At 42.5% G+C, this 60,948-nt stretch overlaps 1 long non-coding RNA gene and 1 pseudogene across 1 annotated transcript; one reads left to right on the top strand and one right to left on the bottom strand.

The window, feature by feature from the left end:
- The first annotated feature begins 2,343 nt into the window (after positions 1-2,343).
- LOC117353423 lies at positions 2,344-17,433 on the top strand. The gene is made up of 4 exons (XR_004537935.1): positions 2,344-2,879; positions 3,162-3,272; positions 16,136-16,218; positions 17,078-17,433. It is a non-coding gene; the product is annotated as an uncharacterized LOC117353423 (long non-coding RNA).
- A 9,215-nt stretch (positions 17,434-26,648) lies between these two features.
- On the bottom strand, positions 26,649-35,910 carry LOC117354833 (annotated as a pseudogene).
- Between the last annotated feature and the right edge of the window lie 25,038 nt (positions 35,911-60,948).

Below are 60,948 nucleotides of genomic sequence, written 5' to 3'. Positions count from 1 at the left end.
CGGTTAGCAGCGGGGCAGGAGTTCAGAAAGCTTGCTCCTGCCTGCTGCACCTCCACCAGGGATTGGCAGAGGTATGAAGATAGGGCAGGGGGGGGGACAGAGGGCAGAGCCTGAGAGGGAGAGTGCAGAGTCTGATAGGGGAAGGAAGGGTGCTGGGTGCAGAGCCTGACAGGGGAGGGAAGGAAGAAAGGGTGCTGGGTGCAGAGCTTGGCAGGGCAGGACACTTGATTATTAAGCCACCCGACTTATATTAGAGTCAACCATTTTTCCTCCTTTTGGGGGGAAAAGGGGGATCCCGACTTGTATTCAGATCGACTTATATTCGAGTATATATGGTAACTTTACTACTATGGAGCTCCAGTAATTATAATCACTGCAGTCATTTTGAATCCTGTGAAATATTACATTTAAGCAGGTTTATTTCATAGTGAATTGTATTAAAAAAGTTCCATGACCATGTGTAGTAACCTAGGGGTTCTTTTACTAAGGCACAGTAGCATGTTTTAGCTCGTGCTAAATGCTAATGTATCCATTATATCCTATGGACGCATTAGCATTTAGCGTGTGCTAAAATGGCTAGCACGCTTTAGTAAAAGGACCCCCTAATAACTAATTAGCACTATTTAAGGGTTTTGTTTCTGTTTATTAACTAAACAACGTCACTCTTGCTCCCAAACTTCTCAGAGCTTGCTTGGTGATAGATTTTTTAAAGTACAGTAATTTGTAATCTGAACAAGTAACTCGGACAAAGTGAATATTAATTATAATTTAAGCTATTCAAATCCTTACCACAGTGTATCAAAAGGAATAAAAACTTGTTATGTGTGATCATCTTAAAACATAGCATCATCTTAAATCACAGCTTTGTTTACAAAATATAAATGGCATTACCTTAAAAATGGTTATAGTTATTTTATGTAAAACAAATATACACAATATTTGCAGTTCTTTAGCTTATGTAGGGGTCCTTTTATTAAGGTGTGCTAACCGATTTAGCATGCGCTAAATGCTAAAGCGCCCATAGAATATAATGGATACCTTAGCATTTAGTGCGCCTTAATAAAATGACCCCATAGTCTAACATGAATTTTACATGTTCCACTTTAAAAAATGTCCTTTAAAAAAAGGCCATCACTTTCCTCCTCCCATATATTTTAAAAACAGAAGGGTATTTTTAAAATACTTTTTTTTTCTGTGACATAGGTGGTCTCAAATTCAATGCTGAGGAGGTAAAGCTTTATGTACATTTTTAATTTGCTAAAACAATTCAAGCATGTTTGGTACCCAGAGGGTATTCTCAAATACAACTTGTATCTCCAGCTGCCAGCATAGCTGATTGAAAACAGCTTAAAGAAAACGTATGTTATTTTGTTCCCAGCAGACACACGTCAGACTTTCTTTGAAATATATATACATAAATATAAGTAGTCTGTGGTGCTAATTTAGTCTTAAACCGTCACCTCACTTAAAACAATGTGCTTGACTAGTTCCCATCCTTTCTACACGTTAGAAATCATAAAAGTTTAAACATAATTGTAAAGACTCCTACCCGAGATAAATAGTACAAGTGGTGTGTGTGTGTGTATGTTTCTATACAGAAATATATAGTCTGAAATTATATATTCTGAAATAATATATATAGTTTGAAATTTCCCTGCAGAATTACACATTCTTAAAACAAAACTATATGAAAACATGTCTAAACAGTACAAAAAAGTTTTGTTTGCTAATGACTCCAGTAAAAGGATTTAATTGGTTTTACAATTTATTCTCTGAGAATTAAAGCGTTTTATGTAAAGATGCTGTCTTCCCCCCAAGCTCCCAGTACACCGACAGCACAGGCCAATGCACTTTCCCTTTAAGAGGCTTCGTCCAGACCTGAAGGCATGCAGGCAACACAGGGCAAATCCATTACCCTGAACCATCTCCTGCTAACAACATCCTAGTCACCGCCTCCAGACGTCTGTTCTCAGTAGCACGCTGTGCCTTTATAAACAGGAGGGCAAACTTGAACTAAAAAGGTTTCATTACAGTGATCCAGAAGACACAAAGAAGATGAGTCACCGATTCAGTACTGATATGCATATAAAGGAAGAATAAGAGAAAGAAAAAAAAGGCACCTTATTCGTTAAAACAAAAATCCCCTCGGGCAAAATCTACAGCGCCACAATGGCGTCTTTCATGAAAACGATCCAAAAGTGTGTTAAAAGCCAGATGCTTTAAAAGCATTAAGGAAAGGAGAAACCCCCCCCCCCCAGGCTTAATTGAACCTTTCCCCCATCAAAAAAAAAAAAAAAAAAGAAGGAAACTAGGCGCACTTTCTTTTTCGGCGGAAAGGTCGGAGGAGAGGGTGTCGGGGAGCAGCTATGAGGCTCCCAGATCCAGCGCACTGGAGCGCGAGACAGGAGAAAGGGCTGCAGCCAGTAGCAAAAAGCCTAAGCTCACGCGCACACCCAGGGCGAGGAAGCGGTTCCTCCGCCTGAGTTCCCCCTGCACCCCTCCTCCTCCCTTCACCACCATCGCCCTCTTCCCGCTGCAGTCTTTTCTTTCCTCTTTCTTCCTTTCTTCAGGACGTGATGATGAAAACACACAGAGAGAAAATGGGAGAGATTTGCCAGCAATTGTAGCGTGCTCCTATTGCTGGCACATGCGTAAAAGCAAGTTGCACCCGAAAGTCCCCAGCCGTACCATCCCTGGCAAAGAATAACAAACCGAAACCATCAGACCTTACCTGAAACATTGAAGAACAAAGTCTCTCTCTCTTTTTTCCCCAAACTTCCCCCTCTTATCTTTTTAAAAATCTCTCCTTTCCCTCTGATTTTCTCGTCGCGATCTGCTCCCCTTGCTACACCAGAGAGAAATGCAATAGCTTGGCTAAGGTAGAGAGAACAAAATACTGAGAATAGTTGCTCCAGGGCTTTGAAACCCCTCAAGGCAAGGATCAGGATACAATTAGCTCATGCCTCTACTGCTAGTCTAAATCAATCTCCAAAAGAAAAGTTAAATTAAATTAACTGGTCGCATTGTTATAGCCTTGATTTCCGTTTTGAATATCAATATGTAGATATATCATGTATTGTTTCAAATCCTTCCTTGTGTATATGTGTGGAAAACAGGCTCCTTCGAGCCTCCAACTTGCTTATTACTCTTCTCTTTCACAGAAAGGCTGATTTTAATCGTTGTGATTAGTTTTGATGTAAGGTTTCCGTGGGCGATTTCTGCAAATGGATGGAGTGTTTCTGTGCCAGAAGAGGGAAAAGCAGCAGATGACGGTAATTATAAGGATTATTGGATGTTTGTCTTTATTTGGCTGTAGATCCACGAGCTCACTGTGTCTCTAGTTGATCTGGCATTATCATTGTACTTAGGTCGTACAACTTGTTGACAAAGATCCTCCGACCCCATTTAATCAATTCCTTTGGTCACATAACTTTCCAAATAGCATTATAAAAATAAGGACAAGGAGACTTCTGTGCACCAATCAAGTCTGAATCAGTGCCTGGGGGTGATACACAAACTCATTTCAAATGTTCAGCCATGCAGAATTGCAGAAAAATTGAAGGCATTTTACCTTTTTTTTGTGAAAACAAAATTACAAGAAAAGAAAATTCACATATGCAAGTCCAAGAAAAGCTACCAATCATATTTCTTGTAAGCTGCTAGCAAATGAAACTTCTCCAGTTTTTATTGTCCATTGTTTTGGTATGTTTTTTTGTGCAATTTTTATCTTCCTTGTCATAATCCCCTTTCTCTTTCTGCCCCCCCCCCTCCCCCCCTCCCCCACACACTCACACTCAAAGTGGAAAAAGTGATGGCTATTTACTTGTATATTTTGAAATATCATAAATAAAAAAGTATTTTTAAAAATCATGGTTCTTGACTTGTAACAACAATGGCTAGAGACTAAAATGGCCCATCCAGTCTGCCCATTATAGTGATTAAAATTATAACTGCTGCTCAGTTCAGGTTACCTCCATCTTTTCTTTGAAGTGCAAAAAGTTATTTTGCTGCTGTTCAGAGATAAGATGCACAATGCTTGGTTTCCATATTTTTGCTCTTCACAAATTCCATAATAGCTTTGCCTCTTCCTGTTGTAGTGCAATCCAGGCATGCAGCTTCATTTCATGTTATTTAATGTCCTTCTCCGCTAAGGTTTATGTGTTTAGGATCTCAAGGCTGTTTCAGTGGAGATCCCAAACCAATTTTCTGCTATATCCTGGATCACCTTTGGTCTCTTTATATCAGGGGTGTCCAATCTGTGGCCCGAGGGCTGCATGCGGCCCCATAAAATATTTTGCGTGGCCCTGGTCGAGGGTGATGCAGTGTTTTCCTCTGCTGCCCCCGGGTGTTTACCGTCTTGCCGGCTCCCTCCTCTGTCTTGCTGCAGTGTTTGCGCAGCCCCAGAAACATTTTTTTCGGCCATTGCGGCCCAGGGAAGCCAAAAGGTTGGACACCCCTGCTTTATATCCTTATTGATATGGCCTCCAAAGCTGAACATTTTATTCCAAATGAGAACTTATCAGTAGCCTGTACAAAGCATTATAACCGCCTCCTTTCTGCTTATTGCACTTTTCTCTGTGCTGTCTGATCTTTTTCTGGATTATTTTTTTTTCACCAACTTATTGCACTGGCTAGATACCTTGAGATCATCAAACACACTCATTCATTTTTAAAAAAGCTGCTTGATCATTTGTTACACTAATTAAAAATAAGGATCCCCATTTTTAACACACCTGAAGGACCCTGAAACTGTCGGCGCAATGCGTGGTGGCAGTGAAGAATGCAAATAGAATGCTAGGCATGATAAAGAAGGTAATCACGAGTAGATCGGAGAAAGTAATAATGCCGCTTTATAGAGCGATGGTCAGACCACACTTGGAATACTGCGTCCAGCATTGGTCGCCATACCTAAAGAAGGATATAAAAATGCTGGAGAGGGTGCAGAGAGGAACAACAAAGCTAATAAAAGGTATGGAAAACTTGGAATATGAGGAACGACTTAAGAGACTGGGATTGTTCTCCCTTGAGAAGAGGAGACTGCGAGGGGATATGATCGAGACTTTCAAAATACTGAAAGGAATCGACAAAATAGAGTAGGAAAAAAAAATTATTTACAATATCCAATGTGACACGAACAAGAGGACATGGACTGAAGCTAAGGGGGACAAGCTCAGGGCAAATATCAGGAAGTTCTGCTTCACGCAACGAGTGGTGAACACCTGGAATGCTCTCCTAGAAGAGGTAATTGTGGAATCCACCGTTCTAGGATTTAAGGGTAAGCTAGATGTATATCCTTATGAGTGGCATAAAGTGATACGGGTAAGGGTAAACTAGATGCACATCTCCTTATGAGAAGCTTTGATTGATATGGGGACTAAAACTATGCCAGGGTACACCTGGCGGGGCCTCCGCGTGGACCTAGGGTCTGATCCGGAGATGGCAATTCATGTTCTTATGTTTTAGTGATGAGGGAGAGGATTCAAGATGGCACTGCACCTTGTGACATGGGCCACTAAAGTTTATGTTTATGTTTATTTAAGATTTGATATACTGCTCCTGCATTTTACTGACCTAAGCGGAACTAAAATGAAATTAGGTACTTGAGAAAACCTACCCTATCTATCACGAAGGCTCACAATCTAGCTAAAGTACCTGATAAACTAAAAATATGTAATAACAACATATACCGTATTTTCACGTAGATAACGCGCACCCGTGTAAAACGCGCACACGGGTATAGCACGCGGGAAACCGACATATATGTAAAAAAAAATTTATATACCGCGCACACCCGTATACCGTGCATGCTGCCCCGACTCTCCCGTCGCCGCCCGACTCTCCTTTCGCCCGCTCCGACTCTACTCTGGCCACCCCGACTCTCCTTTCCCCCGCCCCGACTCTCCTCTCCCCCTTGAAGTCCTGTCCCCACCCTGAAAGCCTGATGCCCCCCCCCGACGTCCGATTCACCCCCCCGCAGGACTGCTTGCACCCCCACCCCGAAGGACCGCTCGCACGCACTCCCACCCGCACCCCCACCCTAAAGGACCGCTCGCACCCCCACATCCTCCCGACCCCCCCCCCTCATCATGTAGAAGCTCCTACCGGTGTCCTGCTGCTTCCTCTTGGCGGTCCCGGCCCTTCTGTGAGCCCTGTGTCTGCGCTGCTTCATCTTCCGGCGGTCCCGCCCTATCTCTGACGTCAGAGAAAGGGCGGGACCACCGGAAGATGAAGCAGCGCAGACGCAGGGCTCACAGAAGGGTCGGGACCGCCAAGAGGAAGCAGCAGGACACCGGTAGGAGCTTCTACATGATGAAGGGGGGGGGTCGGGAGGCTGTGGGGGTGCGAGCGGTCCTTCAGGGTGGGGGTGCGGGTGCGTGCGAGCGGTCCTTCGGGGTGGGGGTGCGAGCGGTCCTGCGGGGGGGGGGGGAACTATGTAAAAAAAAATTTGTAAAACGCGCTCACGTGTATAACGCGCAAGGTTATGCACGGTTTGGGATTCTTGCCCAGAAATAGCTAAGAAGAAAAATTAAAAAAAAAAAAAAAAAAAAATTTAAATTGAATCAGGTTGGGCAGACTGGATGGACCATTCGAGTCTTTATCTGCCGTCATCTACTATGTTACTATGTTTGTAAAAACCGTGTATAACGCGCGCGTTATATGCGTGAAAATACAGTAATACATTTCCAAGATCAAAAATCAAAGAGATAGAAAATAGAAATAATGAAAGAAGATAAAAAATAAAATAAAACAAATTTAAGGACTCCTTTTACTAAGGCGCGCTAGCGGTTTTAGCACGCGTGCTAGACGCTAACGCCTCCATGACCTCTTATGTAATCCGCCTTGAACCGCAAGGTAATAGCAGAATAAAAGTCACTAATGTAATGTAATATACTTGCTCCGTCTCCCTCGGTACTGGCCCAGCCTGAACATGGCTCATTGAGGGTCCATGGTACCGATCCTCACCCTCCTTCTGGTACTAAGAGAGCATCAAAATCACATGGTACCAAATTTTGCTCTTCTGCTAAATCTACAGCTAAAAGAGCATTGAGATCTCATGGTACCAGATCCCATTCTTGACACAAATCAAGATCCACTCACTCTCGGTGTCAAACTTCTTCATCATCCTCGTTGGAGTGGTACTGACGTACTCATAAGAGTTCTTCTCAGTGCTCTCATCACCGCCATTCTCCTCCACCTGAGAGACATAGCTCTCCATACAAGTGAGTCTTTTGGAGTTGGACTAGTGGATTCAAATCTCTCAGTGCATGATGATACTGATCCTGAGCCCGAATTATCTGCTCCAGAATCATGCAGAATTCCATCAGATCTATTTCCTCCTCTGCCCAGATGCAGATCGCCTCCTGAATGATTGTCCTTCACAAAATTCATCTGGCAGATGGGAAAAGCTTTTCCAGTGAAACTAAAAACATAATCTGAATCAAGGGCGGAGCTCCTTGAAGTGCTGGAATTTGATGAAATACCTGAAGACCTCAAATAGACATGCCATCATTTGTTCAAGGATGCTATGTTTAAGAACTGGGAGACTCCTCTTACGCTTCCCATAACTCCTAGAAAAATTGACTCTCTGTATAGGATATAGTTATGTCCAGGTTTTGATAAGCCGCAACTCCAGCACCAGCCTTTACTGGTGGAGTCAGGCCTTAAAAAGTCTTCTAGCATATGAGTGTATGCCAGTGCGTCTCCAGGAAGGGAAGGTCACAAATTAGATAAGTTTGGACGCCGACTTTTCCAAAACTCTATGTTTGCTAGCAGGGTTCTTAGCTACAACTTTTTTTATGACCTGTTTCAAACAACTAGTTAAACACCTGTTTTTAAGCAGTTTATTCCACCTGATAATTTTCAGGAATTCCAGGAGACTACCCATAATCTCCTTCAGATTTGTAAGTTCATGGCTAGATCATTTTTTGATGCTTTCAACGTTACATCCAGGTTATCAGCTATGTCCATAGCCATAAGACAACTCGCCTAGCTTTGAGTTTCAGACCTTGAAATCAATGTCCAGGATCGCCTGGTGAATATCCCATGTTTGGGAGAGGAGTTGTTTGGGGATAAGGTCAAAGAAACAACGCAAAAGCTAACTCGACATCAGCAGAGCATGACTACTTTGTCTTCATCTAAGTCTGCCAAGTCTCAACCTTCCAAGTCTTATCAGAAGCAACAATATTCTGTTTACAAGAGGCACTATCCGGCAACCTCATCCTCTTCTAAGCCTCCACCTCAGAAGAGGCAGAAGATACAGCAGACTCAGAAACCTCAAACATCTGCAGCACAAAAATCGACCCAGTCTTTTTGACAGATTTCTGGGGAGCATAGACACAATTCATCCCACTCTGCCCCCTCCACAACCTATCAGGGGTCATCTTCTTTTATACCATTAGCGCTGGACACTTATTATAACTAAACTAAACCTTAAGATTATATACCGCATCATCTCCACGGAAGTAGAGCTTGGCACGGTTTACAAGAACTTAAAAAATAAGAAAGGAAGGGAAAAGGTTTACATAGTTTATAAATAGAGTGGAAAATAAGAGAAAAGAAATTACATGTTAGAGAAGAGCCAGGTTTTTAGTTGTTTGCGGAATAAATGGAGGGCGATCAGGTTCCGCAGAGGGGTAGTAAGGTCGTTCCAGAGACCTGTGATTTTGAATAGAAGTGATTTTCCCAGTTTACCTGTGTGAAGAATACCATGTAGGGAGGGGAAGGATAGTTTTAATCTTTGGACGGTCCTTGCGGAGTCAGGGCGCGAGGAGTTAAAGGAAAGTGGGATTAGGGATGGAAGGATGCCGTGAATAATCTTAAAAGCCAGGCAAGAGCATTTGAATTGGATTCTGGAAATCACTGGGAGCCAGTGAAGCTTGGCCAGGAGTGGGGAGACGTGGTCAGATTTACATTTTGCAAAGATCAGCTTGGCTGCAGTATTCTGAATAAGCTGTAGTCTTTGGAGACTTTTTTTTGTTAAGCAAAGGTAAATGGCATTGCAGTAGTCAAGGGTGGGCGGAGGGGCAGTGAAACCGAGGGAGGTGAGGAAGTCTTTGAAATCGGTTGCATCCTTGTTGGTGTTATCATCTAGGTGGAGGTTAATATCGCCAATGATCAATAGTCTCTGGAATTTTAGGAAGGCCCTTATTATGGTCTCTAGGACGAGTACGGAGGATTTGTTCCTGGGGATGGGTAGGCGGTAAAGTAGCAGGATGCCTAATGGGTAGGGATGGAGTTCGTCGTTGACTGAGTCAAGCAAGAATTCTAGTGATGTATGGCTGCCCTTTTCAAATGCTTGGGTTCTACAAGTCATATAGGAAGGTTATTCCCTACATTTCACTCAAGTCCTTCCAAACACCCCTCCAAGAGAGTCCTTTTTCAATTCTCAACAGACTTCCCTCCTTCTTCAGGAAATCGAGGCTCTTCTAAAACTCAAATCCATAGAGCCAGTTCCCCTTTGTCAGAGAAACCAGGGGTTCTACTGAAAGTACTTCCTAATTCCAAAGAAGACGGGAGGTCTTCATCCTATTCTTGACCTTCGAGTTTTTAACTTGTATTTTGTCAAAGAGAAGTTTTGCATGCCAGTCAGGTTTTCAAGATATCCATATTGAATTAGCATAAACTTGATTTACATACACTGCCTCCATTATATGAAAAATTATTTCATGCATATTTATTGTGGATATCTTGAAAACCTGACTGGCAAGGGGGTACTCCAGGACCAAGTTGAGAAACACTGTTCTAGACCTCAAAGAGGCATATACACATATCCCATTCATCTAGCCCACAGAAAGTATCTTCACATCAGTGTCTACCATCATCACCTTCAGTACAAGATGCTACCCTTTGGCCTAGCTGCATTGCCTCAAGCAGTCCAGTCAGCTGCATAGGCGACTAGAGCTCTTCTGGAACTTCTAGGATTCAAAGTAAACTATCAAAAGTCTTATCTTCAACCCACACAAATATTGGAGTTCATAGGAGCCGTACTCAACACCACTCTCTTACGAACTTACCTGCTCCAGCAGAGACAAGATACCTTGCTTCAACTTTGTAATCATATATCTACCTTCGGAAAATTTTAGCCAGAAAAATGATGCATCTCCTGGGACACAAGACATCCACAGTTCATATGACCCCTTCACCCATCTCCATCTCAGACAGTGGAATCTGGCATCTCAGTGGTCTCAAGCCATTGATCCACTATCCCAGTAGATCAGAGTTTCATCGCCTCTATGTAAGTCTCTCCAATGTTGGTTACAGCCAGCAAATCTATCCAGGGGTTTACTGTTCCACATACCTCCACATCAGCAAATACTCACAATAGATGCTTCCATGTATGCATGGGGAGCTCACCTCATCGGTCTGAGGACTCAGGGAGTCTGGTCCACCTGAGAGAGAGTACTGTACATCAACCTGCTAGAGCTTCAAGCAATCCTAAATGCTCTGAAAACTTTTCAGAATCGTCTTCTCAACCAAGTCCTCCTTGTCAGAATGGACAATCAAGTAGTAATATACTATATCACATTTGGAAATGGCCAATTTATTGAAATATTTTCCTCAAGGCAGTATATGTGCAAGGGAAGCAGAATGCTCTGGCTGACAGGCTCAGCAGATTCCTTCAGCCCCACGAGTGGACCCTCAATTCCAAGCTCTTGCGCCGCATCTCAATTTGGGGGACTCCTCAGATAGACCTATTTGCTTCTTCCAGCAATCACAATTTACCTAAATTCTGCTCTAGACAGTTCTCCCCACGTCGCCTGGAAGCAGATGCATTTCTTCTGGATTGATCTCACAAGTTCATATATGCATTTCCACCAATCCCTCTTGTTTCAAAGACATTGTTCAAACTCAAGCGAGAACCAGCCATCATGATTCTCATAGCCCATCGGTGGCCCTGCTACTTCAGCTGACTGTCAAAATATCCAATTCCATTACAGATCTCTGCTCACTCAGAGTCAAGCTTGGTAACTTTCAGCTTGAGCACGGAAGATTTTAGGGGTCCTTTTATCAAGGCGTGGTAGAGGTTTAACGCGCGGTATACCGCGCGTTAAACTGCCTACCGTGCTAGTCGCTAACGCCTCCATTGATGAGGCGTTAGTATTTTGGCTTGCTGCGGGGGTTAGTGCTTGATGAAATGTCCAAAGTGCTAACCCCCGTAGCGCACCTTGATAAAAGGAGCCCTTAGTCTCTTTCCCAGCTGAAGGCATAATAGCTGCTTCCAGAAAACCTACTACTAAAGTGGACATGCTGTACCGCTGGTGTAATCTTCATCACTTGGATCATATTCTCCATTCCTTTGGTGTTGGACTTCCTTCTGCATCTTTCCAATTCTAGGCTTAAAACCACTTCTGTCAGAGTTCACCTCAGTTCTATTAGCGCTTATAATGCCCTTTTCAATAATAACTCTCTAGCTACTCATCCAGGTTTATGAAAGGAATTTTGAACTCAAAACCTCCACTCAAACCACCTCCTGTTTTGGATCTCAGTGTAGTTTTCACTATCCTGATGAAGCCTCTTGCAACTACTCATCTTAAGTATCTTACTAGGAAAGTAGTCTTCTTGATCTGTGTAATCTCAGCTTGGTGAGTGAGTGAATTTCAAGCACTGGTCTGTGACCGACATGCATCACCTTACACTTATCCACGTTAAACCTCATTTGCCATGTTGCGGCCCATTTCATGAGCGTGTTTATGTCACATTGCAGGTCTTCGAGAGCCAGCATGGTTAAAAGGTAACGTGAAAGAGGCTATTAGAGCCAAAAAAACATCCTTTAAAGAATGGAAAAAGGATCTGAACGAAGAAAATAAGAGACACAAGCACTGGCAAGTTAGATGCAAAGCACTGATAAAGAAAGCTAAGAAATAATATGAAGAGAAACTTGCAAAAGAAGTAAAAACTCATAACAATTTTTTTTGATCAGAAGCAGAAAACCTGTGAGGAAATCCGTGGGCCATTGGATGATCAATGAGCAAAAGGGATACTCAGGGAGAATAATGCCATAACGGAAAGACTGAATGAACTCTTTGTTTTGGTCTTTATGGAAGAAGATATAAGAGATCTACCTGAACTGGAAATGGTTTTTAAGGGTGATGATGTGGAGTACCTGAAAGAAATCTCGGTGAATGTGCAAGATGTACTAAACCAAATCAACAAGTTAAAAAGATTCCGGAAGACTGGAAGGTGGCGAATGTTACGCCGATCTTCAAAAAAGGTTCGAGGGGAGATCTGGGAAATTACAGACTGGTGAGTCTGACCTCGGTACCGGGAAAGATGGTAGAGGTGCTGATAAAGGACCGCATCATTGATCACCTTGATGGGCATGGTCTGATGAGGACCAGCCAGCACGGTTTCAGCAAAGGCAGATCTTGTTTGACAAACTTGCTGCACTTCTTCGAGGGAGTAAACAGGCAGATAGACAAGGATGACCCGGTTGACATTATATATCTGGATTTTCAGAAGGCGTTCAATAAGGTTCCACATGAATGACTACTTCGGAAAATTGCGAGCCATGGAATCGAGAGTGAAATACTCACGTGGATTAAAAACTGGCTGGAGCATAGGAAACATAGAGTGAGGGTAAATGGACAATACTTGGACTGGAAGAGCGTCACCAGTGGGGTGCCACACTGCTCGATGCTTGGACCCATGCTCTTCATCATGTTTATAAATGATCTGGACATTGGTCCGACGAGTGAGGTGATTAAATTTGCAGACAATATGAAGTTATTCAAAGTAGTGAAGACAAAGGGGGATTGCAAAGATCTGCATGTCAGTAACAAAAATCTCATGCATGAATACAGGATGTCCGGGGTGGTACTTGGAGAGACCTCCCAGGAAAGAGACTTGGGAGTTCTGATCGAAAAGTCGATGAAGCCGTCCACGCAATGCACGGTGGTGGCGAAAAGGGCAAACAGAATGCTAGGAATGATAAAGAAGGGGATCACGAACAGATCGGAGAAGGTTATCATGCCGTTGTATCAGGCCATGGTGCGCTCTAACCTGGAGTACTGCGTCCAGAACTGGTCACCGTACATGAAGAAGGACACAGTAGTACTCGAAAGGGTCCAGAGATGAACGACTAAAATGGTTAAAAGGCTGGAGGAGTTGCCGTACAGTGAGAGATTAGAGAAAATGGGCCTCTTCTCCCTTGAAAAGAGGAGACTGAGAGGGGACATGATCAAAACATTCAAAATACTGAAGGGAATAGACGTAGCAGATAAAGACAGATTGTTCACCCTCTCCAAGGTAGGGAGAACGAGAGGGCACTCTCTAAAGTTAAAAGGGGATAGATTCCGTACAAACATAAGGAAGTTATTCTTCACCCAGAGAGTGGTAGAAAACTGGAACGCTCTTCCGAAGTCTGTTATAGGGGAAAACACCCTCCAGGGATTCAAGACAAAGTTGGACAAGTTCCTGCTAAACTGGAAAGTACGCAGGTGAGGCTGGACTCATTTAGAGCACTGGTCTTTGACCTAGGGGCCGCCATGTGAGACGACTGCTGGGCACGATGGACCACTGGTCTGACCCAGTAGCGGCAATTCGTATGTTCTTATGAGTCAGTAATATATCATGTTTTGATACATACCAAATGCCCCAAGTGGATGTTAGTGGAAGAGTTGGGGGTGGGGGCTCAATTTCTGTCCACTCTGGACTTTACAAAGCAATATTGGCAGATTCCCCTATAAGAGATATCCAGAGAAAAAAACAATCTTTATTACCCATCAGGGGCTATATCAGTTCAAAGTCCTCCCTTTGGGCTCCATGGGGCTCCTGCGAAATTTGAGCAGGTGATAAATCAGGTACTACTCAGCCCCTATCAGGCTAATATAAGTACACATTGCATCATCCTAAATAAAAAAAAATTAATTTCTTTTTGTACCTTAGTTGTCTGGCCACTTAATTTTCTCTGCTTTCTATCTTCTTTTCATTATCTTTCCAAAGGTCCTCCTATCCATATGTCATTTTTTTCTCTCCATCTGGCTTCTTCACCTTTTCTTCTATATCCAGCGCTAACACTGAACTGTTCCTTCCAGCATTCTTCCATTTAGATTTAGATTTCATTCATTCATATCATCCATATCTTCCTCTTATTATTGCATCTGCCTACAACTTTCATCTCTTTCCCTCACCCTGGCTTTCCTATTCTCCTTATCCTTATTCTCCAATATTTCACTAACTGTTCCCTCACACCTTGCCATCTAGCTTCTTTCTCTCTACCACCTTCCATCCAACATCTCTTGTTTTTCTCTTCCTCTTTCACCAGCATTGCCCATGTCTATCTCTCTGTCTCTGTGATGCAGCATTTCCCTTGTTTTTCGCTCTCTTCTCCACCCAGCATTACCCAATATTTTTCTCCCCCATGTAGTATTACCTCTGTCTCTCTTTTTCTCCCCATGCTATCCATCATCTGTCTATCTACCACCACCCTTAATCAGCATTGCCCCTATGTCTCTCCCTCTCACCAACAGTGTCTTTCACTCTCTCTGCTCCCTGGCACTGCTCTTGTCTTTCTCTTCCCCCAACACTTTTTCTGTTTCTCACCTTGCCCCCTCAGCACTGCTCCTATCTCTCTCTCTCTCTCTCTCTGACCCTCCACCCAGCACTGTTCCTTCTCTCTCTCTTTCTCTGCACTCCCAACACTACACCTGTTTCTATCCTTGCCCTCCCGGTACTGCTCTTGCCTCTCTCTCTCTACCACCACCACCCCTGCACTTCTCCTGTTTCTCTCCCTAACTCCCACTCAGCACTGTTCCTGCCTTTCTCCCTGACCATCCCCAACACTGTTCCTTCTCTCTTCCTGACCCTCCTGGCCACCCACCAGATCCATAGTAGTTGTTTTTTTCTCCATTTAGTAATCTTTGCCAAGCCAGGTAGAAATTATTGCAATGTTGCATGGAACCCCCAGATCTCTACAATCTTTAGCAGCTTCCTCTGGGCCAGCCCTGCATCCTCTGAAAGCGGATGTTATATTGGAGGAGGTGGGGCCAGTCTAAGGAAACAACCAAAGCATGCAGAGAGCTAGGTCTCACATGGCTTTACTATAATTAATACCATGGAACCGGCAGAGTTAGCTAAACGGAGAGAAAAATTACTACTGTATGCGGGTGGGCGATTTAGGGGGAAAATATGGGGATAGCACCAGGAAGGCAGCGGGTAGGAAAACTCATTTTTTGGGCTGGGGAGGCTTAGCCTCCTCATGCCTCTTATATCAGGTGCTTATGTTACCAGATACTTATGACCTGAATTAACCACTGTAGGAAATAGGATACTGGGCTTGATGGACCTTCAGTTTGACCTAGTATGGCAATGTTTATGTTCTTATGCATGGTGATTGCAGCCCGGGTTATAGTCACTAGCAGCTGAAACTAGCATGTCGAATATTTCACATCCATCCACAATGCTCTTCCTTTTCTACTGCCTCCTGCTTCCACTACAGCCCTTTCTGTCCCCTTTCTACTGGTCTTCATCTGAATATGATGATGTTATAAACACAGATGAAGAGGGAGAAAGAATGAGAGATTTTCTAGAAACTGCAGCATGCTCCTGTTGCTGAACCATTCATAATTGCAAACTGCATATTAAAATCCCTAGCTATGCCATCCTTATTTTTTTTTAAAAAATTCTAAACTGTCAGGCTGTAGCTGAAACACTGAAGATGAAGTGTCTGTTTTTTCAACTTCCCTCCTTTGCCTATTTTTCTCACTCCTTTCCCTCTGGTTCACTATACCAAAAGAGAAATATAGTAGCTTGGCTAAGGTAGGCAGAACAAAATACTGAATATAATTGCCCCAGGGCTTTGAAGCCCTTCAAGCCAAGGATCAGGATACAATTAGCTCATGCTTTTACGAGAGCTAGTCTGTCAATCTGCAAAGAAAAGTTTAATTAACTGGTTGTGCTGCTATAGCCTTGATCATCTTAAAGATGCTTTGAATATCAATATGTAGATTATATTACTTTAGTATTTATGGATCGCTAATATGCCTCAGAAAGAGTTCAATGCTATTTACATGTATTGTTATATAACATGTATTGTTGCAGATTCATGTATATATGTGGGAAAAGGCTTTTTGCAGCCTCCAACTTGCTTATTACTTTTCTCTTGCACAGAAAAGCTGATTTTAATCATTGTGATTAGTTTTGATGTAAGGTTTCCGTGGGCAATTTCTGCAAATGGATGGAGTGTTTCTTTGCCAGAAGAAGGAAAAGCAGCAGATGATGGTAATTATGAGGATTGTCAGATGAATTTTTTTTTTTTTTTTAGCTCCATGAGCTTACTCTCTCTAGTTGACCTGACATTGTCATTCTGCTAAGGTCATACAACTTGTTGATAAACATAATCCCCACTACCCCTCCCCCACTCCCATTTGATCAAAGGATATGTGATAATCTGGCAGTGGTACAGCACATTTTCTATTCCTTTGGCTATATAACTTCCAAAGTGACGTTATAAAAATAAGCACAAGGAGACTGCTTTGCCCCAATCAAGTTTGAATCAGTGCCTGGGGGAGATGCACAGACTCATTTCAAATGTTCAACCATGCAGAATTGCAGAAAGATTGAAGGCATTTTGTTGCTTTTTTTTCTGAAAAACAAAATTAAAAGAAAAGATATTCTCATATACAAGTCCAAGATACCTACCAATTATGTTTGCTATCAGCAGATATTACTGTTGATGTTTTGTGTTCCATCTCCCTCCTATGACTGTCCACCTACAAATACATTTAAAAAATGTGTGATTTTTATGCATACAATAGCTATTGCTAAAAATCTCTAGAGTTGATTGTTTTCTGTATCACATGGATGGTTAGGATATTTTAGAAGTTCCTTGAGCTTTGTTTTCATTAATTAGAAAGTAATATTGGTCAGCTCTTCAAAGCTCAGCTTATATTAGTGCCATTTCCAAGTAGCATTCTTTTTGATACGGTATCTATTTGAGAACGTCACACTCCATTACTTTAGAAGAGTCTGCTGACATTTCTTGTAAGAAAAGACTAGGCTTTAAGGGCAAATATGCTCAATAAAGCTCTTAATAGAAGTAGACATTTTTGTCAGACATTTTTTTTTCTTTACTAAATAGAAACACAGAAAATAGAAAATTGAGATCTTTATTGGATCCAAGATGGTGGCAGGCTAGAAGCGCTGAGGGAATTGTTCTGAAGACTTGCTCCTCTAAATAACAGCATTTTTCTTCTATCACAAAACATACCTGTTGAGGATGCCGAAGCGAAGGAGCCTGAGCGCAGCTGGCACTTGCCAATGCCCCGGGGTACCCGTGCTTGGTAATATTGAGGAATTTTTCCGATGAATGCAGGGAATCTCGACAACGTCAGAGAGCAGCCTGCTGAGGGTGCACGGAGCAGGCTGGACCATTGCTGATCCTCCAGAGCTGGAAACAAAACTTAGCCCCGATGTGACGGTACCACCCCCGCAGCCTCAAACTACCAGCTCTCTAAGGGGTGTGGAAGCCCCGGATGTCGTAGCATTTCACTCCCCTGAGGCAAGCATTATTACTTCGGGGAGCTTGGAGGTTAGAGCTCTGACTTCAGGGAAGCCAATTGAAGATTTTGAGGCAGATTCAGCATCGGAGATGGGACTGAACCAGGGAGGAAAACAACAAAAAATTTCTACAGATTGGTGAGCACTCTGCTACTTCTCAATTTAATATTTCCTTGGATAAACCTGCAGAGGTAACCCTAGATTCGTTATGGGATCTTATGGTTGGTCTGGTGAAGGGAAATTTACTGAGCATTCTAAGGAATTAAAGGATTTAAAATTTGAACTGACTGCTTCTAATTATTCAGAAACTTGAACAGGAAATAAAAAACTGTAAACAGTTACAAGAAACATTGGTGAGAGATAATATTAATCTCAGGAGAAAAATGGAGATTCTTGAGAACAATTCTCATTATAACAACTTACGATTGATTAATTTCCCTAGGCTTACATCGGTAATGCCTAGGGAAATGCTTAAAAGATATTTGTTAGAAATCTTGGAAATTCCAGAAGAAACAATGCCACCATTTTCTCGGGTATATTATAAACCTGATAAAAATCAATTTCAACAAAAAAGGGCTCTAGACCAAGAGCCAATGAATATCTCAGATTTGTAGAGTCTTCTGATAATGAGGCAGCAGTAGCATCCACCTTGATCATATCTTTAGCTCTTTCAATTGATAAAGTTTGGCTGATGAAACTTTTCTTTAAAAATAGACAGAAAGAGTTTATTGGTTTTAAAGTACAAATGTTCCCTGATCTCTCACGAGAGACGCAGAGGTGCCATTGCGAGTTTCTTTTGATGAAGCCAGGGGTTATATCTTTAGGTGCTACTTTTTATTTTCGTCACTCTTGTAAGTGCATAGTGTATATGTTAAATATGTTTTCTTCGAGCCTAGTCAGTTGACAGCATTTTTGTCATTATCCCGCCTGGGAACTGAAAAGTCTTGAGCCCAATTGGTTTATTATATGAAACTCTCAACTCAGTTCTATCACCTATAGTATGCTTTAAATATGTGTTTAAATATTTTCTTAAATCTCGCTAAATTTCATTATCTTGGATCCTAAGAGGACTGGAGCATTATTAGCTAAAGTCATTTTCTTTTCCTTTTTTTTCTGTGAGCATTATGCTTTAAAACTTCATTGAAATATGTAATTGCTAACTTGCTTTCTGTAAACTGTATACTTGGTGTTTATGTTTTCAAAAATTAATACATTAAATTAATACAAAAATTAATACATTAAATTAATACATTAAAATTAATACATTAAATTAATACAAAAATTAATACATTAAAAAAAAAAGAAAATAGGAAATCGCCCCTTCATCAGTTGGCAGTTAAGTAATTTTGTGTAACCCCCTTACACTAATCTTATTACTTAAAATTACACAGTCAGATAATTTTCTGTAGTGACCATGGACATTAATATTTTGTAGCTATGGTTTCTTAAATTTGAGAATCAGACTTTTCACTCCTGATTGCAGATGAAAGCACAGGTGGATACTATACTGCCATAGTAGGAATTCTTAGAAGTTGTTCATGGCTTGTAAATATTACTATTACTACTACTATGGTACTAATATTGGTACTTAATATCTTCTCAGGATTTTTATTTGTGCAATCAGTTGTTTTGAATAGGGATAGACTACATTAACATGTGGTATCAGCATTGGTTCAGCCTATATTATACTTGGTACCGAGTGTTTCATCACTTGGAATCATATTCACTTTAGTCTATACTACAAGCATAGCATTGATTGACAGTTCCACAGTGATCAGTGCAGTGGCTTAGTAAGGGGTGTATGTGTTTGGGGGGGGTCCAACCCAGGCACCATGTTGGTGGGGGTGCCGGCACTCCTTCTCCTCTCCTCCCCTCCCCCACCTCTTCCCACTCCTCGCCACATGCGTGTGCCCCTTTCCTTCCCCCATACCTCTAGTTCATCACCATAAGCAACAACTTTAACGCGCTCTGCACGACCGCATCATCTCTCCCGCTGACGCCATTTCTGGGTGCTGCATATAGGAAGTGATGTCAGCAGGAGAGACGGTGGGGTCACAAGGAGCATGTTGAAGTTCTTGTTGCTCTTGGTGGTGAACATCTAGAGCAGTGTCTTGCAAACTTTTCCCGCTGGCGGCACACTAAAACCAGGTCTACGCTTGCATATCCACTCTACCTGCTCACAGAAAGTATTTTTGCTTTCAAGTTGGATCTCAACACTTCCAATATAAAGTCTTGCCCTCCAGACTGGCTTCAGCCTCTCAACTCTTCACAAAAAGCCTAGTTGTAGTGGCGGCAGCTCTTCACTCATGGGGCTTTCACGTATTTCCCTACTTGGACAATTGGTGGTCAAAGTGTCATCATTTCAACTAGCTCAGCATGCTATGATTTCAATAGTTCATCTACTGGTGCTCCTTGGGTTTGCCATGAAATAACAAAAGTCACAGCTACACCCATATCAGACCCTGGAGTTCATAGGAGCTCTATTAGACACTACACAAGGTCAAGGTATTCTTCTGGTGCAGAGAGTCGACAATTTGATTCACCTATCTCAAGGAATCTTCACCCTTCCATGCATTACTGCAAGTCAGATGCTACAGCTTCTTGGTCACATGGCGACCACAGTTCACGTCATCCTGTTTGCATGACTTCACCTCAGAATCCTAAAATGGACCCTCAAGCCTAAAATGGCCCCTCAAGCCATGAGACATCTATCTGCTCCAAACCAAGTCATCCGGAATCTCTGCCACTCTTTCCATTGATGGATGGCATCTCACAATCTTACTCAAGATCTTCACTTTCAGCCCCATGCCACTAAAAACTCCTAGCTACAGAGGCTTTGATGTTAGGATCAGGTACTCACCTGGATAGCTTCCACACTTAAGGACTAATAACAAACACTCCATATCAATCTCCTAGAACTATGATTGATAGGGTTGAGGCCCTTTTGAACTTTGGTGTGGCAGCCTATTAAAAATGGACAGATATGTGGTAAAATGGGCAAGCATGAAAAATAAAATAGCCATTATATTTTCCTCCCATTGCTCTGGATTTACTAGTCAGGGTTTGATTTATAAGATAAGGATCTAATCCAAGGGCAGAAGTAAAGGGTTTATAAATGGCTATATAAAATTACAATTGGATAAGCCAGAACACAAACCAGATAAAACAAATATGGGATAATATATTGATCTAAATATGTGTTTTGTGCTGAGGTCACTGGAAACAGGAGTAGGCCTTCTCTCAGGTCACTAGAATTAATATATAAGCTCTGTTGAAGACCAGAGCAGATACACCCAGGCTGTAGCTTAGTTTTATGAAGTTCCATTGTTTCAATGTGTGCCCAGTCTGGTCTCCAAAGACCTGTGGCAGATAAGGTTTGGCTTTTGACCTGGTTGCTATTGAGATGGACTTTTACATAGTAACATAGTAGATGACGGCAGATAAAGACCCGAATGATCCATCCAGTCTGCCCAACCTGATTCAATTTAAATTTTTTAATTTTTTCTTCTTAGCTATTTCTGGGCAAGAATCCAAAGCTTTACCCTGTACTGTGCTTGGGTTCCAACTGCCGAAATCTCTGTTAAGACTTACTCCAGCCCATCTACACCCTCCCAGCCATTGAAGCCCTCCCCAGCCCATCCTCCTTCAAACGGCCATATACAGACACAGACCGTGCAAGTCTGCCCAGTACTGGCCTTAGTTCAATATTTAATCTTATTTTCTGATTCTAGATCCTTTGTGTTCATCCCACGCTTCTTTTACTCTCCACCACCTCTTTCGGGAGCGCATTCCAGGCATCCACCACCCTCTCCATAAAGTAGAATTTCCTAACATTGCCCCTGAATCTACCACCCCTCAACCTCAAATTATGTCCTCTGGTTTTACCATTTTCCTTTCTCTGAAAAAGATTTTGTTCTACGTTAATACCCTTCAAGTATTTGAACGTCTGAATCATATCTCCCCTGTCTCTCCTTTCCTCTAGGGTATACATATTCAGGGCTTCCAGTCTCTCCTCATACGTCTTCTGGCGCAAGCCTCCTATCATTTTCATCGCCCTCCTCTGGACCGCCTCAAGTCTTCTTACGTCCTTCACCAGATATGGTCTCCAAAACTGAACACAATACTCCAAGTGGGGCCTTACCAATGACCTGTACAGGGCCATCAACACCTTCTTCCTTCTACTGACTACGCCTCTCTTTATACAGCCCAGCATCCTTCTGGCAGCAGCCACTACCTTGTCACACTGTTTTTTCACCTTTAGATCTTCGGACACTATCACCCCAAGGTCCCTCTCCCTGTCCGTGCATATCAGCTTCTCTCCTCCCAGCATATACGGTTCCTTCCTATTATTAATCCCCAAATGCATTACTCTGCATTTCTTTGCATTGAATTTTAGTTGCCAGGCATTAGACCATTCCTCTAACTTTTGCAGATCCTTTTTCATATTTTCCACTCCCTCTTCGGTGTCTACTCTGTTACAAATCTTGGTATCATCTGCAAAAAGGCACACTTTTCCTTCTAACCCTTCAGCAATGTCACTCAAACATATTGAACAGGATTGGCCCCAGCACTGATCCCTGAGGGACTCCACTACTCACCTTTCCTTCCTTTGAGCGACTTCCATTAACCACCACCCTCTGGCGTCTGTCCGACAGCCAGTTTCTGACCCAGTTCACCACTTTGGGTCCTAACTTCAGCCCTTCAAGTTTGTTCAACATCCTCCTATGAGGAACTGTATCAAAGGCTTTGCTGAAATCCAAGTAAATTATGTCCTCGATCCAGCTCTCTGGTCACCCAATCAAAAAATTCAATCAGGTTCGTTTGGCACGATTTACCTTTTGTAAAGCCTTGTTGCCTCGGATCCTGTAACCCATTAGATTCAAGGAAGTACACTATCCTTTCTTTCAGCAAAACTTCCATTATTTTTCCAACAACTGAAGTGAGGCTCACCGGCCTGTAGTTTCCTGCTTCATCCCTGTGACCACTTTTATGAATAGGGACCACATCCGCTCTCCTCCAATCCCCAGGAATCACTCCCGTCTCCAGAGATTCGTGCGGCCGCTCTCCACTTTAGCCGTTATATTAAACCAAACCGTTTGATGATCGCTACTTCCCAGGTGAGCACCCACTCGAACATTAGAGATACTTTCTCCATTTGTGAGGACCAGATCCAATATCGCTTTTTCCCTTGTGGGTTCCATCACCATTTGTCTGAGCAGAGCCTCTTGAAAGGCATCCACAATCTCCCTACTTCTTTCCGATTCTGCAGACGGAACATTCCAGTCCGCATCCGGTAGGTTGAAATCTCCCAACAGCAGAACCTCCTCTTTCCTTCCAAACTTTTGGATATCCACAATCAGATCCTTATCAATTTGCTGCGATTGAGTCAGAGGTCTGTAGACTACACCCACATAGATAGAAGTTCCATCTTCTCTTTTCAGAGCAATCCATATCGCTTCTTCCTCTCCCCAGGTCCCTTGCATTTCGGTCGCTTGGATATTGATCTTTACATAGAGAGCTACTCCTCCACCTTTTTGACCATCTCTGTCCTTCCTAAAAAGATTATATCCCGGTATGTTTGCATCCCATCCATGTGATTCACTGAACCATCTCTCTGTGATAGCGACAATATCTAGATCTGCCTCTAACATCAGGGCTTGCAGATCATGAACTTTGTTGCTTAGACTGCGAGCATTTGTGGTCATCGCTTTCCAGCTATTTTTCAGCGATAATCTCCTTTTTCGTATGGATTTTTGTTTCGTTTCACTTTCCATTGCAATACTAAGAAATGAGTTGCTGATATTGCTTATATTGCTTTTCTCTAAAATGTAACCACTCCCTCCCTCTCCACCCTACTTAGTCCCCTCCTTCTTTCCTTTCCACCAAGCCCTTCTTCCTCCCTTTGGAGTTCCTTTCTTTAGTAATTCCTGTAAACCGTGTAGAGCTCTACTTCCGTGGAGATGATGCGGTATACAAACTTAAGGTTTAGTTTAGTTTAGTTTATATTGCAGTCTTTACTACTATCACATCTTTTCTTTTGCCGGGGGTGGTCTCTATAATTGTCCTTCGTACATACACCACCCCCACCTTCTAGTTTAAATGCCTATAAAAATATTGTCTAAATTTCTCTGCAATGTTTCTTTTTCCTGCTGTAGTAATATGTAGCCCATCAGTGCAATATAGCTTCTTGTCCTTCCATGTATTTCCCCATCCTCCTATGTACCTGAAGCCTTTTTGATGGCATCAGGCTTTGAGCCATCTATTAAAGTCCTCTGTGTTTTTCACTCTTTGCTCTCCCTTTCCATATGCAGGCAGTATTTCAGAAAAAGCTAAAGTGTTTACAAAAGGTTTCACGCCCTCACCAAGCTCCCGAAAAGCTTTCTGTGCTGCAAGTGTGGAGTTGTTGGCCATGTCATTTGTTCCCAGATGGATGACAACATCAGTGTTAAAATCCTTAGTTTCTTCCTTAATTATAGTCTGTATTTGCCTGGAACTCCTGGTAGCTGAGGATCCTGGAAGACATTTCACTATTTTGGTCTCCTCGCCTTGTGTTCCAAGGTTAATGCCTCTGATGATGGAATCCTCCAACAGTAATAGTTTTCTGTTTTTGGCCTTTTTATTTGTGCTTAGGGTATGCTTGCTCTCTTGAGTTACCTTCATTGGTTCCAGTCCCACCTCCCTTCTATTTTCTTGAGTATCGCAGTGCACTAGTGGAGCGAAGTAATTCTGTAGAGGTAATATTTGTGAAGGTGGATGTTTCTGTATTACATGTCGCAGTCTTCCTGAGCCTACTGTGACCCATTTGTTCCTGGGCTATTTTATTCTTTGAGGTAGAGGTGGTAAGTTGATATGATTTTGTGGAGTGATGAAAGCTGCTTTAATTGTATTCAATTCCTGTTTAAGTTTGCAGAGCTCCTCCTTAATACTAGCAAGTTGAAGACAGATGGGGCAAGCCTTAAGCCTCCAAATAGTATGTCTTGGAATTAAAGCACCACAGTGATTGCATAGAATAAAGGTCATCTTGATTGGTTGTGAAGTGACTTGATTCGAATAGTCCTGATTATTTGGGTCTCTATATATAGTGGGACTATAAGTCTTACCCTTATTCCTATGAAGAGGAAGAGGAAATAAGATTTAACAGAGTAAAGAGAAGGGTTTATTTTTTTTGTGCTTTTTTTTTTTAAGTAAGAAACAGGGAGGAGAAGAGAAATTAAGCAGATATAATGCTGAAAACCAGTGAAAAGAGCAGAATATGAAATGTTGAGCAACTTATCTTATTGAAGTTCACAGGGCAGCCTTGTTCACAGCACTGTCCCAAAGATAATGCAGTTAACCTTAGAAGTAAAACAGAGCCCCTCCCTTCTCCACCTAATCGGCAGACACAATGGCTAAAAACTAGTAAGTCAAAAATACAGGCTCTATACTACCTAAAACATAGTATTTTAAACAAAAATGCAGGTTCTATAACAAATCAGTGGCTACCCTAAAACACAGGATTTATAACAGGATTTTCCCTACTTTAGTCACCCTGAGTCACAGGCACCAGGATTTAATTAGAGTTAATAAAGTCTTACCCTTATTCCTATGAAGAGGAAGAGGAAATAAGATTTAACAGAGGAAAGAGAAGGGTTTATTTTTTTGTGCTTTTTTGGTTTTTTTTAAAGTAAGAAACAGGGAGGAGAAGAGAAATTAAGCAGATATAATGCTGAAAACCAGTGAAAAGAACAGAATATGAAATGTTGAGCAACTTATCTTATTGAAGTTCACAGGGCAGCCTTGTTCACAGCACTGTCTTCTTACTACAGAGATTACATTCCAGGGGAGGGGGTTTCATCAAGTTTCATCAAGTTTATTAAGATTTTATATACCGCCTATCAAGGTTATCTAAGCGGTTTTACAATCAGATACTCAAGCATTTCCCTATCTGTCCCGGCGGGCTCACAATCTATCTAACGTACCTGGGGCTATGGAGGATTAAGTGACTTGCCCAGGGTCACAAGGTTCCCTTCTTTTTTGCAGGGTAAAGTTAGAAATGCTAATCTGATATACAAAATGCATATATGATGAATTACATTTTAGTAAACTATTAATGTAGGAACTTTCATATTCAAGGGTTCAGATTGAAATTACCTCTAAAAATTGTACTGGAGGATTCATATAGGAAAATGTAGGTTTTGTGGGAGTGGATTGGCCACTCTCCTTCTCTTTCACTGAGACACAGGATTTTCAGTGCATGCTCTTAAGTGACTCAGTAACATGGGAGCAGCAGTTTGACTTTTAAGGAGAAATTATTTAAAGCTGTGTGTATGGATAATTTTTCCTCTGTAAGTATAGTATATTGTAATATTTTTCTTGGTTTCTTCTGTACTTTTTCTTTATTAGGCAAGCTAGTATTAAAATGTAACTTTTAGGAATTCTTGTGTGATGGGGACAGACACTCCCCCTATATGTATGCAAGCGCCTTATATGGTATCAAGTATTCTTGACCAATTATATGCAGGCAGTAAAATGTCATCATGTATTAGGTATATTTAAGTGAACTTAGCAGAACGGAATTTTGAGGGCGTTAAGTCAGGGAAGTTGCATTTACACTCTCTGACTTGTTCCTCCATTGTACAAATGAATGCCTTGAAACAGGACTGTCTGTTAAATTTTAATAAACAATATTTTATCAGAAATGTTTGTACAATTATTATCATTTCAGTGCACCTATGAGCAGGGTAGAACCAAAACTCTGCTCATTAGGCAATTCTCTCAAAACATTCCAAGACTGACTCCTCCACCAAGTAGTCCTTGTTTGTACAAAGAATCAAGTCAGAATCAAGTCGCCATGTTCTAACTTCTATCTAAACAAACAAGGAGGTACTGCTGCTTTTTAACATATTTATCAATGATCTAGAGATGGGAATAACTAGTGAGATAATTTAAATTTGCTGATGACACAAAGTTGTTCAAAGTTGTTAAATCTCAAGAGGATTGTGAAAAATTGAAAGATGACTTTGTGAGACTGGAAGACTGGGCATCAAAATGGCAGATGACATTTAATGTGAGCAAGTGCAAAGTGATGCAGTTAGGAAAGAGGACCCCAAACTATAGCTACGTGAGGCTGGGTTCTATTTTAGGAGTCACTGCCCAGGAAAAGGATCTAGGTGTCATTGAGGATATGTCGAAACTCTCAGCTTAATGTGTGGTGGCATCTAAGAAAGCAAATAGAATATTAGGAATTATCAGGAAAGGAATGGAAGACAAGAAGAAAATGTTATAATGCCCTTGTATCACTCTATGGTATTGCCTAAACTTGAATACTGTGTGCAGTTCTGGTCACCGTATCTCAAAAAAGATATAGCGAAAATTAGAAAAGGTACAGAGAAGAGTGACAAAAATGATAAAAGGTTTGGGATGACTTCTCTATGAGGAGAGGCTAAGGCAGCTAGGGCTCTTTAGCTTGAGACGAGATGACTTGGAGTGATATGATAGAGGTCTATAAAATACTGAGTGGAGTGGAAAGGGTAGATGTGAATCTCTTGTTTACTCTTTTCAAAAATACTAGGACTAGGGGACATGCAATGAAGCTACTACGTAGTAGATTTAAAACAAACCAGAGAAAATATTTCTTCACACAATGTGTAATTAAACTCTGGAATTTGTTGCCAGAGAATGTGGTGAAATCAATTAGCTTAGCAGGGTTTAAAAAAGGTTTGGATAATTTCCTAAAAGAGAAGTACATAGGCCATTATTGAGATGGCTTGGGGAAATCCACTGCTTATTCCTAGGATTAGCAGCATAGAATATTTTTTGCTACTTGGGATCTAGCTAGGTGCTTGGGACCTGGGTTGGCCACTGTTGGAAACAGGATACTGGGCATGATGGACCTTCGCTCTGCCCCAGTATGGCAATTCTTATGTTCAGATTTGGACTTCAGCGACTGCTCCTGGCATACTTCTCAGAGCAGTTTATCTGGTGGGGAAGCAGAATGTATTAGCAGAGAAACTGAGCAGATTTTTTCAACCCCATGAATGGTCTCTCAGCACAACCATCTTACATTGGATTTTCTCCACTTGGGGGACGCCTGGCATAGATCTCTTATTATCAAAGACATTCCGCTACAAAAGGTCCATAAGATAAAAATCCTCGGTGTCATCCTCGATCAAAAATTCAATTACCACAAACAAATCAGTGCTGTGGTCAAAAGTACCATATTTTTCGTTCCATAAGACACACCTCACCATAAGACGAACCCACCTGTAGAGGAGGAAAAACAAACAAACAAAAAAAAATTTGAACCAAATGGTGTGCCCTATGCTCTGTCCCCCCTCTGGTGGTCTAGTGGTAGGCCGGAACAGGGTGCAGGGCATGTCTAGAGGTGGGCATGTCTAATGGTAGACATGCGTAGTAGCAGCCAGCCTGCCCCAAACCAGCCCGCCCCCCAGCCTCCCCCCATACCTTTTTAAATCACCCCCTGTACTTTTAAATCATCCCCCCAGTATTTTTAGATCAATCATCCACCCCCAGTACTTTTAGATCATCCCCCCAGTGTTTTTAGATCAGTCATCCCCCCCCAGTATTTTTAAATCATCTCCCCCGTACCTGGTGGTCCAGCGTGTATCCCTCCCTCGCTAGCGGTGCACAGGTCAGGAGCGCAGATATCAGCAGCAAGCTTTCCACGCTTCGCTTGGGCTCGCGCTGTTTTCTAAATGGCTTCGTCAGTTCTCGATCCATTTTCCTTAAATATTTTAATATATTCTCTGGTAATATCAAAATTAGATTATTGCAACTTGTTATACAAGGGAATCACACTAAAAGAATTAAGATGGCTTCAAATTATTCAAAATACTGCAATACAAATTATCACTAAAAGAAGGAAATTTGATCAGATAACACCTCTCATACAGAAAGCACACTGGCTGCCCATAACATACAGAATCACCTACAAAATAGCCTTACTAACTTTCAAAGTAAAAATGGTTAAAGCCCCACTATTTTTAGAAAGATTACTTATCCCTTACACTCCTGCAAGAGCCTTAAGATTGGAGGATAAAAATTTACTTTCTGTTCCATCTCTAAGATTTATTAACACATGGGGGGGACACCATCTTCTCAGTCACAGCCCCCCAAATCTGGAACTTATTACCAATACAATTAAGGGAGGAAAAAATCCTTGATAGATTCAAAGGAAAATTAAAATGATTTTGGTTTAAAGATGCATTTGAATCCTAAAACATCATACGAGGTCTCTCGCGGTTAAAAATAAATAAATAAATAATCCCCCAACCTTATGTCATTCTCTTTTATGTTTTTTTTTCTATAATTCATTGTAGTTCCCCCTCAATTCCCTTTTGTTTGGGTACGTCTACGTCTTTAGTCACTAAAATGTTGTTTGTTCTTCCCTTTTTTTTTTTTAAATTGTACATCGCTTAGAAATTTAGATAATGTGATTTTATTAAATTTTTTATTAAACTTAGTTTACTACCAAATGAGTATGTTACTGGTTTATTTTCAAAGTTCATTTTATAAGAAATTAAATGGGATTCTTACAAAATTTATTTGGCTGGATAAAACTGCTAGTATAGCTTTAGTATCTTTACAAAAATCACAATTGGCGTGGTGGGGGGGGGGATAAACTTTCCACATTTTTATAGATATCATCAAGCATTCATTCTCCATCAGGGTATGTATTGAATCCTTCCTGAACTCATGGAACATCTTCCGGACTGGCTGATATTAGAAACTCATCTATTGTCCCCATTGCGTTTGTGCCATATCTTGAGTATTATGTTACCTAGAACAGTGTTTTTCAACCTTTTTACACCCGTGGACCGGCAGAAATAAAAGAATTATTTTGTGGACCGGCAAACTACAAAACCCCGTTTCTGCCCCATCTCCACGAGCTCGGTCACCTCAGTAACTATAGAAAAATAAACAAATATAGTGCAAAATATAGACAGCAGATAAAAATTCTCAAAACTGACACATTTTGATCACTAAATTGAAAATAAAATCATTTTTCCTACCTTTGCTCTCTGGTGATATCATGAGTTTCTGGTTGCGTTTCCTTCTGCCTGTGTATCCTTTCTTTCTTTCTGCACTCAGGCCCAAGAATTGTCCCTTTCTATTCCCTCCCTCTTTCCTTCCTATGTCCTTAGTGCCCCTGGTGTCTCCTTCCCATGTCTTTAGTGGCCCCAGTGCCTCCTTCCCATGTCTTTAGGGGCCCCAGTGCCTCCTTTCAAGTTTATTTATTAATTTCAAGTTTATTTATTAATTTGATGAATCGCTTATCCATAATTTACTAAGCGAATGTCCTTAGTGCCACTTCCTGTCTTTAGTGTCCCCAGTGCCTCCTTCTTATGTCCTTAGTGCCCCTTCCTGTCTTTAGTGTCCCCAGTGCCTCCTTCCCAGGTCTTTAGTGCCCCCAGTGCCTCCTTCCCATGTCCTTAGTGCCCCTTCCTGTCTTTAGTGCCCCCAGTGCCTCCTTCCTATGTCCCTCTCATTGCCTTCCACACTTTGTCCCACCCCCACCCCCGAAGCCAGCCTGCCTGCCTGTCTAGCTCTCTCCCTCCCTCCCTGGCCAAAGCCAGCCTGCTTGACTGCCTACCTCCTTCCCTCACTGCCCCGCAAAAAAAAAAAAAAAGCCTCCCTCCTTCGTTTCCCCTGCTCTTACCGCCCTGCTGCTGCTGCTAAAGCTGACGGGAAGTCTTCTTTCCGATGTCAATTCTGACGTCGGAGAGGATGTTATGGGCCAGCCAGGCAGCAATTAGCTGGCCCAGAACGTCTTCTCCGACGTCAGAATTGACGTCGTAGAGAAGATTTCCTGTCAACTTTATCAGCAGCGGCAGGGTGGTAAGAGAAGGGGACCTGGGGAAAGGAAGGAGGGAGGGACAGGAAATGATCGCCTGTCCCATTGTCCCCGAGCACAGCTTCGGGACGCTGTCCCGAAGCTGTGTGTGGGGACAACAGGACAGGAGGTCTGAAACAGACCTATGGTCAATTTAATCTTGCTGACCCTGCGCGGACCAGCAGAAATTTTCTGCAGACCGGCGATTGAAGAACAGTGACCTAGAATATACAAGGACAATAGTATTCTTTGTGCCACCTGGAATACTCTAAAATTTATTAATAATTTAACACCTATTCCAATACAACAATCCCTCTGTCAATCTCTATGGTTAAACTCCAAGATTCAAATTGGCGAGTCTAAGATCCTCTGGAAACATTGGCTGCAGGCAGGCATACGTACTTTAGATCAATGTTCTTCAACTGCCGGTCCACAGAAATTTCCTGCCGGTCCACAGGGCCAGCGCATGCATCAGGCCCAAAACAGTGTTCTTCAACCGCTGGTCCACGGTGCGATTGATGCCAGCTCCATCTTCCTCACTGAGTCAGTGCACAAAGCCTAAACCGTAAGCCTTCTCTCTGACATTGCAACGTCAGAGGGAAGGCTTCCAGATGAGGCATGGGACGCGCAAGGAGCCGCTTCCCACAGCTTTGTGAACTGCATCAGTGAGGAAGAGGGAGCCGGCCTGAAGATAATACTGGGGTGGCATAAAATGGCCAGGCGGGAGCAGGCCAAAAGGTAAGGCAAAGCATGGAGGGAGGGAGACAACAAAACTATGGGGGAATGAATTTATTTGAATTTAGTGATTGAATTATGTCAATTTTGAGAATTTACATCTGCTGTCAGTGTGCTTTGTGTAGTTTAATTTTGTGGTTAACCATTATGTGTTATTAAAAAGATTATATTGTGTATCTTTGAAAAATGAATGGAAAAAATAGTGTTACAATTAGTACTATTATGGGCGGGGTCTGGGGTGGAGATTGGATAGAGATGGGCAGGGTCTGGCCCACGACTTAACCCAGTGTTCTTCAACTGCCGGTCCACGGACCGATGCTGGTCCACAGAATAATTCTTTTCTGCCGGTCCATAGGTGTAAAAAGGTTGAAAAACACTGCTTTAGATGATGTGATCTCTAATGGGAAAATGCTAAATTTATCACAACTGCAACAATCATTCAGTATCTCAAAGTCTCAAGCTTTTAAATGGTTGCAGTTGAAATAGGCCATTCAGAAAGGGTTCCCTGCTTGGCGTAACTTAAACAATCAGTATGGCTTACCAGGCCTATGTTTCCAGATAGATTTCCTAGGGCATCAGGCCGCCAAGTGGTATAAATTAATATTGGAATAAGAAACAAAAAACAAGCCTAAGGGACATTTGGAGCATTGAGACAAAACAACAGATTTCTAATACTCAATGGCCGTGGATTTGGACTTGGAGGATGAGATGTACAGCGTCAGCATCTATGAGACAAACTTGGTTTTTTCTGTTGTATAGAATTTTTTGGACCCCTGTTCGTTTGCAAAAGTTAGATAATTCAAAATCTAATAGATGCTGGCACTGTCATCTTGAAATAGGGATACTGGATCATCTGTTCTATTGTTCCTTGATACTCAATTTTTGGAAGTCTATATGGGGGACAATTAATATGGTACTAGGCATTTACATACCATTATCTTACGATGTGGTCCTTTTTGGGACATTGTTAAACCCTAAGGAGCTCATAATTGAAAGAGAAAAACCGGCCTAAGTTGGCACTTGGATGAACATTGTCAAAATACATCCAAATGCCGATAATGAAAACAGGTTTTGGACGTATTTCTAAACGACCTAGGCCTTCATAGTGCCGCTGAACGACCATAGTTAAATGGGGCATTTCAGGAGGAGTGTTGAGGGCGGGATTTGGGCGGGACGTGGGCAGGCTTAGACTTAGTCATACTGCATGTATAACCAAAAGTTATACAGCACAGGATCGACGGAACTTGGACGTTGTGACTTAGACCATTTAAAACATGGTCTAAGTCACAAAAATATCCCTAAAGTGACCAGATAAGCACTGCAAACACATAATACAGACCCACACACACTAACCCAGTGATTACTGACTCCCCCCCCCATTGAAATATTAATCACAACTTGAAAATTGTGCCTCCAGAACATTATCACCTGGGAGCCTAGCATAGGAAAGCCTAGTTGTGCTGTACAGAGGCGCCGTAAGCCATCTTGGGGGTGGGTTAGGGACCCATGGAGAGGAAGACCCATGCCCCTGTAATCATTGCATTGATATTGAAACATGTGCACTCCCCTATACACCCTCAAAACCCTTTTTTACTGATATATAAGTGGTTCCTGCAGCCATAAGGGCTATTGCGGTGGTAGATTAGTGGATCTAGGAGATTCTGGAGGTGGTTTGGAGGCTTACCATGACCTATAAGGGAGCTGTAGTGAGGAGAAGACATGGCACCCTTTTTGTAAAGTTCACAGCAGTGCCCTGTAAGGTACCCCACTATTTAGATGCCATGTCTGGGTGTTCAGTCCATCAACTGCCTTCTTAGACTCTCACTGGCTACCCATACAAGCACGAATCTAATTCAAATTCCACTGCCTGATATTCAAAGCATTACACGGCTCTTCCCCCTCCTATCTAAACAACCGCTTAAACCAAATCTCCACCTCAAGACACAGAAGAACCTCGAACCCTTTCGCCTTCCCCCCACTCAAAGGCACACAACGCAAGAAAATGTTTGACAACCTTCTGGCAACACAAGCAGCAAAAATTAACCATTCCATCTCCAATCTTATGACAATATCAGACAACTTCAAAACATTCAGAAAAGAAATCAAAACCCTGCTTTTCAAAAAATTCATCCAAATATCTTAACCCCTCCTCTTTTACCTCCAGAAGATTCACCTACCTTCAGATAACCTTCCCCCAAATTACCCACCTTAACACCTTCCAATTAAACAAATACCATAAATAGATTGTAACCTACCCTCTCTAACTGCATTCATATGTATTTTTCATACAGTTCTTCACTGTCAGTTTAATTTCCATCCTATAAGTTCACATAGAATTTTTCTTTTTTCAACCATCTTTATTTTCTCTTCTTTATTAATTTCCAGGTACTTTAGTTAGATTGTGAGCCTTCGGGACAGTAAGGGAATTTTTTAAGTACCTTCTTACTTCTCATTTATAATCTTAATGTATATTTTCTTCAAACCGCTTAGAACCTAACGGATGTAGCGGTATATAAGAAATAAATTACATTACATTACATTACATTACACTTTGCAGACCCCTCCCACGTCCAACAGGGCTTGTTCTAGGCATTTTTGACTTGGATGAAAAGTTGGACGAAAATGTGGTATAAAGATGGATGATTTAGCGACTTGGACGATCAGATCGGCAGGATGTATACTTGGACGATTTTCGAAACAAAAAAAATATTTGGACGTATTTTTCAAAAATGTGTCCTAAGCTGTTTTTTACTTTAGACGACTTGCAACTTGGATGAAAACGGACTTAGACATTCTTTTCGATTATGCCCCTCCACAAGTCCAATCGATAAAAACAGACTTCTTGTCATGATGGGAGTAGCCATGCAGCTAATAATGAAAAACTGGAAGAATTGGGACAGACATTATTTTTTGGTGGGAAACCCTTTCTCAATATTACAGGTATGAAAGGATGTTAGAGCAATTGGGAACTACTAAAAGATTTAAAACTATTTGGAGTCCATTAGAGGTTTATGTTAGACAATAGACTGTATCTTTATTTAAGGTTTCTGATTCCTACACACATCCAGGGAAGGGGGTGGGAAATGGGAGGAGTGGGATTAAATGATTTTCTAATATATTTATGTACGAACATAAGTGCTATGTTTTTATGATATTGTATGCATTTATACTTGTTGGCACTTTTTTCAGTTTTAAAATGAATAAAGAATTAAAAAAAAAAAGAAAAAACTTCTCTCAACAACAAACTTGTGCTTCAGTCCAGACACAATACCCCTAATCATCTGGAGTCAGGTGCCTTCTTCATTAATTGGATTCCTCTACGCATTTCCTTTGATATCTCTTACTGAGAAAACTCTACTCAGACTTTGCCAGGAGTGCGGCACCATGATCCTCATAGCACCTCATTGGCCATGCCAACCTTGGTTCCCACTCTTCCTAGAGCTCTCATCCAATGATCCATGCAAGCTGCAACAGTTTCCGATGCCCCTCACACAGAATAATATATCCCTCCTCCATCCCAATTCTTTATTATTAGCATTAACAGTGTGGTCTTTTTTTCACTGACCAAGTAAATATTTTTTGCCTCGGCTGCAGTCTCTGCTCTCATTGAAATGTCTACAAAACCTTCCACTCAGCAGTGTTATCACTTCAAAAGGATGAGATTTTCTTCCTCGTATGCAATGCATTCTTTTGAACCAGTTACATGTCCACTTCCATCCATCCTGGACTTCCTTCTTCAACTCTCTGGCTCTGCTCTAAAAAAAACAACTCGGTTCAAATACATCTCAGCACTATCAGTGTGTTTCACGCTCCCTTGGACAAGAAAACTCTGTGCATTCCTTAGCAGCCAGATTCATGAAACCACACCACACCAAACCACCTATGAGGCCCTCCACCTGTTGCCTGGGATCTTATAGTGTTACTGTCTACTCTTATGAGGTCTCCTTTTGAGCCACTCACAACTTGCTCTCTCAAACTTCTTACTTAGAAAGTTATTTTCCTCATAGCACTCACATCTGCATGCTGTGTAAGTGAACTTCAAGCACTTGTGTCTGATCCTCCCTACACAAGATTCTACACAAGACTGCTTTTTTGATTGGTCATTGAAAGTAAGGGTTAATAGGTGATACTTTTGTTATTGGGTTAAATTAATAAATCTATGATTAGCTTTGAAGAACTAGAAATATATATATATTGTGATATATATACTAGTCTTTAAGCCCGTTACATCAACGGGTGCTAGAATAGATGTGTCTGTCTTTCTTTCTTTCTGTCTGTCTCTCTGTCTCTCTCCCTGGCACCCTGCCTGCCTAACTCTCTCTGTTGTGCCATGCCTGCCTGTTTCTCTCTGGCCCCCCTTCTATCCCCCCCCCCCCCCTCTGAGCCACCACAGGTGTCAAGACGTTCCTGGTTATATTCATAAGAGCGAAGAGACACCATTGTTTCAGAGCCTCGTTAAAGCACTCACACAGGGTCAGGTCGCTTTGGTTGGTGGCACATTCCAGGAAGTGCTTCAGTTCACAATAACAGGGTCCAAACTGCTGCTGCTGTGGCTGGTAAGTGGGTGGCTTTGGAGGCTCCTGGACTGTGCTTGTTTGCTTGGCAGGCTCAGAGTTATCACCTCCACTCTAAGCTCCTGTGATTGCATTGCCAAGAACATGGCCCACTGCCGACCCAACTGCCACCCCTGCAGCTGTAGTGGCCATTTGAGCCATCAGTCCAGGTTGCTGAGGCTGAGCTCGGGCCATGCTGGTTGCTGAAGCAGGAGGATGGGCAGGTGGAGAGGCATGGGATGGAGCTGGGCTGCCTGCAGAGCAAGAGGACATGCAGCGGCTGCCCTGGGACATCTCGGCACTCATGTCCAGATAGCAGGCAAGGGAACACAATGGAGGACAGACAACGGAGGACACCTCACAGCACTCGCAACCTGACCGTTGCTTTCGGCGCCGCTCAAACCTGCACATGCCACAAGCTGATGCGCGCCGCAAGCCAATGCACGCCACACGCAAATCGAACACGGCTACAAAGTCAGGGATCACGAAGGTAGGAGTGCGCATGCGCGCTTAGGGTTTTATTATAGAGGATATACAGTATGTATATATATATATATATATATATTTTATTTTATTTTTTTAAACATTTCCATAATCTTATCAAACATGCATGGTGCCTGACTTTGTTTAATGTCTTGTGACATATAATGAAAGGACTTCTGAGTTATTGGTGTGGTATCTCCACTGGGGTTTTGTGCATGTCAAGGTCATTGCTGTTTTTGTAGCAAAGATTGCCAATTAAATATGAATCTTACATTGTGGTTTAGTAAAAGCACTAGAGAAAACCCCCATTAGGTTTTTTATATCAATATTAGCATTAACAATTTTTAAAAAATGGAAGATGTTTTGAAGAGGGGAATGGTTTTCAAAAGCTGCAAATCATACAGGTCTGGCTGCTGAAAGGCATCATTTCTGCCTTAGCTGTAATCTTGTCCAGAAACATGTACAGAAGATATTTTCAGGAAAGCCTTCATGTCAGCTTGACCTACTGTTCAAAGTTTGCCTTATGGTTATATAACTTTCATACATTTTTTTAATGTCGATTTCTAAAAGAAACATGTAAAAAAGGTATAGTACGTTTAAAATGGAGTTTTGTACACTATATACAGGATTATTACTTTTTTATGGAAATGAAAGTTGACCTTGTTCTGCAGTAAAAAGGCCAATATTACATCTGAATTTTTTTTTGTGATAACAGGAATGCTTTTATCTATGGACAACATTGTTAAAAAATGCAGTATATCAAATAAACTAACTGCGAGGGGATCTGATCGAGGCTTTCAAAATACTGAAAGGATTCGGCAAAATGGAGCAGGGAAAGCAGTTATTTACAATGTCCAGTGTGACACGGACAAGAGGACATAGACTGAAGTTGAGGGGGGCAGGTCCAGGATGAATATCAGGAAGTTCTGTTTCACTCAGCGAGTGGTGTACACCTGAAATGCTCTCCCAGAGGAAGTAATTACAGAATCCACCGTTCTAGGATTTAAGGGTAAACTAGATGCACATCTCCTTAAGAGTGGCATAGAGTGATATGGGTAAGGGTAAATTAGATGCACATCTCCCTTGAGAAGCATACAGTGATATGGGGATTAAAACTATGTCAGGGTACACCTGGCGGGGCCTCCGCATGTGCGGATCACCAGACTTGATGGACCCAGGGTCTGATCCGGAGATGGCAATTCTTATGTTCTTATGTTCTAACTGTTACTGGAACTCTACTGGAACTCCTGTAAAAGGGAATTTTTTAAAACAGACAATTGCTATATATTGCAATCTCCAACTTCCCTACTGGCACCCCCCACTAGCAGTTCAGGGTGTGTCTGGAGGGCCTTTGTGCATGCGTGTGACATCATCACAGTGATGTCCACGCACTTCCGGATGTCTCAAGCTGCAGCCACTACGTTTAGAGTGCTGCGGCTCAACAAAGTTTGTGGGACACTGTTATAACATAGAATAAATGGAAAAATGCATATTCATTAGCTTTGATAACCTTAAGGTCAAGTAATAAACTGTTTTCTTAGTTCTTTTGATCTTTTTCATGTTCCAGTCCTCTTATCTGAAATATATCATTTTCTTCTTCAAAATAACAAAATATAAAGTATAAACTAGTCCCCTCTATGTGAATGATGATGATTCATAGACAGAGGAATATATGTGCTATGTCTTATATTTCTAAATAAACCTGAATTAGCCCTTTTAATTGGAAAGGTTTTGATTGATGAATGAATATACAGTAAATTGCTACTGCATATCTCATTAAGACACAGATGACCATTCTATACTTCCCCTAAAGCCTCAGGAAGTGTGTGTTATCACAAAACAGGATGAAAGAGAAAAGAGTTAGACCCTTATTGTAAACTTCCAGCCAGTATGTACTATAATCCTTATCTACAGAAAAACAAAGAGTAGTCACAGGGGAAGATATGTGGGGGGAAGAAAAAAGGCCCTGAAAAGTAATATGTCATGTGCATGTGGAGGGACATAATCAAAAATATGTCTAAGTCTGAGGTCGGATGCTTTGTGCAAAACATCCGCAAACCCAGCAGGAAAAATGTCCATTTTCAAAGCTGCCAAACATCTATCTTGTATTGTTGAAAATGAGCAAGGTATAAGTTTTAGTCCTTAGGATTTCCATCATTTTTGCCCATTAAAAAAAATAAAAACTCCACGTGAAAAACTACCTTGTCTGATCGCAGCAGAAGGAATCCCCATCAGCTGAGCCAGTTTTGGGGGTTTCTGGTGGCTCAGCTGATGGGGATTGCCCCTGCCAGGATCAGCTGTGCCATGGAGCCCTATACCCCTCCCTCTGACATCCCCACATCCTCCTGATATCCCCCACCTTCCCCTCAAATCCCAACATCCCCCTATCCCCCACAACCCCCTCACATCCGGACATCCCCCCTCATATCCTAACATTCCCCTGATATCTCATACTTCTGATATCTCTGCCCCTGACATCCCCCAACATTCCTGGGCCCCCATCCCCCCATCCTCAGAACCCCCCCCCCCCCCGGTATCTTTGGAAGAGCAAATGACAGGAGGGAAGCTCACTCCCTCCTACCTACAAGGCTGCATGATGCAATGACCAGGGCTTCCTCCTCTCACTGCATCTTGGGATGCAGTGGGAGGGGCTGAAGACCCTAATAGGCTCAAAATAATGATTTTGAGCTAATCAGAGCCTTTGGCCCCTCCCAATGCATCTTGGTATGTGGGGGAGTTCCGGGGATGTGGGAAGGGGGCCCAGGAATTTTAGAGGGATGTGTGGGGCGGTGATTTCAAGGGAGGTACAGGAGATCATGGGGATGTTGGGATATGTGGGGGATGTCAGGGGAAGGGTGTAGGACTCCATGGCTCAGCTGATCCTGGCAGGGGGAATCCCCATCAGCTGAGCCCCCAGTAATCCCCCGAAAACTGGCTCAGCTGATGGAGATTCCTTCTGCCACGATCAGCTGATGGGAAGCCTATGGGTTTTTTTGGGTTTTTTTTTTTTGCTCTTTGGGTGGTGGGAGGGTGTCGTGACCACTGGGGGAGTAAGGGGGGGTGGTCATGCCTTAAATTCTCCAGTGGTCTTCTTGTCAGTTTGGGCACCTTTGTGGAACTTAGACACAACTCAAACAGGTCTAACTGCCGGCGTCTAAGTTCCCTCTAGGAAAGTTTTGATTATGACTGGGGTACGTCCAGATTGAAGCCTGCCCGATTCCCATAACACACCTCCCAACACGCCTCTTTGAGCTCTGGACACCCAGAAGCTTAGAACAGAACTCCCCTCCACCAAGCACAGCAGTCACTGGCAACATCCATGAGCCACTGAGGTGCCATAATCTGTGACTCAGGGACGCTACTGCTGCCTTCCAAGCCAGCCAACTGCAAAGGAAGTCCTCAGCTGACAGCTTGGGGGTTCTCATCAGCTGAGTATTTATATTTTATATTTACATTAGAGACTCTGGTAGAAACCCGTTTACAAAGTATGTATTCTTCCCAATTAATATTTACAAATTAATAAAGTCTCTTTGCTTATTTGTAAATGGGTCTCTACCAGAGCCTTTAATTCAGTAGCATAATTAAATGAAATAACTATTTCTGAAGTTTATAGGGATGGGCGGGGACAGAGGGGATTCCTCGCGGGGATGTGTGGGGATGGAGGGGATTCCTCACGGGGACGGGTGTGGATGGAGGGATTCCTCATGGGGACGGGTGGGGACAGGTGGGATTCCTCAGGGACGGGTGGGGACGGGTGGGATTTTGGCAGGGACGGGTGGGATTTTTGTCCCCACGCAACTCTCTACACTAGAACACCGACACATACATTGTAAAACGAAACAAGCCAGATCCTGTGCAGTCAATTGATCCTGCCAACTGAAAACTATGTTCTTTTCATACACACAGAACAGAGATACACCCTCGCCCAATATGGAATAATCACAAACTAAAAATAGAAATATGTAGACAAAAGTTAAACTGAACCGCCAAGAAACCAGACTCTGCATACAATGCAACACAACAACACCACAAAAACAGTAACACATGTCCTCTAATACTGTGCAAAATATAAAGACAGTAGATGTAAATTTGAAAAAACTGATACATAACAATCACCACTTTACAAATTAACAAATAAAAATAAAACAAATAATGAGAAATAAGAAAATGCCATTTTATTGGACTAATCCATTTTTCAATTAGCTTTCAGAGGCCAAATCTTTCTTCAGAACAGTACAGTATACTGTCCTGAGGAAAGGGGTTTAGTCCAAAAAATTGCCTTATTTCCATTACCTATTTATAAACTTTTATCATTACAGTTATAATACTACTTGATTTTAAGTAAAGCAACAAAAAAATCTTTCCACCTTTTGTCGTTTCTGCTTTAATCATTTCTCTTTGCTCTCTTCTTTCTATAGTGTTTGTCCTCTTTCCCTTCCATGCAACATCTCTTTGCCCCTTCCACCCAGCTTGTGCCCTCTCTCTCTCTACCCGTTCCATCTACTGTTCACCCTCTCTCTGCCCCTTGCATCCACTGCCACCCTTTCTCTGCCCCTTGCATCCACTGTCCACCCTCTCTCTTTTCCATATGACATCTTCCCTCTTTCTATGTCCCTTCAATAAACTGTATATCTTGTGCCCTTTCTCTCCTTTGTACATGATTCATTTTGGCTTCATCCCCTCCCCTATGCTCTGGCATCTCTCTCTTCTCCTTTCCTTCCTTCCTTCCTTCCCAATCCACCCCATGGTCTGGCATCTCTATCTCCTTCCCTTCTCACCTTCCCACTCCACCCCATGCCCTGGCATCTCCCTCCTATCTCTCCCTCTGGCACCTCCTTTCCTTTCTTTCCCTCTGGTCTGACATTTTGTCTCCTTTAGTTTCCCTTCCTTCCCCCCATGCCCTGGCATCTCTCTCCTCTCCTTCTGTCTCCCCCTCCCACTCCATTAACTCTCATCTCTTCTCCTTCCTTTCTCTCCTTCCTTCCACCTGGTCTGGCATCTGCCTCCTCCCCTTCCCCCCTGACATCTCTCGCCCCCCTCCATGGTCTGGTAGCTCCTTTCCTTTCCTCCCATGGTCTTGGCATCTCTTTCCCTTCCCTGGTGTTCCTTATCCCCTTTCTCTCCCCAATTGGGTGCAGCAGCAGCACTTCTATTCCCCTCCCCAATTGGGTGCTGCAGCATTTCTCTTCCCCCTCCCTGTCCCTCCCTTTCTTTCTTTCTCCCTGCCCTCCCCCATGCCACCGCCATTAGGAAACATGCTGCCACCGCCGGCGTGGAAAGACTCCCACTGCTGCCATCGGGAACAGGCCGGCGCCGAGTTCTCCTTGCTTTTCTTCCCCGCGGGGCCGACCAACTCTCGCCACCCAATGTCAATTCTGGCCTCGTCGGTGTGCTGATCAGCAGAAGATAAGTGGTTTTTTCCTCTATCGGTTTTACAAGTTGTACTGAAGCAAGGTTTAAATGCTCAAACGTTCAGTATTTATTGAAGGTTTTTTGCCAGTGAGGTTACCGCTTGATCACCATTTACTATCCACTTTGGTGGAGGTGGGAGGGCCCTTTCTGAGGCTTTTTCCTTCATTTTTATCTGACATTGAGTTCTTTCTGTTCTTCACTCCACTTTTTGAACATTCTATCTGTCTATATTGAAAGTGTTTATTGGACATATGCTAGGTACGCCACTTTCTCAGTGTCCCCAGTACTCATGCTTGTACTTTTCCCCTGTCTTTCTTCCTTGTCCAAAAGCTCTCTCTCTCTCGCTCTCTCAATCCTGTTCCTTGCCCTAGCTGTCAGTTTCTCTCTGTCCTGAATCATTTTTTTTTCTTATTCCTGGAGCTCATTCTCAATCCCCTCTTTCCTTCCCACTCTTCTTTCCCTGTTCAGCTTCCATACATTGCTGCCTAAGACAGTGTCTCCTTTATGCAGAAGTCTGTATCTGGATCCTCTTTGAATGCAACCTTTCTCTCTGTGGTGATCCACTTCCTTCAGGACTCTTGTTTCTTAAAACTTTTCACCCTGTTAACAGTGGAAGCTCCTCTTAGGCTTCCTGTTGCTGACTACTCTTCCCAGCTGCTTCCTCAGTTCCATGCTATGTAATCCCAGCTTTCAGATTGGACCACTCATTGCTGAAATGGACTAAGGAAATTTCAGGGCCCTTTCCAATGGCAGACAGCATCTCAGCCCAGGGGAGCCCGATTCAAATTCCATTGCAGCTCTTTGTGATCTTGGGTTAGTCAGTTTTGCATCAGGTACAAACTCAGATTGTAAGCCCTACTTACAGAGCTATTGTTAATAATTTGTAATTTTTCTTTAAAATCTAGCATAGTACAGTGGTACCTTGGTTTGTGAGCATAATTCATTCCAGAAGCATGCTCTTAAACCAAAGCGCTCGTATATAAAGCAAGTTTCTCCATAGAGAATAAGGGAAACTTGAATGATTCATTCCACATCCCAAAAAGACCCTCCCCCCCACCCCCCGAGGCCACTGATGTTGCTTGCTCCCACATCGGGAATTGGCTTTGCATTCCATGCGGCCCACCCCTAAATCCTTACCTCGAGCGGACACCGGCACGCACAGGACATACGCGTGCTGGTGCCGAAAGAGCGTGCCTTGCCTGCCGCTGATCTATGCTGGGCTGCTGCAGGGCCTTGAGCATCTGCGCATGCTCAAGGCCTTCTGGCTCCCACCCTCTCTGAGGTTTGACTGTACCAGAAGACTGGAGGGCGGCCAATGTGATGCCAATTTTTAAAAAGGGTTCCAGAAGTGATCTTGGAAATTATAGACCGGTGAGTCTGATGTCTGTGCTGGGCAAAATGGTAGAGACTGTTATAAAGAGCAAAATGGTAGAGACTATTATAAAGAACAAAATGACAGAACATATACATAAGCATGGATTAATGAGAGAAAGCCCACATAGATTTAGGCAAGGGAAATTTTGCCTCACCAAATCTACTGCATTTCTTTGAAGGGGTGATGAACATGTGAATAAAGGTGAACTGGTTGATATTGTATATTTGGATTTTCAAAAGGCATTTGACAAAGTACCTCATAAAAGACTTCTGAGGAAATTAGAAAGTCATGGGATAGGAGGTAATGTCCTATTATGGATTAAGAACTGGTTGAAAGACAGAAAAGAGAGTCATTTTAAATGGTCAGTATTCTCAGTGGAGAAGGATACATAGTTGGGTTCTCCAGGGGCTTGTGCTAGGATGGCTGATTTTTAAACATATTTATCAGTGATCTAGAGATGGGAATAACTAGTAAGATAATTACATTTGCTGATGACACAAAGTTGTTCAAAGTTGTTAAATCTCAAGAGGATTGTGAAAAATTGCAAGAGGACTTTGTGAGACTGGAAGACTGGGTGTCAAAATGTCAGATGATGTTTAATGTGAGCAAGTGCAAAGTGATGCATGTGGGAAAGAGGAACCCGAAATATAGCTACGGGATGCTGGCTCACTGCCCAGGAAAAGGATCTAGGTGTCATTGTTGAGGATGCATTGAAACCCTCAGCTCAATGTGCAGCGGCTGCTAAAAAAAGCAAATAGGAATTATCAGGAAAGGAATGGAAAACAAAGATGAAAATGTTATAATGCCCTTCTATCACTCTATGGTATGGCCGCAACTTGAATACTGTGTGCAGTTCTGGTTGCCATATCTCAAAAAAGATATAGCAGAATTAGAAAAGGTACAGAGAAGGGTGACGAAAATGATAAAAGGTTTGGGATGACTCCCCTATGAGGAGAAGCTAAAGCGGCTAGGATAATTTCTTAAAAGAGAAGTCCATGGGCCATTATTGAGATGGCTTGGGGAAAACCACTTCTTATTCCTAGGATAAGCAGCATAAAATCTGTTTTACTATTTGGGATCTAGCTAGGTACTTGGGACCTGAGTTGACCACTTCTGGAAACAGGATACTGGGCTTTCTGGACCTTTGATCTGTTCCAGTATGGCAATTATTATGTTTAATACCCCCCTCCCCACACACACACATACTGTACCTGAGTATATGCTTCAATAACATTTGGGTCTGTGGTGGTATATAAAAATTGAGTAATAAAGAATATGAGAGAAACAGAGAGAGGAGTAAATATGTACACTAAAAGACAATTGTACAATATACAATTATGCAAGCTACTTGAGAATTACTTCCATAATGAATATCTTGTGCTTACTAAACATGGTATTTGGACATGTTTTGATTTTCTTTCAAATAATTGTTTCATCAGATAAAACCCAATCTGATCATCAGTGGCTGTTATTTCTAACCAACCTTTCTAGCAGAGCTTGTGTTTGGAAAACAGGATTCCTCTGGGTCTTTCTCTGAGAAATGAAGCAGATGGTGAAGGCCTCTGGCACTGTTTCTCTCTTTCTTGCCCTGGATAACTATGTGGTAACAGTTCTGAGCACCCTCTATTCCTGTTGTTCCTACATAATTCATGACTTGTTTCAATATGGGTCATAGGGGGTTCTTTTACTGAAATACATCTTTTTTTTCTCACTAGGGATTTATACAACTCTATAGCTCATAGAGATTTCTCTCTTGAAATTGAAACTCAAGTGTTTTATAGCCTTGGCTCTGAAACTTTGTAAAGACATTATTAAGCATGCTAACATTGTCTTTAAAGATTGTTGTCCCTTCAAAAGAAAAAAACACTATAAAACCAAAGAAAAGGATTTTTAGAATTAGTGTTAAAAAATCATAGTAAACCAGCTGAAGCCTTCAAGCCTCAGATTCATATTGAAACAATTTTTTTTCTGAGTCTAGGTGAAGGCTGTGACCCTCTGTATAACCCAGGGCCCAATTGCTTTGAAAGTACAGCTGTTGGGCCCTAGAAATCAGAGGATGATGACATGTTCTCCTCTTCCTGCCACTTGATCAATAAGAGGGAATTGGAGAAGGGGATTAGTGGAAGTAGTTGTGAATTAGTTTAAAATCTCTCTAGCCCCTCTTTTTAAATGTTTAGCTGAGCTGTTGTGAGTGAAAGAGTAGCTGGGAGTTGTTGGAATATAGAGTCAGGGTGACAGGATGTGTGGACAGAGGGACTATGTTGGTGGGGTCTGTGCTCTTGTGGGAGAACCAATTTCTTTATACATTGGATCACCAGGTGAGAGTATGCTTCAAACCACTATACCTCCATTGATTTCTCGAAAAAGGCAGGAGAGAAGCTTTTATATGCTAACACTGCCAGCCCCTTGAAACTGTTCGTCTTAAGCCTTTAGTGTAGTAATTCTCCCAGGAGGAAGTTAAGTCTACCTGTTGTGAAATGTATCATAAAACAACATATGATGGGAAACAACTTAGAAGCTTTGAACTTTGACATGGGATCTTTGATATGATAATGCACCTTAAGTTTTACTCATAACATCTTTGTTGAGGAGGTGTATTTGGGTTTATTGCACTTTATTAAATATTGGTGATAGTCATTGTAATGATTATATTTGCACAGCGGTTATTTCATAATAAATAATAATTGAGCTTCAATATTTAGTGTGAAATGTATCATAAGCCATGTTATTCTATTTGCATAATGGTGAGTTGCTTTGCATTCAATTCAGTGAAATATAAAAAAACCCAAGAAGAGGAGAGCAGAAAGGACTACAGGGTGAAACTGAAAGAAGCCAAGAGAGAGATACGTTTGGCGAAGGCACAGGCGGAAGAACAAATGGCTAAAAATGTAAAAAAGGGAGATAAAAAATTTTTCAGATATATTAGTGAAAGGAGGAAGATAAAAAATGGAATTGCTAGGCTAAAAGATGCTGGGAACAAATATGTGGAGAGTGATGAGGAGAAAGCAAATGTGCTAAACAAATACTTCTGTTCTGTGTTCACAGAAGAAAATCCTGGAGAAGGACCGAGATTGTCTGGCAAAGTTGCACGAGAAAATGGAGTAGATTCTGCGCCGTTCACGGAGGAGGGTGTTTATGAGCAACTTGAAAAACTGAAGGTGGACAAAGCGATGGGACCAGACGGGATCCATCCCAGGATACTAAGGGAGCTCAGAGAGGTTCTGGCGAGTCCTATTAAAGACTTGTTCAACAAATCTCTGGAGACGGGAGTGATTCCTGGAGATTGGAGGAGAGCAGATGTGGTCCCTATTCATAAAAGTGATCACAGGGATGAAGCAGGAAACTACAGGCCGGTGAGCCTCACTTCAGTTGTTGGAAAAATAATGGAAGTGTTGCTGAAAGAAAGGATAGTGTATTTCCTTGAATCTAATGGGTTACAGGATCCGAGGCAACATGGCTTTACAAAAGGTAAATCGTGCCAAACGAACCTGATTGAATTTTTTGATTGGGTGACCAGAGAGCTGGATCGAGGACATATGCTAGATGTAATTTACTTGGATTTCAGCAAAGCCTTTGATACAGTTCCTCATAGGAGGCTGTTGAACAAACTTGAAGGGCTGAAGTTAGGACCCAAAGTGGTGAACTGGGTCAGAAACTGGCTGTCGGACAGACGCCAGAGGGTGGTGGTTAATGGAAGTCGCTCGAAGGAAGGAAAGGTGACTAGTGGAGTCCCTCAGGGTTCGGTGCTGGGGCCAATCCTGTTCAATATGTATGTAAGTGACATTGCTGAAGGGTTAGAAGGAAAAGTGTGCCTTTTTGCAGATGATACCAATATTTGTAACAGAGTAGACACCGAAGAGGGAGTGGAAAATATGAAAAAGGATCTGCAAAAGTTAGAGGAATGGTCTAATGCCTGGCAACTAAAATTCAATGCAAAGAAATGCAGAGTAATGCATTTGGGGATTAATAATAGGAAGGAACCGTATATGCTGGGAGGAGAGAAGCTGATATGCACGGACGGGGAGAGGGACCTTGGGGTGATAGTGTCCGAAGATCTAAAGGCGAAAAAACAGTGTGACAAGGCAGTGGCTGCTGCCAGAAGGATTCTGGGCTGTGTGGGGAGAGGCGTAGTCAGTGGAAGGAAGAAGGTGTTGATGCCCCTGTACAGATCATTGGTGAGGCCCCACTTGGAGTATTGTGTTCAGTTTTGGAGACCGTATCTGGCGAAAGACGTAAGAAGACTTGAGGCGGTCCAGAGGAGGGCGACGAAAATGATAGGAGGCTTGCGCCAGAAGACGTATGAGGAGAGACTGGAAGCCCTGAATATGTATACCTTGGAGGAAAGGAGAGACAGGGGAGATATGATTCAGACGTTCAAATACTTAAAGGGTATTAACGTAGAACAAAATATTTTCCAGAGAAAGGAAAATGGTAAAACCAGAGGACATAATTTGAGGTTGAGGGGTGGTAGATTCAGGGGCAATGTTAGGAAATTCTACTTTATGGAGAGGGTGGTGGATGCCTGGAATGCGCTCCCGAGAGAGGTGGTGGAGAGTAAAACTGTGACTGAGTTCAAAGAAGCGTGGGATGAACACAGAAGATTTAGAATCAGAAAATAATATTAAAGATTGAACTAGGCCAGTTACTGGGCAGACTTGTACGGTCTGTGTCTGTGTATGGCCATTTGGAGGAGGATGTGCAGGGGAGGGCTTCAATGGCTGGGAGGGTGTAGATGGGCTGGAGTAAGTCTTAACAGAGATTTCGGCAGTTGGAACCCAAGCACAGTACCGGGTAAAGCTTTGGATTCTCGCCCAGAAATAGCTAAGAAGAAAAAAAAAAAAAAAAATTAAATTGAATCAGGTTGGGCAGACTGGATGGACCATTCGGGTCTTTATCTGCCGTCATCTACTATGTTACTATGTGTGATGCTACTCATTATCTTTGCAACATATATGAGTACCATAAGAACATAAGAAGCGCCATCTCCGGATCAGACCTTCGGTCTATCAAGTCCGGCGATCCGCACACGCGGAGGCCCTGCTAGGTATACACCTGGCTTATTTTATAGCCAATGGAACACTTGTAATGTATATAATGTGATTAGAATCAAGGGAGAAAAAGACCTCAAAATACCCCTAAAATGTGATCAATGAAGTCACAGATATTTCGGGGTTAGGTATCATCACCGGTCAAAAACCCTTGAATTAATGCCAAGCCAGCTCCCAACCCATTTCGTCAATTTGTCACCTAATCCTATAGAACTCATCTTGCTCAGCAACCTGCGGTGTGGTATGCTATCGAATGCTTTGCTAAAGTCCAGGTACACGATGTCCAGGGACTCCCCAATATCCAGCTTCCCCGTCACCCAGTCAAAGAAGCTGATCAGGTTGGATTGGCATGATCTCCCCTTAGTAAATCCATGTTGTCAGGGATCCCGTAGATTCTCCTCATCCAGGATCTTATCCAATTGGTGTTTGATTAGATTTTCCATTAGTTTGCTCACTATCGGTTAGACTCACTGGTCTGTAGTTTGCTGTCTCCATCTTTGAGCCTTTCTTGTGGAGTGGAATGACGTTAGCCAGTCCAACGGGACGCTGCCTGTACTAAGGGAGAAGTTGAAGATCGCGGACAGTGGCTCCGCCAAGACATCACTCAGCTCCCTAAGCACCCTGGGGTGCAGGTTGTCCGGCCCCATTGCTTTGTTAACCTTGAGCTTTGACAGCTCACCGTAGACACTGCTGGGCGTAAACTCAAAGTTACTAAACGGGTCAACTGAGCCAACCCTTGTCTGTAGCTGAGGGCCGAGCCCCGGCGCTTCTCGGGTGAAGACTGAGCAGAAGTATTCATTTAATAGTTGGGCTTTTTCCGAATCCTTTTCCACATAGTCTCCGTCTGGATTCCTAAGACGTACAATCCCGCCTGAGTTTTTTCTTCTATCACTGATATACCTGAAGAAGGATTTATCTCCTTTCTGGATGTTCTTTGCTAGAGACTCCTCCATGTGGAATTTAGCCTCCCTGACTGCTGTTTTGACGGCTTTTGATTTGGTCAGGTAGTCTGCTCTAGAGTCCTGCTTCCCTGATTGTTTGTATGAGATGAATGCTTTTTTCTTCTCCTTGATCAGGTCTGAGATCTCCGCAGTAAACCACTGTGGCTTATTGTTCCTTCGCCGTTTACTTATTGATTTAACATAGCGGTTTGTTGCTTCTTGTATGGTTGCTTTCAAAGTCGACCACATGTCTTCCACGTTATCGGTTTCTTCTTGGCTTTGTAGCGCCTGGTGAACGAAGTCTCCCATTTCTTTGAAATTTGTGTCCTTGAATTTGAGGACCTTGGTTAGTGTAGTAGATTTAGTGAAACCTTTCCTGAGATTGAACCATACCATGTTGTGGTCACTGGAGGCCAATGTGTCGCCCACCGAGACCTCTGTGACACTTTCTCCATTGGTAAGTATCAGGTCCAGTATTGCCTGATCCCTTGTCGGTTCCAACACCAGTTGCCTGAGTCTTGCTCCTTTCATAGAGTTTAATAGCCTCCTGCTGCTGCCAGAAGCAGAGGTAAGTGTAACCCAATCCACATCAGGCATGTTGAAGTCACCTAGCAATACTGTGTCCCCACGCAAGGTGATATTTTCTATATCTCCGATTATTTCCATATCCAGGTCATCCTGTTGTCTTGGGGGGTCTGTAAATTACGCCAAGATACAAGCATTTGTCCTTCCCTCTGGCCAAATTAACCCAAAGGGATTTCCCAGTATACTGAACATCTGAGATTCTCGTGACCTTAATGTCATCTTTAGTATATAATGCTACACCTCCTCCTATCCTGCCCTCCCTGTCCCGGCGAAGCAAGTTGTAACCTGGTATGACCATGTCCCACCCGTGGGAGTCTGTGAGCCAGGTTTCGGATATCGCCACCACATCCAGGTCGGCATTCCTTATTTCTGTTTCCAATTCCAGGATCTTGTTTCCTAAACTGTGTGCGTTGACGTACATAGCCCTCCATGTTGTATTTTTGTTACGTCTCAGTGGGGATATTCCTGCTTGAGCTATTTGAACACCTTTAGCATTATTTGTGTTATTTGTGCTTTCCTGAGGCCCAGAACCACAATGTGTACTCCCCATATACCCAGAACTACAGTGTGTACTCCCCCTAGACCCGGAATTACAATGTGACCCATAAATATGATGTGACCCTACTCCCGACTCGAAAGTGTGTGCACTCACCCCTGACCCAGACCTAGAATTTCGGTGACTACTTTCCTCAGCCTCAAAAATGTATTGGCAGTTTAGTTCGCCAGGTATGTTGTTTGTGCCTGTACCCTCCCCCGACTTACCTAGTTTAAAGCCCTGTGGAGTAGGCGGGCTAGGCGGTGTCCAAGGACATTCTTCCCTCTTCTGGTCAGGTGTAGCCCATCGTGTCCCTGTAGTCCTTGCAATGCTTCTCCATGGTGCAGAAACCTGAAGTTCATCTCCTTGCACCATCCTCGCAGCCAGTCGTTCGCCCTCTGTATTCGATCCTCTCTGGCTCTGCCCTTGCCCCTCGCTGGGAGAATCGAGGAGAAGACTATCTGCGCATCCATCCTCCTCAGCTTCTCCCCCAGGGCCCTGAAGTCTTCAGGTATGCTGTCCGGGCTACTCCTTGCGGTGTCGTTGGTTCCGACGTGGATTAGAACCATGGGGAAGTGGTCTCGGGGCTTGATGAGTCTGTCAAGGCAAGCAGTGACATCCCGGATCCTGGCCTCTGGCAAACAGCAGACCTCTCTTGATTGTAGGTCTGGTCTGGTCTATTGATCATGTCCCACCACTTTCAAGAGAAGGAGGCAGGAGACTCTTACTGTTACAGAAAGATCAAGAGTGGATTTACAGTCTGGGATCAGAGGAACCAGTAGGACTCAATGCTAAAATTGAATGGTGTCACCTCTTCTGAGAATAAGAGTAGTCCCGCTACCTTCATTGCAAAAACATCTTAAGTAATTAGATATGACTTAATTTCCATCAACAAAAGAAGAGGCACAGGAGATGTCAAAACATATACTTTATTTATGTTTTTACATATACAGTCAAACCTTGGTTTGCGAGTAACGCGGGGTTTGCAAGTGTTTTGCAAGACGAGCAAAACATTCTTGAAAATCGTGACTCACAAATCGAGCATTGACTCGATTTGCGAGCACTCCCCGTTCGAACCAGCATCGCTCCTCCCGCCCACGAATGCCCCCCCCCCTGAGAACCGGCATCGCATCCCCCGTCCAAACAAGCCCCTTAACCCATCTGACACCGGCACACAGCACCATCCCACAGGACGTGCCGGTGCCAATGAACGAACATCCCACCTCTTGCCTGGGTTGGGCCTTGAGCTCTTGGGGGGGGGGAGGTGGAACCAATCAAGTGAGTTTCCCTTACTTCCTATGGGGAAATTCGCTTTGATATATGAGCAATTTGGTTTACGAGCATGCTTCTGGAACGAATTATGCTCGTAAACCAAGGTTCCATTGTACTTTATTGAAAATTTGTCCAAAGTCCAAATACAAATCCTTGAATACAGTTTGAATATGGTCCCGACTAGGATCCAAGTTTCAGTGACTACGTTGCCTTCTGCAGAGAACTACAAGGAACTAAAAGTATAATAAAATGACATAACATTAAAAACAAATGTGATAATAAATTAATACTTTTATAAACAAAATATACAATGAACAAGATGAGTTGAATACTACATGCAAATATATGAATATAGAAAGAATAAAGTCAGTACATGAATATTGTACATATAATCCCCAAACATTAGAATGCTAACACATAGATAAAACTGATATGAAATGAGATAGGATTAAATAAAATAGACATTAACTTTTAAAATCAATTCAATGCCAAGTGAATTATGTGATAAATATCTTTGATAAACTGGAGATATGAACATAATTAAACACCATTAATATGTAAAACAATAATTAAAACCACAAACATAAATAGGACCAATTGATACTATTGAGCTTTAAGAAAATAAGATGAACCCAAAGGCAAATAGACTGTATAATAAAGTCAGTACATGAATATTGCACATATAATCCAAAACCAAAATAACTCCAAAAAAGAGAGGAAAATACTGCAAAAGATACTAAATAGCAACCACAAAAAGCAGTAAAAAGTCTAATGGACTTTAAATGTGACCCACTCTGTCTCAGGCACTAAAATTTCAATATAATAGTACAACAATGATAATTGTAGGAGGGATCCTCAGTGTGAAGGAAAAGCGAAGGGAGAAAATTTTCCAGCGCTTACACACACTGGTGAAGATATAATAACCTCCACCTGCACACCATCACTGAATCCCTCCTGTGTGCTCAAATCAATCATACGTTAGTGAAAGAAATCATAAAGTGATAAAAATAAATCACAATCTTAAATGCTAAAGTGAAGACAGAGTGGAGCACTCTGAAAGTCCCCCAGCCGACTCCTAGATCAAAAAAAGGGGGTGACTTAACTTGAAGGCAAGGTCCGCAGGATTGAAGACAATGGCAGGGCTGAAGAATCCCCTGCCAAAATCAGGTTCTACCAAGCCCGGTTTCAGAGACTCTAGGTCCCTTCCTCAGGAACCTGTAGTGTTCGACAGACAATGGTCATTAGGCCATGAGCGGCACAGAAAGTAAGCCAGCTGGCAGAGGGAAGGAGGAGCAAAGTGAATGAATTAAAAACACATATAAATAAGTCAATCCTTTTATGATCTAGAAAAACTGAACAATTCAATCTATACTAAATTGTGAATTAATGATAAGCAATCTGAAAGTTAAATATGTCATATGCAATACTTAAAATTGATTGCCAATAGAACATCATTGATTTATTAAAAATTTGAGTGGCAACTATAAATACCAAAATGATCCCTAATGAATAAGTTCTAAAATACCTTTGAAAATGTAAAAATTGTAATTTCTATTTTAATGGTGTAATGAGCCTTGTAAAACCAACCACTTCCTTTAATTCATTTTGCAGTAAGCACGCATTAGCCCTTTAATGCAGTTTAAGGGGCCCTAAAAGTAATCTGTCTTGAAAAGTACATATTTTATCATTTAAAACAGCCACTATGGATGTCCAAAATGGAACACAAGAATTTAGAACACCCATCTGGAAGGCAAATTTGAAGCTATTTACCTGGTTAACGTAGTAATGTGCAGTCCCATTTTAGATAGAATGTAGAAATCAGAATTGATATGGCCAGGTCAGAACATATATGATGCCAATATTATTTCTGAAAAGGCTCTTTCAATATAGAGCCTTTTCTGAAATACATGTAAGAGTGATCATGTATTTCAAGATACATGTTGAAAACAACAGCGAAAATACAACAATTTGCATATTTAAGTGCCAACATTTACATGTGGCTATTGGTAATCAACATGTGTAAATGTCAACACTTTTTTCTTTCTGTCCAAGCAATCCCTACAGGATGGGAGAAGCCAAGAAAGGCCCTGATGACCCCTCTACTGCAGAGACGGAGACTAAGCACAGTCAGCATTGTATTTACCTTTAATAAAGTTGCCTTGTACCCTCATGACATCTTTTCTTTATTTAACTAAATTACCAAGTGCCCCCAGGCAGCCAAGAAAAGTGATTAAATACATCAGTTGCTAACCTTCTAGTAATCTTAACTTTTAACAGTATTCCTGAAATCTTTTCTTTCTTCAGTTAAATAACTTAATTGCCACGTGTCAGCCAGTGAAGTTTTTAAGTGCATCTCAAATTGCCAGGGTTAAATTTTGTGGTATTTAAATTCAATTTTTTTTGGCTCTTATGGCAAGACTTGGCCCCAGAAACAGTAACTGATGTGTTTAATCATTTTTCTTGTCTGCCTGGGGGCATTTGGTAATTTAGTTAAATAAAGAAAAGATGTCATGAGGAAACATGGCAACTTTATTAAAGGTAAATACAATGCTCACTGTGCTTTGCCTCCATCTCTGAAGTAGAGGGGTCATCGGGCCCTTTCTTGGCTTCTTTCACCCTGTGGAGATTGCTTGAGCAGTATTGATAGCATTATTCTAAGCACAGAAATGTTTTGTAGTCTAAAGGTGAGTCAGGGGCTGAGGCAGGTGGTGCACCTAGTAGTTCTGGCACCGGTGAACATCTGTAGTACAGCATTAGGGAGAATAAAGGGAGTAAAAAGAGCACGGGGTCCTGGATTTAATATACTACCTTTCTATTTTATAATCAAAGCTGTTTATATTTTTTGTACCTGTGGTAATGAAGGGTTAATTGACTTGCTCAGGATCACAAAGAGCCACAGTTCACCAGGTTCTCAGCCCATTGCTACTCTTTCACTCACTTGGCACATGAAAAAGACCAAGCCCCCCCTTTGACAAAGCCATGTGGCAATGGCCCCAAAGCCCTTTAAATGCCTATGGGCTTGGAGGCATTTACTGCAGGGGCCCGTACTAAACAGCTTTGTAAACAAGGCCCCAAGTTACTTTTCCCATTGTAAGGGCTATAGATAGAATATAAATATTTTTCCTTTTGCAAAATTTATTCTTGTAGTTTTAGGAATAATCAGCCATGTTGCTGTTTACCAATCCACGACTGGCAGTCCTGCCTCAGGAGTCTAAAGACATACAAAAAATTAATAACATAAAAACATAAAAGGGTTCATAAATTAATACTTACACATAAAATAAAAAAATGATGATAATATATCAAATGGTGTCTACTTAATATAGACCCCCCTTTTATCAAGCCGTGTTATGGTTTTGTATTGCCGGCCGCTGTGGTATAAGCTCCGGCGCTCTTTTTTTTTTTTTTTTCCAAATCTTTATTCATTTTATAAACCAACACAAAGTGCAATATATTATCAACAGTTAACAATATAGACAGCACTTAATTCCATCATATGATATAAGTACATATTCCTCCCCCTCCCTCCCATCTACCCTTTCATACAGTATAAAAACAATCAAAAACAATACAGATGATCAAGGTAAACAAAATTACAACAAATAATTAATTAAAAATAAATTAAGAACGTATTCCCTCCCCTCCCCTTTCCTGGATGCATATAATCAACGGGCAGAACTAATATCAATCTTTACAAAATTTTGTTAATGGGTCCCAAACCTCCTTGAATTTCTTATAATGTCCCAATTGTATTGCACTCATAGGTTCAAATTTATAAGTTTGGCACAAGAATTCCCATCAAAAACTATAGTTTAACCTGTCCCAATTTTTCCAGTTTTTCAAAATAAACTGTATGGCAACTCCCGTCATGATGAGAAATAATCTATAGTTATGTGAAGTTATTGGACTCTTAGCCATCGATAACGCACCAAACAGCACTGTATCATATGTCAATGCCAATGGAACTTCCAATATTATATTGATTTGACCCCAAATGGATCGCCAAAATTTAAGTATCAAGGGACAAAAGAAGAGCAGATGATCCAGTGTCCCTATATCGAGATGACAGTGCCAGCATCTATTTGACTTAGAACTATCTAAGTTTTGTAATCTAACAGGGGTCCAAAAACTTTCATGCAACAAAAAAAAACCAAGTTTGTCTCATAGATGCTGACACTGTACATCTCATCCTCCAAGTCCAAATTCATGGCCATTGAGACACAAAAATTTGCTGCTTTATCTCAATCTCTTTATCTTTATCTCTTTAACTACAATCATTAAGTACAATATTTCTTAACATGGAATCCTACACTAAGATGAAGAGGAAGGGCAGAACCAGGATCTACCTATCTGCTACTTGGATGAAATATACCATTGGAGGACCCATTAATTCGTTTATAGTTTATCTGGAGTTTACTATGTATTTACAGCAAAGCCTTTTGTACAGAGCTTCCGGAATATAAGATGTTCGAACCTAGACATCTGGGCCTATAGAAGCCTCTGTGTATGTTACCATATGTCTTTAATTTGATTGGCTATCCTGTTTTAATTCAGTTTTCTTTCAGGTTTTAATCCTTTTTTTAATGGAGGATTTTTCAGGGTCTTCAGAATTGTTTTTGTGGATTTTTCTGGTGTTCATTATGGAGCTCTTTTTATCAAACTGTGCTAAAATGTGGCCTTAGCACAGGGGTGCCCACACTTTTTGGGCTTGTGAGTTTCTTTTAAAATGACCAAGTCAAAATGATCTACCAACAATGAAATAAAAAAACAAAACAAAACAAAACACAAAGCACACTGAAAGGCAGAAAAAATGTTAATTATCATTCATATTCCAGGGTTTTTTCAAAGAGGTCACGGCAGTAACAACCATACAAAAATAGACAAATATACCCCCCCCCCCTTTTTACTAAACCGCGATAGCAGTTTTTAGCATAGGGAGTTGCGCTGAATGCCCCGCGCTGCTCTCGATGCTCATAGGCTCCCTGCGCTAAAAACCGCTATTGTGGTTTAGTAAAAGGGAGATATAGTGCAAAATATAGACAGCAGATTAAAATTCTCAAAACAGACACATTTTGATCACTAAATTGAAAATAAAATAATTTTTCCTACCTTTTTTGTTTGGTGATTTCACGAATCTCTGGTTGCACTTTCTTCTGACTGTGCATCCAATCTTTCTTCCCTTCTTTCAGCCTCCTGTATGTTTCCTCTCCTCCAGACTCATTCTCTCCTCCAACTTTTTCATTCTGTCTCCCTGCCTCCCTTTCTTTCTGTCTCCTTGCCTGCCCCCTTTCTTTCTTTCTCTCTTTCCTACCCCAAGCCACTCGGTTTGCCGCTGCCGCCATCGGGGAATAGCCCCCAAGCCACTGCCACCCCAAGCTCTCCCTGCAGAAGTGTCGCGCTGACCAGCATTCCGCTCCCCAACGTCAATTCTGACGTAGGAGAGGAAGTTCCAGGCCAACCAGGCATTTCTCCCCATTCCATCCAGCCTGAGCCCCATCTCTCTTTGATCCAGCATTTCCCTTCTGTGTCTGTCAGAATTATCATTCCACCTATTTTCCAGCATCACCCTTCTTTGTGTCCATCTCACCTATATCCCTATCTCACCACATTTTCAGAATCATTTGTCTCTGTCCTTGTCTTTACCCCATGTTCACCATTTGCCCTTTCAATGTCTTTATCTCCCCCCCCCCTTTTTCAGCATTACTTCTATGTCTCTATTTCACCTCCTCTTTTTCAGCACTACCTCCCTTCAGCATTGCTCCCTCTCTGTGTCCCTATCTCCTCTCCCCCTTTTCAACATTGCTCCATCTGTATCCCCATCAACCCTCCATTTCAGTATTATTCCCTCTGTGTGCCAATCTAGCCTCTTTCAGCATTGACTCCCTCTGTAAACCCATGTAACCCCTTTTCAGGATTTCTCCCTCTGTGTTAAACCACCACCACCCCTGCTTTCAGCATGTCCCCTCTGGAAATACTGATGCTTATTCAGTAGGTCTTGATTACCCTTTCTCTTCTTTGTGTCACTATCTCCATTTTGTAGCGGAGCCGGTACCTGTAGCTTCAGTATTCCCCGGACTCTGCTTACTTCATCGCAACCCTCACGTGCTTCCTTCAAGTAGGAAGTCCTGCTGGAACAGCTTTGATAAAACTGGAACCATAATTGTCACAAAAGAAAATCAAATCTTAGTTCAAAATAAAGCACTTTATTGTGACATGGGGGAGTCTATGTACAGCCAGTCCTGACTCCACCATTAATAAGGAAAGTCCAGTCACTAAACAAAGTTCAACAGAACTCAAAAAGAAAAGAGCTCAATTATCACCTTAACTCAGGTAAGTAAGGAAAACATTACATAGTCCAAAAGTCATTGTTGTTAGCTGGTCACAATAACGTTCGCACAAAAATGCTGCTGCCATAAAACTCCAATAGGCTGGCAACCATAAAGCTAGCACCCTTACTAGTGCTATATCCAAGCCTTGTAGTTCTGCTGGCTTGTTCCCAATCAGCTTAGCTAAGCTGATGTGGGGGGAGGGGAGTAAGTGAATCCACCTTTTAAACTTTTCTGCAAAACAGAATGCCACGAATGGCTCCACTAACCCACCCAAATGGTAAGTGGATTCTCCCCAATGTTACTTACTTCCCTCAGGTACCTTAACCCAGCCAAAACACAGCTCATAAACTTCAGGTATTCAGTCACTCACAGTTTGGAACAAAACAAACGGTTTTTTTTCTTCTCTGTTCCAAATGAACATAGCAGTACTAGCCTCCTTCTATTCCCAAGGCAGCTTGCCTTGAACAGCATCACATTAGCTTATCACTGCTATAATAGTCCATACAGAACTGCCACTTAACTCAAGTCCATGCAGGAATCTTCAGGCAATCCTTCTGTCTGTGTCCAGTCCATGGGTTCAGGTACTGTCTGCTGGCTGGTCCCAAGGTCAGTATCAGCTTCAGTCATTTCTATATCTTGGGACTCCAGTGCTCCCTCAGGAGGATCTTCTCCTCCAGCTGGCCCAGGAAAGACTGCCCTTCTCCTTCTGAGGGCAGCCTCTAAATTGCACAACTTTCCACGCCCTGTTCTCAAAGGGGGAGGAGTTATCTGTCCTGCCTGCTTAGGTTTGCCTGCATTCTTACTTATCACCTTCAGCTGGGGACTAGCAGAGGGAGAGGTATGTCTCAGAGGCTGTTCCAGGCTGTTCCTCTTAACAACCTCCACTCCCTGCAACTGGATTTTTCCAGACTTAAAGGGGCAGTCAGTAATTTCTTTCTTACTGCTCACTACCCTACCTCTTCCATTAGTGTTTTGTATTTTAGGGGTGACCTTAGTCCTAGCACGGCTAGGCACGAGTCCAGCTTTAGGGCTAGGGTCGTGACATACTCCTACCCTAAAATTTTGACTGTCCTTTGGTCTATTTTCCCCTTCTGAGTTGTCCCGCATTCTGGACAGACTATCGACATTTGTATTCAGCTGACCTGGACGGTGCAGTACCTTAAACCTAAAGGTCTGAAGTGCCAAATACCATCGAGTAAGACGGGTGTTATTGTTCCTCATGGTATTAAGCCATTTTAGGGCGGCGTGGTCAGTGACTAACGTGAACTCCTGCCCCTGTAGGTAATGTTCCAAGGTCTGCATCGCCCACTTGGCCGCCAAACACTCCAATTCTACAGTCGCATAGCTCCTCTCATTAGGGTACAGTTTGCGACTAAGGTATAGAATGGGATGTTCTACCCCCTGTACTTCCTGACTAAGTATTGCCCCTAACCCTGTACCCGAAGCATCCGTTTGTAAGATAAGGGGCTTAGTCATATCAATCGAACTCAACACAGGATTTGTGCAGAGGGCCTCCTTAAGGTCCTCCACCGCGCGTCTCTCTTTTTCCTCCCACCAAAGAATATCTGAGCGATCTTTCTTTAGCATGTCCGTGAGGGGGGCTGCCCTAGTGGCAAATGCTGGTATGAATCTTCTATAGTAGCCAATCAACCCTAGGAACCCTCGCAGTTGTTTTTTGTTTTGGGTAAGGGATACTCCTTCACACACTGTACTTTGTCAATCAATGGTCTGACTTGGCCTTTCCCCACCACATAGCCCAGGTATTTCACTTCGCTTTGACCTAAATAACACTTTTTTGGATTAATAGTGAATCCTGCTTTTCTGAGCGCCTTTAGAATTGTGGTGACATGTTCTAGATGCTGGGTCCAACTTGTGGAAAATATGACAATGTCATCTAAGTAGGCCTCAGCATACTGGTGGTGTCCCCTCAGTACTTCCATGACTCCGCGTTGACAAGTTGCAGCGGCGCCATGGAGTCCGAATGGCATCCGTTTAAACTGGTATAGACCATACGGTGTACTAAAGGCGGTTTTAGGCCTGGCACTAGTGGACAGGGGAATCTGCCAATATCCCTTAGTGAGGTCTAGAGTGGAGAGATATTGCGCTTGACCTAATCTATCCAATAGGTCATCCACCCGAGGCATCTCGCCTGGGATTTGCCTATACAGTAACCCCTGTTTTATCCTAAACCTTACTAAGCCCTTAGACCCTTCTTGAGCTTGCTGCCAAGCTTCCCGTAGCGAGGCATCCGCCTTCTGTTCGGCCGGGAAAGTGGGCAACACCTCTCTTACTTTCCGAGGAACCCAGGGTACTTCTTTATAATTGGTCAACTGTTTAAGGGCTTGACTCCTCCGCTGTTTCTGTTTCTTGTTTTGGGACTGAGATTGTCGGTCCGGCCTCTGGGGATATCTATGAAGGACGTCCCCCGTAAAGGGAAAAATTTTTCCTAGCTCTTCCTCCTTTTCTCCCGAGACCGGCCCCTGGGAGCGCGTGCCTACCAAGCCCTGACGGGTCATCAGATATTCTTTCAGTCCTACCCAGTCCCGACCTAATATCAGCGCATAAGGTGCCCTAGGGACTATTGCAAACCTGACCCTAAAGACTTTGTCCCCATACAACATCGTGGTCGGTCTGAGGGGGTATCTTAACTTATCCCCATGGACACACCTAATGGTGACCATATTGCTTTCTTCCCCCACTGTTTCCCTTGGGAATGTCCGCTTCCAGTATCCTGTGGACATCATCGATTGATCTGCCCCTGTATCCACTAGAGCCCATATCTCCTTCCCTGCTATGGATACTAATGCTCGATATTCGCTGGCTGGACACTGTGTTGGTCCTTGCATTCTCCCCAGACCTCTTACCCCTTTATCAAGCAGGTGGACCTGGTCCTCCTTTCTCTCATAAGAAGGGGGTATCCTCTTGCTTGGTGAGGTTTCTCTGAGATCATATTTTATGGGCGGTTTGAAGGTCTGTTTAGAAATACTACTATCACTCACCTTCCAAACCCGTTCCTGTGGCCCTCCTATGTGTGCCACTACCCCTTCAACTGGGCTTGACCTTGCATTAGGGCCCCCCATAGAGAATGTTCCCTCATCGAGCCACCCCCTAACAGGATTAGCTTCCGTCCTTGTCTGGTCTAACCCCTCCTGGCAGGCCTGGCCGGTTATATCAGGGCTCACTCCTTGTAATAGCTGATTTAACAGTTTCGTGTGCTCACCCCTTGCTCTGGTTAGTTCATCATACTGCTGTCGGGCTTGCTTCTGGCTGTCTTCCCATAAGTCCTGGGTGGCCTTGAGCACAGTTTGTAAGTCTCTGCTTTGTTTTTGCCTCTCGGCGGTCAAGAAAGCGA

This window comes from Geotrypetes seraphini, chromosome 2 (assembly GCF_902459505.1).
Source record: "Geotrypetes seraphini chromosome 2, aGeoSer1.1, whole genome shotgun sequence".
Classification (NCBI taxonomy): Eukaryota; Metazoa; Chordata; class Amphibia; order Gymnophiona; family Dermophiidae; genus Geotrypetes; species Geotrypetes seraphini.
This window is presented reverse-complemented; position numbering and strand designations above follow the sequence as displayed.